Genomic DNA, 71,896 nt, shown 5'->3' on the forward strand with positions numbered 1-71,896 from the left:
AGCCACACAGCTTGGTGTCGTCAGCAAACATACATGTCTGTATGTGCTTGGAAGGGAAGGAGAATGTAAAGGCTAGTCAAGGATGCTGATTGAAACAAGGGCAGTTTAGGTCTTACATCAGTGCTTCCGAAAGCCTGGCTTGCACAGCTTCTTCCTCAGTGTACGTACCCACTGATGTTAGCCAAGGCAACACTTCACTGTGCTTGGAAGCTCTTGGAAAGGGATAATTTTCTTGCCTCTCCATTCTCCTTTTATCTTATCTAACTAAATGCCAGAACCTTTTTAACAAAGCTGCTGCTGAGGACCTCCTGATCCCAGAGTTCCCACAGGGGAAAGATTTCAGTTTCAGTTCAATGAAATACTGACGTGACTTCAAAAGCTTATTGATTAGTCACCAACGAAATTTGACTGCAAACTCGAAGGCTTCTTCTGGTTTGAGGTATTAAATCCTGGCGCGTGACTGAACAGTGTAGCAGAGACACAGGTCCTAGCTGGTTTAGGATGATGCTCAGCAAAATTATGGGAAGGGGTGTATGCACAGAAAGGACAAATTAATTTGATATTAGCCAATATTTAGTTCTCACTAAGGAAGGAAGTACTTGACTGCTCAAGTCAACAGCACCTTCTTGGTCCCCTCCACCTTGCTTTAAAGGTATACAGGCCATTTTCCGGGATCATGGCTTCTGCTCTTTTGTGGTAGCGCACTATGAGCACTGCTTCTCCTCTCACTCTTGGTCCTGGTATTTGCTGCTGGGGTCTGGGCAAGGTTTATTTTTATAGTGACTGGAAAGCTCTCCTCTGAGCCCATCTGGATCAGCAGGCCCCAGGCAGAGGCAGGGAGCCTCCGGCTCTGTAAGCTCACAGTGAACCATAGAATGACAGAGTGGTTTGGGTTGGAAAGGACCTTAAGATCACCTAGTTCCAACCCCCCTACCATGAGCAGGGACACCTCGTACTAGATCAGGTTGCTCAAGGCTCCATCTAACCTGGCCTTGAACACTGCCAGAGGTGGACCATTTACCACTTTGAGCAACCTGTGCCAATGCCTCACCACCCTCTTCCTCGTATCTAACCTGAACCTTTTTGCTTGTGTGCAACTTTCCTTGAAGGGATGGCACCTGAGGTTTCTTATCCTTTTTACTCTCTCTCCTCACCCCCCCTCTCCCCCCTTCACTACAAAGTTTACAATATAAGATCAACAATTTAATTCAGATCTGCCTCCCACACCCCTTCCTTCCCTCCTGAAAGGTGCAACTTGGGACAGATTTCAGCCGCAGCTAGTGATGTTGGCATTGTTGCTGTGATTGCTCAGTCTCTCACCTCGCTAAACTACTTTTACCCTTTTTAATCTGAATATTTAATGTGTGGTGCCAAAATCCTTTAGCATGGTGGGAGGGTGTTACTGTCTCCTAACAAGTTACTCCTCACCGCTTCCAGGGAAGGCTTATGCTGTGGTCTCTATTTTAGGAGGCTGGAACAACTAGCTGAAGCTGTACCATTTCGCTACAGACTGCCCCAAAGAAGCCATTGCCTGTTTGTGAGTAGTTTTGGAAAATGATTAGTAAAGCATTTTTCTGTGTATTTGTATGTTCTGCAGTCTGTGTAAATCCAGCTGATGTTTCTACTGACACAAACATGACTGATTTACAGCCGAGGGGCTCTGGAGAATCCAGTGGTGGGTGGAGGTAGGGAGCCAAACCTTTTGCAGAACTTCACTACCGTGGAATGAAAATGGGTGTCTGGTGACAGCACGTAGCTCCGTGTTGGACTTCAGGGGTGTCATGGGTGGGAAGAAATAGCTTGAACACCAATAGGTGGTGGATATTTGGGGGTGCGCACATGTATGTTCAAGACTGAACATTCAACCTCCTAAGCAGAAGTTGCTGCTTGTGAATTACAACTGGTAAGGGGGCCAGATGTAGATTTTACTACCACCTGGAGTAAATCACACGTTCTCCAGTGAACAAGGGGCTGCGAGACAAAAGCAATGCTGAGGAGCCCGCTTGTGCCTTGTCCTGCACACCAATGGGTTGCGCTGGGAGAACCAGAGCCTGGCAGCTGGAGGAGGAGCTGGTGCCAAAAAGGTCTTAAAAACCACCAAAACAGGGGTCTGGGAAGAAGATTAAGATCTTGGCTGGAGGAAAGATCCTGGAAGTGCAGGCTCTTCAGGGAGACGAGTGCCAGGAGATGGTGAGGGCCCTTGGGCAATCCCACCATTGGGTTATTAATAAGCAGCTTTATGTCCCCGAGGAAGACAAAACCAAAACCATTTAACACATACAGATGAGAGAACAGAGTCATTTTACATACTGTCAGTGGTGGCCAAGAGTCTGGGTTTTCAATTTTTTTAAAACTTTTATTTATTTTTTTAGAAAAGGAATAAACTCTGCATGGTAGAGTGTATGGTATCATTTCAGAACAGAAAAAGTGATGTGGAATGGATTATTTTCCCAAACTATGTAAAGTTGAACCTAAAATCGTTTGTAAATCAACACTCGTTACCATGTAAGACAAAGGAAAACAATCAACATGGGTTTTGTTTGGTACAGATTTCCTCTACCACTTCAGCCTGAATTTTCCCAAGGTTGGGGAGGAAAGGGGGGCAAATCCTGCCCATTGTCCTAACCAGAATTGTACTGACCAAGCTTTGTGCTCTGAGATCTAGCATCATATGGCTTTATATATGTTCCTAAGTGAACAGTGCAACATCATCACCATCTTAAGCGTTTATTCCACATTCAAACTGTAACTGAACATCACTTTGAAACCCTCTTCCACCCCCAAAACAACAACAACAACGAAAAGCAGAAAGTCTCCAGCAATGAGATTTCATCCCAGAAATCTGTGTAAACTGTATATCAGGGTTGGGTAGCAGCACAGAAAACAAAAGATGTGACAGTGTGATTCAATAGTGTCTCTAAAGACTACTGTGAGACTGTCATTCTTTAGTCTGCATCTTGCAATCACAATTTGCTTTTTCCCTGCAAACAGTATAAAGCAATTTAAGAAACAAAAAAAAAAAATCAGACTCAAAACAAAAGGTAGAAGCCTTTACGGAAAGGTAAAGCTTCTGCTTAGCCTTGAGTGGTTGCTATTAGAAACAGATCTCTGCAATCAGAAGCTTATCTTGAACGTATATACACGATTTTGGTGGAAAGGGATGCAGACAAGGATGGGAGCCCTCCTAGCAGACCCTCAGGCCTGTAGGTCAACACTATGCTGCCTTTCTGAGCTGAAGAAACAAGGCAGATATAAGGGTTAGGCACGCTCCAGGCTCTTGGCTCCTCTATTCCTTGGCTGCATGAAGGCTGAGAGGAGGAGGAGGAGGGAGCAGGAGCACTGGCAAGGGCCCCCTCTCCTTGTTCTGCAGCCGAGCGAGTGACACATGGGTTGCAGCGATGTGGGGCACTGCACCAGGGAGGTTAAGTGCACGCTTCTCTCTTTCCCCCCTCTTCCCCAATCCTGTTGGAATGTATCTATATCTGTAATTAGATAAGTATTGATAGTAACTGTAAGCTAGTATAGTCACCCTCCCCCTTAAAATGGAGGGAGAACCACAGCATCAAATTCCCATTTGTCCTGACATGTGTAACCTTTCCAGATCCTATAAAGCAATCATATGCAGGCATTTTACACACTAGAATTTAAAGGATTCAAAGCTGGTAAAGAAACCGGATGTTTCCTGGCCTAACTGAAGGAAACAATAAAACTGATTAAAGCAAGAGCGAAAGAAAGTAAGCATTAGTGTGTTTGTATCTTCTGGTATGTCCCACTTCTCTATGTTCTGCTCACAAGCCCTTTCCATACTCTGAGCAAGCACTCCCAAACTTAGAGAGGTAAGGCTTCAGCTAAAATCTCACAGTCGAGATTATAATTTATTTCATAGAATTACCATAAATTTAAGTATTTGACTTTGCCAGATACGTGTGGGGCACGTGAAGGGCAAGGTTAAGTGAACCAGCACAGGAGAAGATTGGACAGGGGTGTAATCCCACAGGATTAACAGCAATCAAATGATGTCCATCAGCACGGCGTTAGCTTAGTGTGTATGTAGCACTGGGGGACTTGGATGAAACCCTCCAGATTTCTGGGTGTCCAGTCAGAACCAGGGAAGCTGCAAGAAGTTTTACTGTAAAACTCCAGTACTGAAATGTCTAAAGGGGCTGGACCTCTAACTTCAATGGGCACTGAGTTTAGGTTCTGCACATTCAATTCTAGTTACAACCCAAACCTTTAATAGCTGATGCCCCTGGTGTTGGAGCCTTAAGACACCTGTTATGCTGCTGAGCCCTACTCTTTTTTCTTTTTTTTTTTTAATAAAACACTGTTTTAAGATAGAGCACAATAAATGTGCTTATTACGCACTCTAACATAGAGCACAGAAATACAACACTACAGAGTGCAAGTCTAACCATCTCCACAGTGGGAAAAGTGCGAAGGTTAAAAATATGCATGTGGCTTAACACAAGATATTTTTAAAAAACATGACATGGAAATCTCATACTAATGCTTTCGTCTTTATCACAAACATGACTGAAAACTTAAGGTCAGTTGCTGATCCTTCTCTCATAGTAGTAGTAGTGTAATCCTTTCAAAAGTACAATGTGTGAAAGATCAGAGAATAAAAAAAGCCCAAGTGTCCAAAAATGATCCCATTTACCACTTTTCCAGTAGTTATGTTTTTCAAGAAGTAAACATGTAAGGTCACCTTGATCTTAGCCATCGGTAACTGAGACACTTGGAAACAGCTAAGCCAACCACCTGGACTGAGATCAGTTCGGTGTCGCACACGCACACACACACGAGTACACACACAAACACCCCACAGGAAAAAGTGCACTTTCAATTGCTGATACAAAAATAGATTGGCACATTCTTTTTGACACAGTGAAGATATCCTCTTTAAAAGCTTTTTCACTTTAAGAAGTCCTCTGGGAACTTGCAGCAGGTCGGTAGAAAAAGCGCTATGAGAATGCACTCACGTGGGCTTCCAGGGTTTGTGTGATGGAGAGAGGGGTGGTCATGGAGGCTGCCCTTCTAATTTTTGCCTATTTTTACAGCTGTAGTCCCCACAGATAGGGCCAGTCCCACCCAGTTTCAGCACGTTAACCATTTACCAACAGCTCAGTCTTCACCTGCCTTGAGAAAGTAATGATAACGTAAATCTGTCAAAGCTGAGAGTCTTGAGTCAATGCAGTATTTCCTATACATTGTCAGAAAAACTGTTCTGGGGAGAGAGAGAGTGAAGTGTCAGGAGTCTGATTTTGCATTTCCAGTAGTAACTGCGGCTCAGGAGAGCCAAGCGGGAACAGTCGGGAGCCCCTTCCCCGCCGGGCAGCCAGTGCTAGGAGTTCTGCACCAAGCGTCTGTAGTGAGGCATCACTTCGTGCTCGGGAAGGTGGAGAGCAAACTCCAAGGCCACCAGCACTGGGAACTCGAAGGCAATCAGCTCTCGCCTGTTCAGCCGGAACTTCTCTTCCAGTTTCTGCAAGGACAGCCGAGGAAACAGAACAAAGTCTTTGTGAATGCGGATATGACTTTCTCGTGCCTTCTTAGAGATGACATGACTCAAAACACGCATGCTGCTGTCACTAAACCCCTGTCCCACTGGACTTGCATGGCTCTAGGTTTAGAAAATGAGAGCAGGATGAAATGGATGTACCGATTCCTTCGTGTGAAGGTGAGCTCCTAAAGCTTAGCCAGCCATGCTATTTCTGACACGTTCATCATTTCGCTCATTCCACCTCCAGCAGCTGCATCTTCTAATGATCACAGTGATCACCACTGCAGGAAGAGGGAACTCCTGCCTTCATGCAAACACTGAAATTACTTGTGTAATGGAAGACATGTGTCTGCCCACAAACTTCCCGCACTGCTTGAAATCACTAATTTTCCTTTCACCATCAGACTGTGTTACAACACCCTATTGGGGAAATTATTTCTGCTACAATTAGATACATTTGATCTTAATACCTCAGTTGTCATCTGCAACAACTATAAGAACAGCAAGTAATAGAAACTACTATCCTCAAGGGAGGATAGATGGGTTTCATAGTTGGCTTTCTGCTGTATTGTACTAGACCTCCCATCTGCTCTGCTGTTCTCACTGGCTTTGGATGCTACAAGCAGGCAGCCAGCTGTTTAGGGATATTTCCCTCCCACCCTTCTTATGATCTCCCTGGCTTGCTACTTCTCTGCCCACTGTGTCTGTGGAAAAACTCAATGTGTCTTAAGGATGGATCAATGTTTTAGGACAGCAAGAGAGGCCAGATCTTCCAACTCCCACCAGGTTGATTCTTTTCCCTAGCTATTCAGAGGGCTTTCTAACAAACTGACTGCCAGCCCAACTCTGTGACTGTGGTAGAACAGCATGAGTCCAGTCCTGCCCCCCAGCCAAGTTCCCACGTCTGTTCAACTGAGCTGGTTGTAGCCAAGTACCCAGCTACACGCGTAGTATGAATGGTGGTCAGATACCTCTCAGACCTCACAGTATCTGACACCAGAGTTTTCAATCACATCAAATGAGCTTCCCACACCTCTGCAGTGACATTGATCACTGCTACTTCCACATAAATGTATAACAAAAAAAGGTATTTAGCTGCCTGTACAGCTGGAAACCTAAAGGACAGCATGACCACTGACAAGCTGGCTTGAATAGACCACATACCGGTATTTCATGTAGAAGGAACACTGGAAACCTACGGATACGTACATCTATAAGATGCTTGACTTCATGTTTTCTGAGGTCACTGCCAATTTTGGCTGCTAAAAGAACACAGGCTCCAGCACAAAGCTTTCTATTCTGCTTGTTCAGCTTCCCCTTGAGAGCGAGCTTCTCAAAGTAGACAAAGGCCATGGCCACCGTGGGCTCTTCAAAACCACACTCTTCTTGAGCAAGCTTGCGCATTTCTCTCTTCAAGCTGAGTAAAGAGACCAGACAAGTACGCTCTGAACTGCGTTTTAAAGCATTTCTTATTTCATGGTAAGAATTATCCTTTCAGAAATTCCTGATTAGTCAAATGGAAGGGAAAAGGAAAAGATAATTTACTGGGCAGATACCTTTATGCTCTGTTTTGGGGACACATTTTACGGCACATTTTAAACTCGCCCTTCCCCTTCACCGCCCCCAGAAAGTTGTGTCACACTATAAAAGCAACTGAAAAGCTTTGATGTTTTTAGCAACAGTATTTCATCAGAGGTCTTAAGCTGCATACAATTTATTTAGTAACAACAGCTTGATTGCTTGTGCTCTACATGCAGCTTTGCTTCTGGTTATGGTTGGTCAAATCCATACCAACAGTCTTCCCATGTACTGCAGTATTGTCTGGTTACAGAGCAACACGGCTCAGTGTCCTCCTCCTTCAGTCTAATGAAATTATCATTACTTCAGTGAAGCAGTATGTCTAGCCTGCTACACTGGAAACAGTGATGAAATACTACAACTCTGCTGTGAAACCGACGTTTTGCTTCTAGCCATGCTCTGGACAAGGCACAAAAGTCAGCATTTCTATTTCCTCAGTCTCTTTTTTAAGCTAAGTGCCATGAGCTTAGAGACCCTGCGTTTGTTTTCTGGGTATTTCAGTATAGTGCGTACCCAGCTCACATTCTCATCCCTTTAGATGTCGCGTTTGACACCTGACTGGTGTGTGTCTGTGTGTTCCCCTATCTTCTTTACTCAGCCCACTAATCAAATCAATCATCTGACTTATTCTGCACCTCACTGATCCTCGAAGATCAACTAATGCTGTGCTTCCCCTCATGTACAGCAGCAATTGCACTGAAATGTGAGACAGCTGCATCACATTGCAGCCTTACCAAGCTTAGCAATGTACCTTCTTATTTTACTGAGGGTTAACTTGATGTGAGGGAACTTCTCCTTAAAGGTCTCATTCATGTCCTTCTTGAGATCTGATGGCTTCACGTAGTCTATGACTGTGGTCTGTAACACATGGTCAAGAGAGAGTTACTCTTCTAGTTTGTAACAAACAACATCATGCAATTCCCAGAAGCAAGGAATACCAAAGAAGTGCCAGTCAGTTCCAGTGCTTTCAGTAGAGGGGAAATTAAGTCTGAATTAGGGCAACAATTTGTGACTGCTCCATCAGAACAAGTAATCTGAAGTCTGAGATGACCATTCAGCACAAGCCTTGAACAATACATACCTTATCAAGATCCTCCAGGTACTGCTAGGAGTGAATTTAAGCTAAATATGGGTGGATAAAACCCAGCTGAGAAGTCTTGTTAAACCAAAAAAGACCACCACAGTAACTGATTTGACAACCAGATTTTGTGTGCATATGTCCATGCAGTTCTGAGACTTGCTGTGAGTTTCTCTCACACTGACTCTGCAGAGGAACTGCTGGTACAAACTGTTGGCCACCACAGACAGCGTACATTTGCTTGCAGTTTTTTTCAATAATTAAAATAGTACAAGGAAGGGCTTGAGGAGGAGACAGAGTAATGGCTCTGGAGAGCAACCGGACAACTCTTGTTACCCAACCATGTTCTCGTCTGGTTCTGAAATGAGCATGAAGTGGAGTAAAACACCTAATTTTTTCCTGCATTTTATTTAGGAGATACAGTACTGAAACAACAATGGATACTTAAAGCAATTGAAAAGAAAGCAGAGCATGTGTTTCCCCTGAACAGCACACAGCAGGATCTGAGGTAAACATACTGTAATAGAGAGGAAAAAAACAGCTTCTTGCCACAGGGTGTTGTTAGGGTCATACATGTTTTAAAATGTGAGCCTTTCTGCTATCTGATTTGCCATGTGAGAACCATTATCTGTCCAGATAAACTGCTTCCCACTACATCGTGGCAGGTAATTCTGCTGGGCAGCTGTTGCTCTCTCCAACACAGCTATGTGTTAAGCATTAGTCCAAATTTTGCTCAGTAAAGAGGATAACTTCTTAAGGAAATTCACTCCTATTAAGGAAAGTCACATCAACCCTCTGCAGCCACCCCTGCTGCTCTCATGCATACAGATGAGCTTGAGCGCAGGTCCGGGCAGACGCTGCAGTGCCACTGAGGTTAAATATTCATATGCTGTCTGGATGCTGAGGCAGGCAACGCGGTACCTTGCCTGAATAAAAAAGAGAGGAAAAGATAGGGAGAAGAAACCTGATCCTACCCAGGGACGGAGGGAAAGGCTTCAACTGAATGTGTGGGTCTGTCTGGTTTTAATCTTGATGAGGTTGGAAGGATATATGCATGCACTCATGTGGCCGTGGCTCTTCGTTGCAGAAAGCTTCTCATGTGGCGGGGCTCAGCCCTCTGAAGCAGGAGAATTAAGATCTTACCGATTACTCCTCTCCTTTCTTTCTCTGTGATATTGCTGCCTGTTTGCCTACTCCTTGGTTTTGCTGCTAGAGGATCATCAGCAAGTCGGGTGCTTCTGACACACAGATACACTGGGAGTTTTATGTGGTTTTAGGAGGGTTCCTCTTAGTACTGCTGTAAAAGGACTACTGAAACAAGCCACATAACGTAATTCACACCAGTGCCAACTGCTATTCAGTGTACAGAAACATCAGTCAATGCTGCTCCATGCTGCTTACTTACAGAGTCAAGAGGCGCTAAGCATATAAAGGTTACCTGCTACTAAATCTGAATATTATTTTAGTTACTAAATCCAAAGTTGATTTCAGTTACTGCCAGCATTTTTTGGTTGTCTTGGGCAATCCTAGAAAGTGAGCTCTCTGTTACTGTGCAAAGCTACACTATACTACACCTTATTCCATGCTTTACTGCAAACCTAACTGCCCATTATTTGCTTTCCATTACCACAGAGCTCCTTAGTTTTATCTTAATTATCTCCCTCAAAGTGATTATGTTTTCTCCTGGCAGACCTGCCTTTGGCTCTCTCCACGTAACCATGCTCCCTTGCACAGAGAAGGAGTACGCAATCACGAACCAACCTCATGTGCACAACAGAAACCAGTTCACAGCAGACGGGGCTCAGCAGCGGAGGGAGGCCTTGGCCAGCCTCTGGACACAGCTGAAGGGCTGCACACAAACCATGCTGGACAGCATGTTTCAGTTGCTTTCACCTCTAGCAAGTAGGTGCCAGTGTGACTCCAGCTCTGCGGGCAACAGTGCAGAGGGGCAGTGAGCCCTGGGCTCTGCCGCACAGCAGCAGCAGCCCTTCAGGGTGTACCTTTCCCCACAGCCGCCTGCAGTCACCGTCTGCTTTACCTGGGGCTCCTCCAGCCCATGGGAGGCTTGCCAGAATTCAGCTGAAATTGTCTTTAGAAGGAGAAAAGCTCTTCGTTAAAACTGTATTTAAAGCAAAGCACTCCAAGGCTTGAGAATAAGCAGAGGGCTTAAAACTGAAAATGGTAAGGAGGTATGGCTATTTTTAAACAGAGAGATTTGTCAATTTTGTCCTGTTGATAACAATCTCCCCCCTCCAGTACTCCGAATATTGCTGCTTCCTGCGAGACAACAAGTCTCTATGATATAAATCACAATAATGAAATCCAGCTGAAAGCTGGTGCGTGCTGGTTTTGATTCATGTAACAGGATAACGGCAGCATGTTTGAACACACTGGCTCTAAGGCAGCTGTCTCAGCTTGTCAGTGCCATGCTGCAGAGTACAGCTAACTGCCCTTATTCTCAAGAAAAGGAATTGTGCAGCTTCTTTCTCCTTTTTTTCATTTCCCTTTGACTTTTTTTCATAGCTGCTGGAGAAGCCTAACTTGGTGTGAGCAGAGGGATCCTCTTTGCCTATAGCTGACGCCTATAGAAATGTATGCGTCGGGGAACCTGCCCACCAGAGAGTCAGGCAGCACAAAAGACCCCAAACATGTCACCTGTTGACAGGTAACTTAAAAGCAGCGCTTCATTAGCGTCTGTTGAGTGATTGAACCAGTTACCCCTTCTAACTGGATACCCGAGCATCCCTCTCACTGTCACACCATGGCTGGGGCACAGTTCTCACGAGGCTACACAGAAATCCCAGTCCCTGACCCTACTCTTGCACCCCGCAAATGGCTCGGCACTGAGCAGCAACCCCCCAGTGCTAACTCTGCCCATGAGGGATGGAGCGGAGGAAACCTCTGGGGTGGCCCAGTGACCCAGAAGGACCAGCTGGGATCTGACATGGGAGGGCTCTGACCTAACAGCATCCTTTGCTGCCTGCTCTCTGCTCAGCATTTACACTTCTCTTCTCTGTTTTAGGCCATTTCATGGTGCTTGAGCTGCCCATGAGTCCCAACCAAAGCTGACACTTTGAGGAGAAGTCATGACTATTAACAATGTGGATTTGTCTGTCTGGAACAATGCTGATATTGCCCATGTAGGAGCATCCTTCCAACACTGATGCCCCAAATTTTATGAAGGGTTTGCAAATATTTCCCTAAAAGGAGCACAGCCTTTTTCTATAGAAACATGCTTTCTTATCCATAATGTTATTCCCTACCAGGCAGGCACTCTGCACTCCCAGAGCTGTCAAGCACACAAGCAAGGCACTGTGAACTACCAAACTGTCTCTCTCATACTCCAATCTTGAATGTTTGTAACTTCTGTCATCCAGAAACGTCTGTCTTGTTTCTCACAGCTTATATGCACAAAAATGCATTTCACTTCAATATTCAGCAATACTCCTTCCTGAGCTCTGCTCATGTTCTCTGTATACAAATCTGTATCTGTGTATTTTAGTTTGGCTATGGAAGTTGCACAAGACAAACGAAAGCCTTGATATATGGTAGCTGACAGACGCCTGGACAACTTGATGAATGCTTTGGCTGGAATCTGTACTCTGCACACTTTTTGCATGGCTGGCAGTTTTGAACTTGAAGGTTAGCTCGTGTGTTATCCACAAGCATTTCCAAGCAGCTGCTTTCTCATAGGAAAGCTGTATATATAGTTTCATAAATATGGGAGGAGGGAGGATGCCTGAAATGGTTGGAAGGACTGGCAAGATGAAATATTGTTGAAAATAAATCCTACTTTGGCACGCTACCAATAAAAGATGATCTAGCCTTGGATGCCTCTATCTCCTGCTTAAGAAGGATAAAATGAGAATAAAATAGGTGAATAAAATGGAAGATATATGATAGGCTCTCTTCAGCTGTCATTACTGTGTACCCCTGCTAAATCTACTTCACAGAGAGCAGAGAGAGGACTGATGCCTTCAACAGACTTTCAGTAGGTCAATGGTAAATTCTCAACCATATAACAAATGAAAAGAAGTCAATGACTGTGCACTGCCTACATACTACACGTGACCAGCTATGTACCTATAGACTGTCAGAAACCAACTTCATACACTTATGGCTGAAGATGCATATATATGGAAAATCCTGATAGAGCTTAAAACAGTGATGGAAAACTGGAGTGATTCCTTATGCATAATTAAAGTAAAAAGAACCACAACAGGAAAAAAAGAAAAGGGGAGACTAGAGATGTTTCTGTTGTTAGTTATTAACATTCAAGGCTCATAAACTGAAAGACTTTGAATTTTAGAATCTCAAAACTGCCTCTTTGAATTAAAGTACATGGAAAGGCACCAGTTTATTTTACGCAGTTAATACACTGGAATCATTCTCAATTAAATGCAGAGTGTCATTGTTACGAAACAGTTGTTTATTGGAGTCTCAGCCAAATCTAGCATCAAACGCATAGAGCGCAGAGTTTAAATAAGACTATACACCACCACTGCAATCCTCTGCTCTGTGAGACTTTCGGGTACAAGGTCAGCAGCTGATAAAAATGCAATTTGGAGATGCTTAATTTACAACTACGGAAGCAACTCGAAGAATAGGGTGACGGCATTGAAGGACACCGTCTGTAGCTGAGTACTCCTGACCTTGATGCTGCTTGTGAAAGACAGAACAGGGGAGCAAGAGCCCGAATGCGCTGTATCATCATGCAGAGCTTTTGTTAGGCTGAACAGCCAGGGCAGCAAGCAGTTCTAATTTTAAAATTACACTGAAGGACTAATCTGTAATAACACAGCCTGGCTGCGCTTGACACCAGTGCAGTACCTGGCAAACGCAGGCTGACAAGTGCTCTAAGAGCACTGCAGGCTTTTGCTACAATCTTTTTTGATTAGTGGGGTAGAGATGTCATTTTATTTTGACATATTTAAACCAATATACTGAAATTGTAGTGAAGTACCCAAACCAGTTTCCAAGTGTACCCCTTAGGCAAGGATAGATGGATATAGCAGGGATGTTATTACAGAAGGGTCACTCATTGTCAGGATGCTACTGATCCAGGCTTTCCTTCTTTTGCTGGAAGTTTCAGCAGTGCACAGCAGCCAGCTAACACACTCCTGTGTTTCTGCGTTACCAACAAAAGCCGGAGTGCAGGGTCAGCCTCATGCCTATTGCAGAGCGAGTGTTCTCCTGCACGGAAGGAGTTTTTTCCTGCTGGCAAGAACACAGGGAGGCCAGAGAGGCACTGACGAGTCTGGATGTATGCTAGTCAACATGAGGCTCTAGCAAAGAAATTACGGCTCTGTCTGGTAGATAAAGTTCCTGTTCTAGAGAGATTTAAGAATCTGCAAGAATTCCTGGTTCAGCGGTATCAGCCAGGAAGACATCTGTTAACATGATGCCTCCCTCCTCCCTCAGCCCCCCAGCATGAATTTTTTCTACCTCTTACTGTTTATATTGTGGCAGAGATTGTAGACTCTCCTACAAAGACAACATAAAGCAAAGGGATTCCTTGAGGATAGACCAGAATTTAAATACTACTAATAGAGTAAACAGAAGACACAGAGTTTGTGTTGGTAAACTATCGAAGCTGCTTTTTCAGCATGACCCAGACAGGCTGTTTGTCTTAGAAAAGCGACAGGGAAGTGTACATCCTTTCAAGCCAGGAACTTCTCTGCAGAAAAAAAAAAGACCAAATCAAAAGCACTTCTCCTTCTCCACAGCCATCTTCAAGGAGGAAACAGAGGACTGACTTACAGTTAAAAATCCCCTGCAAGTCAGGACTAATTCAGCTCAGTAAAATTACAGGACTATAAAGTCAATGTCACTGACGATAAACGTGGGTTCCTCAAAAATGGACAAAACTGTATGTTGAGTGTTAACTGCACATATTTCAGAGTAAAATCCAAGCCAGGCCACACATCCTGCCCATCTTACGCCTCGGGATCAAGCCTGCAGTGTTTACTGATACAGCGTTCACACACAGACCTTAGCAGAGTTTTACCAGCAGAGAAATGCTGGCCTGCAAAGCGCAAGCCAGGCTTCCAGAAGTAATACCCCAGGAGCATGTAGCTCTATCCCACAGTCACAGCATATAGCTATATAGCATAGCACAGAGCATAATATCCCAGGAGCACAGCATATCCCGCATGCTGCAGCTCAGCATCCAGCCTCGCTCATCCACACTGCCATGCATTCACATTCTTCTCGCACACTTTCCCCCCATTAATTGCTCTGATATCCGTAAGTAGGAGGGGGCATGGAATATCTACAAGCTTGCAGCTGCGAAGAATTAATGCTAAATGCTGGCCAAGTAACAAAACTTTAATTACAAGCTGAGGCTCTCTGCACACAACAAAATGTTTGGTGCTGACATCAGAGCTGCTCTCAGCTGCTCCGGCACTTGCAAGAGGCAGCAATTACTATTATATTATAAGCTATATTCTGCTCAGGACCAGACACTGGTTTCAATCTGTGTACAGCAGCTCTACAGCTCCATGGTCATTTGGCAGAGCTCTGTCACTACCGTGATGGCTGTGCTCGGTCAGGAAAATAATACAGGTTTCTCACTGGCCTCAGACTGCAATTTGCTTTAATTGCTGATTTTTATATTTGGGGAAGAAAATTACTTGGAATTACAGCCTATTATGCTCCTGTTCACATTGATTGGAACTGCAGGGAGGGGGAATACCAGCTGAGTCAGGAAAGCCTAAGATGGATGCGAGTAAAGTCTCCTACACATCCAATATAGCCCTATGTTCACTAGCTCATTGCGCAAACCTTCCATAACCCACAGCCCAAGTTGCAAAATCCTATTTAACCCGCAAGTTCCCAGGACACACTGGCACTACCTTTTCTCCCTTTTCCCAGCTGAAGGAAGCAACAGCCCCTTGAGAAATCTCAGCAGAGCACTGAAGAACCACCACCCACTCTCTAGTTTCTTACAAAGCCATGCAGCTCCTGCATGGAATTTCAGCTGTGCTGCTTCAACCAGGGACAGGCAAAATCCTTCAGTAGGAGATCTCTTGGCATGTGCCTCTGATTCCCACCAACAAAAGAAACACAGCACTTAATATCCTTCAGCCCTTTCACAGATCAGTACCTGACTTCAGAAAGGGAGATGGGAGTGCTGCAAAACCCTCAGGCAGTGATGAAGAAGTGACGGCTGAAAGGCAAATTCAGGCAAAAATACCCAAAATGTCAAATAAAGCATAAGCAGTAACTAACCCCTAGAGAAAATGAAAAAGCTGGGAGAACCCTGTCAATTCAGTGATATTGTTGACAACAGTGATGTTAACAATTGCCCTTGAAGCCCATTATTCATCTGTAAAGTATCTAATCATACCTCTGTCACAGTGGAAATTGACAGTCAGGTCCTTTTTGCAATAAAAGTACAAATATGGACCTCAAGATGCTGTGGTTAACCAGCATATGGAAAAGAGGGGCATCGAACACTCACTCCTGGGTGGAAACTTCCCCTGCAGGATGCTATCCTGGCTGCCCTATTTTGATTCACCCAACCATATCCATCTCAACACCAAGTTGAGAAAGGATCAAAGTTCTCAGATGATCCTACAGGACTCAAGACTGCCTGATGACATTTGCTGCCTGGGGAAGGTTTGAAAGACAACCATGACCACTAAAGCTATGTTCTCTTTGTATGCTGGTTAGCACCGTCTTTCTCTTTGAGGGAAGACAGTTCCCTGTCCATGACAACAACCATATCAAAACAAGTAATTTCCCACCCAGATGTAGTTGCCATAAAAGGTTGGAAGCTTGTGGGTTGGCAGCCAAAAAGTGACTTGCCAACTGGCTGAAAGTAAGCAGACAACATACTGGACTCCCCATTTGAAAACTACAAACACAACCTCAGAGATCAATTCAGCCTCTCTGTGCAACAGGCAGAACACTCCCGCCCGCAATGAGGTACGCTTCAATCTACATGAAATACTTAAAGTCCATTTATTTGGAAGAAGTAGCACCCAAGAGTCCTATTATCAAAGACCAGGTTGGGGGGGCATAAGAGAACCTACAAAGACTGCATCTTTACATACATTAGCAGTTTCTTAAACAACATCTTCTATTCCAAAGTGAGGACATGGACGACACTTTAGACCTCAGTGTTTCAAATCCTATCCTATTCGTATATAGATAAGAGTACTAGGTCACCACTTTGGGAAAATAAATGCTTTTCCCTGCTGTCTACCACTACTTTGGGTGTATAATTCAGATAGATACATGCTCACACGCATATGACAACACTGCATCTTGCAACAGTCCTGCCAAAATAGCACACCAAAGTCTACAGACTTGGTGCAACCAAAAAAAAGCCTACAGAAGTCTCTCACCACAGAAACCACTGAGCCGGAGGACAGACCAAGGAACAGTTATGTGCCTGTATTGTTACAGGTCTGGATATAATGAAAAGTACACAGGCTCTGCTCACAATTGCTGCAATTAAAGGAAGAACTACCCCATGGTGAAATAAATACCTGTGAAACAAAGGCTCTACTAGACACCAAAGTGCTGTTCCGAGGAGTGAAGGATAAGCATCAAAACACAATGCAGCTTCATGACTTCAGAAAAACCCTAATAGGCATCCTCCTATTTTGTAATAGATGCCAATTAGAGGAAGAATAAATTTTCCTCTGGACGTGAGAGAATGAACACATTGTTCTAACAAGCCTTTCATCTAAAGCATTTATGAAATACAGTGGTAATACAAGCATTTACTTTTGTAATACCTCCACGAGTTTGTTTTTACATGTCTTGGTAAGTAACTGTCATTTAGAACAAAGCATTCCAAACAGCTGTTATTAGTAGATTAAAAATAATAATAATCTTCTTAAAATACGGCCAAATGTAACCTCAGCCTTCAAAATACTGAAATTTATCTATGCTACACCTAATTTTGCATATCACTTACCATATATGAAGGAAATATTAAAACCCGCTTATGTTTGCCACATGGCCACTGGGGATCATCTAAAAGATTTGGGTCATATTCAACAAAGTCTCCAAGGTCACTACCTATAAAACAATGGTAAATATAAGAAAGGAATTTATTACATCAAGAAATCTCTGGACTTAACAGAAGCGGCAAATGACTTGACAGATAATGCACAAGATGATCTTCATGGAAGATTTTCGAGAGTCAAAAAGTTACCCTAAATCTTGAAAAATCTAAGATTTTCAACACTAATAGAATCTGCATAGATATAGAGGACCTACAGCTTATGAATTACCTGGGAAATATAAGTTTAGGGCTCAGAGAACTGCAAAACTATATAAACCACCAAAATGACTTTTATTCCTAGCAACAAGTTTTCATCTGTTTATGCAGATGTTTTGATTTGTTTCATTTAACATGCCAAAATATCTTAAGCATACAGTGCTTTGGCTTATGTTTTGTGCCCAGTTTTGTAAACACAGCCCTTCCCAGCCTAATAAAGGTCACAAGTATGATTTACACTTTCAGCTACCGTGTTGCGACTGTAAATTTTCCATAGCAAAGGAAGGTAATGATGAGCCTGCTGCAGGAGAAACAAACGATGCCAGCAACAGGAGGAGGCACGCTGAGTGTCATCAAGCATCAATACAACCAGCACTCTCGTTTACTTAACCTTCCACCATCTGTAAGCCAGCTTTGCTAAACAAAGAGCGAATGAGCTGCATTTCACCCAACACGAGACTATATTTTGCTTAATTTAAGCAAATGAAAAGGGTTAAAATACGTGTCCATCCTCCACAATAGCTGCCTATCACCAGAGTACCCAAGGATATTAAAACAAGCTTCTTGAGAAGTTACCTGCATCAATGCTCCCCTGGGTGCTGTTAGCTCTTGCCAAAGAAAGGCTACGATGGCTTGCATTGCGAAATTGGGAGAAGGATGAGGTGGAGTCTATCGTGTTTCTCCGAGTTCCCAGAGCATTGGTGGGAAACAGGAATTGTGTGTAAGAAACAGTCTAAAAAGAAAGTCAGAACGGACAGACAGTTACTCTTAGCCCAGCTCAGCCACAGCAGGATGCCTTTGGTGCATCCCAATCAGAAGCAAGGGAAGCCAAATTAGCAGAGGATTTTCTGGATTTAATAGTTAGGCACAGATGAGTAAACACCAGTCACCTATATTTGCTTCAGTGCAGTCAGTTTATCCAGGCAAAAAACAACCCGTTTGCAAAGGCATTAATTCTGCAACAAAACCACACACACACACAAGCTCTAATACACTAGATTTACAAAATCCTACTCAAGGGTCAGATTTAAAAACATGTCTGGTTGGTTGGGTGTTTTCTGTGAGCCTTCTCTGTAGCAGATTTCAGCTGCTTCTTTACTGAAACAGCATCATCTATACGGGTCCCTCAGCACAGATGTGCCAGAGGCAAATCAACTGAATGCTGCTAAACTTAAGCACTTTCTCTGGTATTTTTCTCCTTCAGTATTTTGCCTGGCAGAGTCTTACTGGTGTCGCAAGTGAGCTCCAGTTTATAGCAATGGTTGTGGGAGATCATTTACTGCCTCTCAACATGGACTAAGTGTGAATGAAGAAGTTGTGACAAAACTATTTTTAGAGCATACTGATTCCCTGCCTGTACCCCTGGCCAGGAATGGGCTATGCCTCGTTTCTTCTCATAGGTTTGTTTTCCAAAAATAACATTATCTGAAGAAAATAAATAAGTCTCAGACTCTGGACTGGTTTACTATGAGGTCAGAACAGGTATCAAATAAAACGTGTGAGCTTTCATTCATTTATAAGCAGACAGATTGTCCTCAGGAATTTACAGCCTGTGGTCTGGCCTGACACCTGGTTAGGTGAGCGCACCATGTGTAGCAGCATTGACCAAGGACCTCTAAATACATGTATGACAGCAGACTGGGTAAACTGAACTATAAAAAGTAAGTCAGGCTTTCAGCAAAAAATGTTTTCATTTATGAGTTGTTTTAAATGGATCATTTTCTCTAAAGATTCATAATTGCTTATTCTATTCAAGTGAATGAACTACTGGATTTTTAAATACTCTTCAGATTGTACTACTGTCTTCCTGCTCTTTGGAAAAATATACTTTAAGCTAAAGTTATTTTATTAAATAAAATTGAGAGCAAACAAAATTACAGCTTACAACTCTCATCGGAAATTATTTTCAAGCCCCTGACAATATACTCTGCAGTGATACCTCCTGCTAGAGCCAGGGCAAGGCTACACAATTCAGTATGCTTTACAGACTCAGACGGTGCCAGAGGCAAATTTCTTCAAGGAGACAGAGTTGTTCACACTGACAGCTTGGGCAGTCATCCTGAATTTCTGCTAAGCTTATTTACAGTTTGCACATACTGTGCTTTAACTACTGTGTTACACTGCATATTATAACTTAGGTTTCTATTTGTGCCTGTTATTAGTTAAGCTATTTTCTCCCTTATTCATAAAATCTAATGGAGCAGGAACTGAAGCATCCCCACCTTCCCATCCGCTCCAAGCTCCACACCTTCAAGACCAATTATCTCTTTCAGACACACTCCAGTAGAATGGCACTGGCGTCCACCGTCCAGCTTCATATCCCTGGGAAGCAGAAACAGCTCTTAATACACATGCCTTGTTCACCTTCCACCACCCAATGCTGAAATAAGGTAGCAGCATTAATCCAAACACGCCAATGCAAAGCACAGACCAGACACCTTTTCCTATGGGAAGCACCTGTTACATTACATACATTATAGAGAAAACCCCCACTTTGTTCCAGGCTGCATCTCTTATCCCACCTACGATGCAGATCAAGGTTCCCCGCTGCTGGGTGCCTCTGACAGAACCTGGCACTGGGAAGGAAGTAAAGTCATACACGCTTCAGGTGAGATCCAACAATTGAGACTGAACACTTGACTGCCACGTACCTAGCAGGTAGACACTCCCAGAGTACATACCCACATCCCCCTACTCTGCTGGACAGAGGTAATTGCCCATGAAAGGCTCCGGAAGGAATTCCTGCTCCATCAAATGCAAGAATGTCCAAAGCCCTGTGATCGACCAGCAGAAGAAACCCAGCACTCTTTTGCCTGGGATGGAAACTTTGGGATCTACTTGAGAAGGACTGACCCACTTGGCACTTTAGTCTTGGAACTAAATGATACGACCAAGACAACAAAGTTGTATCCCACGCTTTAGCCTCAAGATTAAAATGTGAGTAAAGGCAAGAAAGACTATGAGCAAACCTGTCCTCTGCAAGTGACAGCTGTATACAACTCCAAAGTATTTATCTCACAATATTTTCCCATCTGATTTCTGTTGAGGTCCAAGTATGTGCTTAAAAATCTGTGTGGAAGAGATGCTGACACTGAGGCAAGGAGAAGCCCTGCAGGCTCTTCATCCAGCTGCAGGGATGGGCTGTCTCATAGTGTGCCTCTGCACACCCTGTTCCTTGTCTTTCCTTTCCAACCTGTCACTCATTTTATTTCTCCGAAACATAGCAATTGGTGAGTCCCCAATAAATCACGTACCCCACTGCTGGAAAAATCCAACACATCTATCTGCTGGAAAACATACTCCTGTGACAAAGGAAAAGACTGTATCAAGTTTCTAATCCCAACAAAGTCCTCTTAGTTTTTTGACTGGGGTTCACTTAGCACAGTGTCACATTATCATTCATGTTTCCTGATATCATGTTACTGAGAAGCTGGGCAAATAATTACACAAAAATAACCCTCTGTCAGAGGCATGGGATTAGCTTCTCCGCTCCTGTGCAGAACATGCTATTTCTCATAGAGATAAATGTCATATAGTAACCGTTTCAGCAGGTCTTAACCACAAAACAAACACCCAACCTGAGGACCCCCCCCAAACCCCAAAATGAAAACAAATTATCTAAATTAACTAAAATAGTAACACAATAATTTTGTTTCCTTCCACTCAAAACCTTATGGACACAGAGCAAGAAGTGATGCCGTTATGACTCTGGCAGCAAGTCACAGAGAAATTTCCCCATGCAATTAACAGAGAAGGATAGACAACTGTAATTCATCAAATGAAAATCCGGCACCCTTTGAAGAGTCAGCACAGCAACTTTAGAAAACAAAAGAGCATCTCCTGGGACTGAATCACTGCTCTGGAAGCAGGGTGAGCTGGCACATGTAAGCACACATGGAATGATTTCTGGGCATTAGCTGAAGCCTGATGGACATTAATGCCTCCATCTTCCCACCTTTCTGATGTTTCAGGGCCCTGAGAAACAACATTGCAGTCATTCTCCCTCATCGTAGGTGTTTTGCAAGGGCTACTTAGGGTCTTCCCCTCCTCTGTGTACGCTCTGTATCTGTAGGTAGCATATGGTTGCTTGTGTTGTAAAAGAGAGTAATAAAATGTTACAGTTTGGAGAGAAACCTGTCCGTAAAACAGAGAATTAAACTTCTTCTCTTGAGGAAAATCAGTAGTAAACAATGTGCAGTTTCTTCCTGGTGTATAAATGGAAAGGCTCACTCTAGCTTATACACATCCTCCTCTCACTGATAGAAGGTCTCAGTGAACACCTAATAAGAGATTACTAGGTGACTTTATGGTATCCTTTCTGAGTTCCCCGTCACTGCGATCAACACCAAGCTAGTCAAGTTTTTGTAGGACAAGCTTTGATCTTTTTCCCTCCCTTCTATGAGAGACAAAAAGCTCACGAATGCCTCAGCAAGGCTCTTGCTGGGAGACCTGTCGTGGTTTAAGCCCAGCCGGCAACTTGGAACCACGCAGCCGCTCGCTCACTCCCCCCCTTTTCCTTCCTCCCCCCGCTCCCGGAGGGATGGGGAGGAGAATCGAAGGAATGTAACTCCCACGAGTTGAGATAACAGCTCTCCAGTAACTAAGGTATAATACAAACCACTACTGCTACCAATAATAATGATAAGAGGAATAACAAGGGAAAAGGACACAACCGCTCACCACCCGCCGACCGATCCCCAGCCCGACCCGAGCAGCGATCTGGGCCTTCCGGGTAACTCTCCCCAGTTTATATACTGGGCAGGACGTGCTGTGGTATGGAATACCCCTTTGGCCAGTTTGGGTCAGGTGTCCTGCCTCTGCTTCCTCCTGGCTTCCCCTCCTCTCTGGCAAAGCATGAGACTGAGAAAGTCCTTGGTCAGAGTAAACATTACTTAGCAACAACTAAAAACATCGGTGTTATCAGCGTTGTTCCCAGACTGAAAGTCAAAAACACAGCACTGCACCAGCTACTAAGAAGGAGAAAAAATGACTGCTGTAGCTGAACCCAGGACAAGACCCAAGCCCAAGGGCCGCCACCCTGCTGCTGGGGGAGCCCCATCACTGCTACTCCCACACCACATCCCCAAAATCCCAAGAGCAACTAGGAAAGACCTGGGGGATGCCTCCACTTTGCCCTCTCCAAAAAGACAAGTTGTGCCTGGAGAACAGTCAGGACGGTTGTTTGGGAACAGTCCTGCCAACCAGAGCCACCAAGTTGTTCTTCAGGACACATGGCATGGCACCACAGTCAGTGGGGCCCACAGGGCAGAAGCATATGGAAGAAGGGCAATTCATATAAAAAGACATCAAGCTTTCACCGTGTTTAAGTTAATTAGGTTACCAATGGGACTGAGGAACAGCACAAATCAATATCCAGTAGTAAAAGCTGCTTACAAAATGCAGAGTAGGAAAGACAGCCTTTGCCAAAGAGGCTTTTAAATGACAAAAAGTTTCCTCTTCCTCTTTTTGATTTTCCTGTTTTATTTTCCAAAAGTGCTTTTTAACAAAGTTTTCAAGGGATTCGAGCAGACATCAAAAAGCAAAAATAAATCATGAGAACTTAATCCTGCCTTAACTTCATTTGAGCAGGGAAAGCCTGAGGAACTTAGGAGATCAGGGATGGCATTTCCTTAGAAGGCAAAAAACTAGGTCCCAGTTTCTGACAAAGTTTGGGGAGTTACCTTGATTTACACCAAGCTCTAGATACTCTACCCATTTTGAGAAAGCTGAGCAGTGTTATAAATTACACTCAAAAATAAACATATTGTTTCAGTTATCCAGGACTGCAGAAAAAACCTGAGGTTTCTCCATCTAACAGAGTTCACAGATTTTATTGCAACAGTACCAGGTGACTGGGGATCCCAAATTTGTTGTGGCACAGTGAAAAGCTTTACTGAGCAGGGAGATAAGAATCAAAACAGGAAATCTCACTGTGCCTTTTATCAGCCAGGCCAGGATTAACAGAATAGAAATTGGATGATATTACCTTTGGAAGTATAACACTTCTTTAATGAAGATCACGCTTTGACGTGATCTACAAAGCCCTATGCAAGACTCCTGCTGGGCACTTGCTCTTTAAAGGACAGCAACAGTTGAACACTTTAACTTGTGAATAATTTAGGAGTCCATTAAGTATTAAATAGATTTTAAGGTACATGAAATAGCCTTCTGCTTATTTCAAGATGGAATCTGATAATTATTTAGAGATGTAAACCTTCTGTGCCTGTATTTTATGCGTAGTGATTCCTGACTGTTAAGGTTTATTCTAAAAGCAAAAGTAGTTCATGAGACATCAATAAAAGATACTGTTCTTATCCGTGACTGTAAACAACTTCTACTGACTGTCTCTGTAGGGACAAGTACAACGAGAGCTTTGGACAAGACATGCTGCTAGCCAGTCCAGCAGTGGATCTCCCGCTGCCTAAGACTGCCTGCTTTAATTGACCAAGGGCTATCAGATCCTAATGACACACAAAAATTCCACTGGGGAAGAACAGCAAGGAATTTGGTAACAAATCTAAGGACCTAGCAGGGTATTCTGCTTTGCTGTGTGCTTATTGCTAGCACCCCTACGGCCATTTAGATTTCTCCTGTAAATATGCCACTATAATTGCTAGAACAACAACTCCAGTGGCAATTTACAGGGAGAGGAGGTAGAAAAACCTCCAGAATGAGGGCTTTAACGGGCTGGTATAATTTTTCTCTCTCCAAACATATTCAGTTGTCAGCATGGCAGCTCCTGACCTGATGTTTTGCCCAACACAGAGTAAAAGTTCAAAATTTAAACCTATTAGGTTTTGGAGACTCATTGCTTCATTTCAATCTAACGGAACAGGGCAACTCACAAAAATGAGCAATGGTGGCTCTATAAAATTCACACATGAGATGATTACTTTTGAAATGTCCTGTTGGGGGAAAAAAAAGGGAAAAATAGATTTATGTCCCTTTCTACAAAGCTGATATGCACTTGGTTTGTGTTCAATTTAGGAGAAGCAGGGAAAATGGGCAATGGTAAAGAAAAGCAGTTTCCCTATTATCAGCTAAACCCAGATAGTTATTCTTCCCCAGGCCTACGGAATGATAAAAGCTCAGGAAAAGCACTCGAGATTAATGACTTAATCAAAACTGCCTTGCATACAAAAAATCCACCGGGGAAGAATAGCAAGCAACCTGGTAACAAATCTAAAGACCTAACAGAGTATTCTGCTTTGCTGTGTGCTTATTGCTACCACCCCTATGGCCATTTAGATTTCTCCTGTAAATATTCCTGTTTTCCATGCTCACTGCAATGTTACCTGAGCTACCAAATAACTGATGGCAGGGGTGCAGCATGTGAGACAACCTCACCTAAATGCTTCTTTTTGCCTCATTTTGCGTATGACTTTCTTACCCAATTTAAACACTGAAGATGAACAAAGATTTCAGAGTTTAGATAATAATGAAGCCCGTTGGGAACACCTGGTGTCAAGACTCATGGATCGTTGTGGCTACATGTTATTTGGAGTGATGGTATTGAAAATTCCTCGCCGTCAGCATCATTGAACTCATTAGTGTTCTGGCCAGCACTTAGTTAAATTCAAAGTTAAATTCAGCAGTGATTTATCTTTAGAAAGTGGATGAAGCTGGTTTGTAGCATTTTTGAGAAGGACGCAAATTATCTTTTATCTAACAATTTTCTGCTTTAGTTCAGAAGAATGGTCCATTTCCTGGGCTTCAATCCATTTGATTACTTGTATTATTCCCCTTAACTGGAGGCAAGCTTAGTCAGATGAATACCTATGTTCTTATCAAGACAGCAATATTCAGCACTATTCCTTCTTCAGGTAAGCTTCTAACCACTTAATGAATTCAATGACATGAAGAATAAAAGATGAGGTGTACTGGCCAGTTTTATAAGAACATGCTTTATCTGATGCTCTGGATTTTCTGTTCTGTTGTTCATCACCTCCAGCCCCAATGGCAGTCAGTCACTGCGAGCCCAGCGGCATGACACCACCAGCTTTCCTCCTCCCCCAGGCCCCCTAGATTCAAGTTTTGGGCAGGACTGGAAGCTCTTAGAAGATTCTTACAACACCGCAAAATAAAATACCACCAGAATAGGTATGATTTTAAACTGCAAATTAACAAAAACAAGCCTAAAAAGTCCCTTTTCAAAAACATGTCTTTTGATTGTGAACCACAGTGATGTGTGCCAAAGGAAAAACCCAACAACACAACAGAACTATAAACCCATGTAACTGCTCCCTGTGTAGGGTCTAATGACTTTGAGCTGTAACACTGCAGGATGCTGGGGGCCAAGGGAAGGCAGCCGGCAAGATGCTCAGTGCCTCTTTCAGCTCCTGACTTGCAGCATAGCCTTCCTTACATGGCTTTCATGTGGCTATGCCTGCTCTCACGGCTGCTCTGCTGGTCTAGATGAGGGAAGAAAAGCAGGGTCTGGTCCTGTCCATTACCCTACTCTTAGCCATTGAAACAGGTGAAGCTGTGACTGTCTTCACGCCACCAGCAAAGAAGCAAGCAATGTTAACATAGCCAGACCTAGAGAGAGAATTTACAGCCCAGATCCACAGAAGTACCTGCCTCTCAGTGACTCCAGCAGGAAATAAGGCATCTCAAAGCCTCTCCCAATTCAGTTTTAATTCTCCCCTTTTCCCTTACACAAAAGCACTATAAGCTAAAACACTAGGTTTCCATCAGATACAAGGTACAGACAAATTTTGAGGACAGAAAATTCTAGTGATTACTTCTGTTCATGACCCTTTTCCTCCCCACCACGTCCCTCTCTGCTTTGTGCTTTCTGCTTCTCTTCAGCGTAACAGAGAAAACTAGAGAAAGTAATTCCCGCGGTACATAGTGTCCTTCATTCTCAGCCCTAGCGAGTACCACCAGATTGGCCTTTTAAAACCACAACAGAAAAAACTATGACTCTGGAGTACGTTTCCCTTCACAAGCCTGCTGCCAGCGACACTGGTGAGGCTGCCCGGAAGGGGGATTTGGGAAACATACTCCAGGGGACAGCTCAAACTTCATCCTCTCAGGTACTCCTACCGCTCTCCTCCTCCCACCCCTCAGACCTCCATTTGTATTTGTAAAACCAATTATAAACACAGTCTGGGGGAGGGTTCTTGCTATTGTAGCTTGACCTCAGCGCAGAGGGTGGGCAAGCAAGGGCTGCAGCCTGGAGTACATCGCTCGCACCTTGTTGGTAGGGGGTGATGCTGCCCCATCCACCCCAGCCAAGTACATAGAGTTCAGCTGTGATGGCAAAAACTGCCTTTCAGACACGTTTTTAAAATGAATCTGTTAGTGCAGCTTAGCTGCCAGCATCAATACAGTGGAGCTCTTCTGTGCTGCCTACAATGCAACGGGGACTGGCAGCCTCCCCGAAACACAGCTGTGCTTGTACGTCTTCTTGCTGGCCGCAGTGCCCATGAGTCAGAGCAGAGGTGGAGAAGCAGCGGCAGCTCCACCATGTGCTCCTCTCGCATGGAACAGTCCCCCCTGCATGCACGTTCACCCCGCTCTCCTGCTCCTGCCAGGACTTACCCCAGTCTCATTGCAGATGTGCCCATGGTTCCCTGCATTGATTTGTGTTTGTAAACCATTCAGTAATGTTTGCAGAACATAAACCAGTTAGGATATCTTGCCCAGGAACAGGACATCAGCAATCCAGAGGTTCAGAGAAAGCAAAGCTAAAGGATGCTGTCACTACAGAACTTCGAAAGGGTACCAGTGTTTCTCCCCATTCCTACTACACATCCAAAATGTGCAATGAAGTAAACAAGCACTGTGCAGCCTGAACAGAGTGGCTACAGTTTATGCTATACTGCCTCATCTGTTCCTTGCACCAGCTGTTCCTAGAAGGAGGTGCCACTGAATTGTTTCTCTCTTCCTCTGATGCTCTGGAGGAGAGACAGAGGGAATTTTCCTTGATCTTGGGGTTTTTTAGCAAAGGGAACAGGGCTGGATTGTTTTGTGCTGGTACTTGCTACCTTCTCGTTCCATGCCTTCTTGCTGTGCGAGCATGGTACAAGATACTACATGCTGAAATAATATTTAGGTTTGCAGCTGGGCTCATTACTGCTGTAATTCAGAAGGTGTAACTAGTCATCAGCATTTCAAAATATATTCAATTTTCAATAAAGAGGCAATTTCCACAGGGCAATGACCATAAATGAATGACAGTATACACAAGAAGCGCGAACAAAGCCGCCAGTCTGTCAAGAATTTGCCTGATGAGTCATCCCAGTTTAATTAAGAGAAAAAATTTACTTTAGGAGACAGAAGAACAAGTCAACTCTCCTACAAAGGTGCCTCCTTTAATTTCTGCATTAAAAATAATCTCCCTTTGTTTTGAACTAGTGATACACAAGCAGCTTCTGGGAAACCACTCTCCAGAATTAAACAGTGCTGCTAATAAATATGAACCAAATTCATCCTTTATGTACTTGATAAAATTTGAATCTAGATGATTTATGGGTCTTCCAAACCCACCTTAGTGTATTAACTAAGCACATCCCCCAAATTCTGTGCCCTGAAGGTGCTGAGCCAACTCCAGCTACAGGTAACTCTCAGTGGCTGTGGTGGCCAGGCTTGACTCCTCTGCCCCGGGAGCACAGAGCTGCCACAGACCAGCACTGTGCTTCCCTGCCTTGCACTGTGCCTCTGAAGGCACCCAGCAAGCTGTGCCCCAGAGCCCGCTAGGCACCATCTCCCAGTCAAATCCAGTTTCTTCTATTTCTGTAGTTTCAATGCACGAGCAAAAAGTCTTCTCAGTCTTCAATCCGAACAGTCTTTCTATCAGAGGTCTAGTTGAAGGTTACAAGGCAGCTCCACAGATGTTACTTACACCAACTAAGAACCTGTGTGGTAATATAGCCAGAAGAACCTGTATGGTATTATGGCCAAAACAACCTGTTTTCAATGACTGAACGATCTGACCAATGGCCAAGTGTACAATGAAAAGCTATTATGTCTAAATCCAAATATTTCTCTATAGTTCTGGAAATCTAGATACCATAGCACCACATTTGCGTGGGAGAATAAGAAATCTAAGACTGCTTATAACAGATGTGCTGTCTAGAGTACTTGTTTTGTCAAAGATAAGTGAAGTTAAAAGACAAAATAAAAACATGGCATTTTTCAATAGCATTGATTTCAGGGGAGCAGTTTTTTCCAGTTTAAGAATCAAACACATCACAACACATATAAATAAACTGGGGACTGAGAGTTGTAGTTTTAACCTAGTAATGTTCCACAAGGCAAATATATCTAAGTGCATTTATCTCTTCTCAGAGCAGATATGTAAAAGCAATAGCCTCCATCATGCTGTTGTCCATTATCAGGTCTACATGCAGGCCCAGAAAGACTATGTAGTACACATATAAATATACATACCCGACTTGGGTACAGTCTCGATATGGCAGCACTGAAAATATGCTACAGAAGGATCTTCTGCTGCTGATAAGGACTATTCTAAAACATAAAAGAAAACAAAAGAAATCAAAGACCAAAATTTAAAAAATCTCACCACAACAAGCAAAGCAACAGATGTTAGCATTGAGGAGTTCATAATCATAAAGCTTCCATGATGCATGATTGCTCCCTCCTCTTTTTTATCTCACAGTATGGTATTGTGCTACTGAATCTTTACAGAAGTGCTGAAGCCTGTGCCATACTTTACACAGTGAATGAGCAGTGCAGTTCCATCCCCTCTACAAGCTTTCTAGAAAGACTATCTTGAATACATTACTTGGAACCTAGGATAGATGTTTTTCTAGCGAAAGGAGTCCTAGTGACAGGAGTCCACCCAGAGAAGCACAAAGTCATTCTCACAACTCACCACTACATCTGAAACTAAACAGACAAATACAGCAACTCAGGCGATACACACCAACAACCACCTGTAGCACGTACCACCACTCTGTGGTTGACCTGGAGTCTGCTCTTATTGGAAGAGAATTTCCAGCAGCTGGTCGTGACCCTTCTCTGCTAAACCAAAGGACTCCTTTGATTTTCAGCTTCCTGTTCCTGAAATAGCCTGATTCAGGGCTGAAGTCAAAGTTTACTATTATTATAAGCTTTCAGATCCTTTCACTGTTTTCTACGTTCCTCCATGAGTCTTCTCCAGCTTTTGCTTCACCCTTCTTGGTCTCTGGGTGGCATCACTAGCCTCAGCAGTTGCACAGATGGCAGATAGGAACATCACATCTTTAAGTCTTACCTTAAGACCAATGTCTGGTCCTGATGACCCGCCAGCCCCTGCGCTCAATAATCACATTAGCCCTCTTGGTTATGATGGTGCGTAACTGATCCTACAGCTCCTGGCCTCTTCTCCTCCAGTGTCATATCTATCTCAGTCACTTAGTGCTAAATCCCTCCTCCTGTAAGCATGGCCTGTCTTCATTCCTTACAGGCAAGCAGTTCAAGATTTGGCTACATGAAATCATACACTATCTGCCTGCACAGAGATTACCTCAGAATCCAGGCCACTGTTCCAATACATGCCTTGTATTTTTAATCAGTCTCCATGTCTGCACCATCTGCAAAGTCACTGTACAGCATGAAATCAAATACCTTAGAGCAATCTATGTGTCTTACAGCCACGCTATTACCTTTAGCCATCAAGCTCTGATGTATCATTAAGCAACATCAAAACCACCCTGACTCGAGAACCACCTTTCATAAAACTGCATGGGCTGCCAATTGGTATATTATTATAGTTTTGGGAGATGCAGATTAGTAAGAAGTTTTATCAAGATGGACGATATAAAATGCCAATAACTAACTGATTGTTTATAAATATACCCTCTTTCCTTATTACCTTCAGGACACCAACAGCTGTACAATTGTACAGTGTACACTGAAAAGGCCCTTCCCTCTGAAGTTGGCCACAGGCTGCATCCCCTCAAATTCCTCTAAGACACAGTGATGGCCATTTATGCCATCTTCTAATGCAATTGGTGTTACAATTTACTGATATTTTATGTTTCCAAAAATCTTCACTTGTGGACCAAATGCTAGAACATACTGCTATGTTGTTGTCAGAGCTATTGCAGTTCCTTGCTCTGCTCTCCAACGTTGAGTTTTCTGACATTGTGTGCCACAGATCTGTAGGTGAGGATTTCAGCCCAATTCTTCATCCTTAGTCCTACACTGGTCAAAGTTAGACAAGAAATCCTAGCAAGCTATTTTGTTCTTTACTGTCTTAAAACTACCATGTGCACCTATAAATCTTGTACTAGTTATCCTGTAATTAAAACACTATTTCCTTAAGGGACCAGCTTAGTCATTGTTCTTGGAAAAGATTTAGAACCCCAAGAGAGCTGCTGCATGTAATGCTTGGAAAAATGCAGAATGATCAACTTTTTTTTCTCCTGGATCATTCTGTTGTATCAATCTTATTTTCTTCCTTGAAAGCATGCTTAAAAGCAACGGGGAATTTACCCTTTAATAAAGGAGGATTTCTAATAATAGACATGCATACAGCATCAAGTTCTGCAGCAGCAGCAGTATGACTTCATTGTTTGTCTGAATGCTGTAACACCACTTACCTATGGTAAATATCTCAGATCTTGTAAGATGGTCTCATGGTGCAGCAGTAAGTTATAGAACAAGGGGGGGAACTAATTTTTAACATTTAAGAAAAGCAATCCACAAGCAAAAAAACCTGGCATGTGATTAATTTTGTGCTTGCCACTGTTTATTGCTGAATGGCTGGCTACTCACAACAGCTTGCTTGTTCCCTGGAAGCCTTGTTTGCTGATGTATGAAACTTGGCACAGACTTGGAGGCTGACATCAGAAAGTATCTTTGAATTCGGAAAACCATGGTACCCACTAAGCTTATTTCCCCCACTCCCTCTGGCTCCTTCTGGAAATACAGCTCTTCCGCCAATGCCCTACAACTCCCTAAAAAACCCTCCAACTCTGAATACTTAAAGAGAATACTCTGCTTGCATGTCCATAAGCAGAGACAACAGAAAACTTGCCGTGTGTATCAGAAGAAATCAGACCAGAAAGGAAATAAGCAGCAGCAGCCCAGCCTCTAGTTTTTTTCAGACTTCTTTCCCTTGGGACCCAAGTATTGCCTCTCTTTCCATAAACTGGGGGACCCTCTCTACATACATATCTCCCAGGCAGAGTGGGAGAGGAGCCCATGGCCTCCACTGCCAGGATGACACAAAACCTCATCTGCAGAGCTGCTGACGGGGGCTGATGCAAAACAGCCTTAGGAGCTGGACTGGAAGAGAAGCTGGGAAGGCAGTGGTCAGAAGCTCACCACTGAGGGACAAAATGGTGTTTTATTTAGAGGTCTGATGATATACACAGAAAACAAATCTTGAGGGCCTGCAGTGGTTTGCTGGGGCAGAAGGTTCAGAAACTTGTCACAAAGCATGCTTTGGAGAAGAAGGTGTGGCAGAAGCCCATTGCTGTTCAGGAAAACTGAATCATTTTTTATGGGAGAGAAGCATTTTCCTGGATTTCAGCTCTTCAACAAAGGGCGTCTACAGTCTTGTGTACCTCTGAATAAGACATCAGAAGCAGCCTGAGTCAGAGTGGGTTTACATGTCCTGACTGCCATTGTGCCACCCAGACATGTTCAAAATTACTTCATGAAAAGGTTTTCATCCTCTAATTCTCACATTTCACCAAGAAGTTGTACTAATTACCACAGTTCAGAGCAACCATTACTTTGCAAGAGAGCTCTGACAATGTCCAACTGTCTGAGACTGTAAAAGCTAATCTTCCAGTTTCTTTAATGAGGTGTATGCTACAAAACTATAAAACCTGAGTGAGCACAAGGCTCTTGGCAGAATCAGTAATCCACTTGACCTGAAGAAGAAGAATGTCTGTTCTCTTTAGCACCTTTCTAGGTTTAATTGATTGTGTTTCACCAAAAGGTTGAGAACAGGCAACAGGATACACACGATATTTACCATTTACCTGTGAAATACTGTAGCCTCTTTTCTCATACCTGATAGATGACATCTGACTACCAGGGTTTTGCTACCCTGCATGCAAAGGTGAACACACAAACCATGGATGCTGTCTGGGTAGCAGCTATCATTTTCGAGTCTCCCAAGTTCAAGATGAGGCTATTGGAAGGTAGCTGAGAGTAATTATGAACTGTGAGGATACTGAGAATAGTCAGCCTCTTAAGAGTTCATGTGTGTGCATTTCCACAATGAAAAGAGCAGCAAAAGAGACCTTTCGTAGCCTATGGATGCTGTTTGGCCTTGGCTTAGATCTGTATGCTAACAAAAAAATTGAGAAAGCAATGGTATGGGGGTGGGAAAGGAGCATTGTTTTACTGCTTTTATATCTGCTATATAGGATGACTCTAGAAATCGTCTTGTCACATTCTCACCATGTATTGCTTGTTCAGCTGGCTCAGGTTGCTGTTTTGGTGGCCTGTTTCTGCTGGATAGGAAATCTGCTTCACAGTTTATGGAAGACGCCACCAACAAACCTGCTGAGTAATGTGGGTGAAACCACACACTGGTGGCTATCTGTGCTAATTTGTATGTTAGGTTGACTTGTCTTTGTCGTGTAATGTGGAAATTTATTTTGTGCTATTTAACAAGACTGCTTTTTGATAATACAGTCTAGGAAACCTCAATTTCCTTTAATTAGCCAGGTCCTACAAATCTGAAGAAACCGGTTTAACCAGTGCACAGAACCATCAACAGGAAGCTTTACAAGGACTAGCTGATAAGGAGAGGTCTGTGTATAGGTGGTTTTATTCTGTCCTAAATAGGTGAACTCTTATTTTAACCACAGCCAGTCCTACCTTGGCCCTGGACCACCAAAGGCTGGACCGAGAGCATCACTGCTCAGCATGTGCCATCCCTGAGGTTGAAAGGGGAAAACCTCTCAGTGCCACAGCACAAGGACACATCACTTTACAGGTTGAGAGCCACAAATAAGGGCAGTCAACAGAGAAAGGAACCCGGAGCTACCCTCCGCACTGCAGTTTGTTGTGACACAGTCACAAGTGAAACAATTACTGAAGGTGCTAGCCATTTTAAAGCCCAGCTATCAAATTCACCACTCACAAATATATTCTGTGTAGATGTTTTCAAAGTTGGGTTCCTCAAGTTAAGTGGAAAGCTAACATGCTGTGACAGAAGGGTCAGAGGTTTCACAGAGAGCCTGACTCCAGTTTGGTTCAGCACCCACATCCTGCACAGTCATGCATGAGCCACGTGGGATGAGGTCCTGGGCATGGAAAGGAGCCCCAGGAAGGTTTTCTATCCACTGCAATACCTGTACTCCTCTTTGTCACAGGGAACTGGGGAGGACACCAGCTTTAAAGGTCTTAACGTACTCAGAAACTGTTGATTTTATGATGTATGCATAAAGCAGATCCAATGCTTATTACTTTCCCAATAACTTCAGTGACTGCAACAGCATACAGACCCCTCGGAAAAAGAGGGTATGAGCTCAGATTGCTTACTGCTAGACTGAGCTGGCCATAGAGGCAACACGAAGTGTTGACTCTGCATTTTATTTTTAGCTAATATCTCTGTGGCTCTTTGTCCATAGGACAAAAAGCATTTTCAAAACTGTGTACCTTATTCTTACTGTGTCTGTGGTCCAGATAAAGAGATCTTTATTATGAGTATGGGAATATTCTGGAAAACTGTGCTGATGAAGATAAGCCAGCTGAATAACAGCTTACTTACTGTTTTCTTAACAAGAAAAATACTCGGTTATATTGTCAGATGTAATGACAGATCTATGAATTAAGATAAAATGCTGCAAATATCCTACACGTATTTTTTTTCCAAAAGATGGAGAAAACAGTTTACAAATCAAATATTTATTCATTTTTTTCACAGGTAATATTTCTATCAATCAAATTTATGCATGTATTTTATCTGCATATCTCAGAAAGCACTCGTTATCTGTGGAATTTGCATAATACCTTATGAATAAGTATTTTTTGCTGTAAGAAATTCCCAGAGCACATCTATTTATGCACAAAACAGACTAAAATTAGAGGTCTGCTTTTCAGTGTTTGATTCCACATGTATTTGTTGTAAAGACAATAATCAGCTGCTAGGTAGACAATAGTCAACAGTTCTTCATGCGTTTGTTTGCTCCAAAAGCTGTTTCTAAAAAGCTGCCATCCCTCGGAGCCACCTTCTGCAATATTTCTGTTGATTATTACCCTTCATTGCATTTAATTGTATGCCTGAGAATAAGCATGAGGGAAATTTTGCTTGAGCCATGTAACACCTACCAGAATTCAAGTCATAAAACCTGTGGTTCAATGTAATGTCAGAATTTCTATTGACCTGGTTCCACATTTGACGGAAACCATAGGGTATGTGCACAAGTCAGTCCACAGCAACATACATGCTTCTCACCCACTGCAGTTTTATGAGAACAGGCATATGTAAGGGCCAACTCTCACTGGGAATATACGTGGTCTCTAACCAACCTATTCAAGTAGCCTATTTCAAACCTATTCAGGTTTGGAAGGGCAAGAATAAAATCATGAAGCACACAGGGAAAAACACCAGAGAGGGCAGCTGTCTTCTTCATAAGCAGGGAGGAGCTAGTTTCACTTCTGAGCTGGATGATACTGCAATAAAGAACCTATTTTGCATCACAACAGGCACCATGCCACTGCTGTACAGTCAGGTCAGACGGTGCCTATGGCAGCAGTCTGGGCAGTGCACTTCCCAGCTCAGGGTGCACCCCTCACACATCCCAAGGGAGCCCCTCTGCCTGCGTCTGCCCTGAAGACATGGATCCCACTCCTCGCCTTGCCACAACCATCCCCACCTGCGTGCTTGCCACCCAGCATCCAACTGATAGATGTTGAAGTATCATTCAGCCATTGCTAAACTTGCTCCTGGCAGGTTTGGGCATGTGCCCCTCTCACACTTAGCACTACTTTTGAAAAAATGCAACCAGATTATGCCTAGTTCACTGCAAGAGCACCACAGATTTTCCTTTTATATGGGATTTGTATTAAGGACACACAGGTCTTAAAATTCCATAGGCTAGCACTTCCATTGACTCGTGCTTCACTCAAGGAAGCGTACACTGCAGCCTGCACCTTCATGGACTATTTTAAAGGCTATTACTATGCATGTGATAAGTGGCATTGGCACACTGTGCTCTTGCACAGGGATGCTGACCCTACCCTTTCCCTCATGCCCCATGGATCGGCTTTGCAGAAGCAGCCTTTGCATGCACAGTACCTGCCATTTCTGGTATCGTGCTGCCGCATGTTCTTGATAAAATGAACCTTCTTAAAGTTCTTTGGTCTGGGTGATCCTGAGAGTGTCCGACACCTGAAAAATATATCAGTTGGAGGGAGAAGGGAGGGAGGAAAAAAAAGTGTTCAGTTCCCTGCTGTACGGACAAGAAGCCTACACAAAGGCAGGAAGGAAAGACGAGACAAATGATTCAAGTCACCCTGTGTTAGGAATAGGCAAGAACAATAAAGACAGTAAGTCTGGAAACGTGACAGCTCAAATAAAAAAAAAAGATATTTGAAATACTAAGAAAAGGCACCCCTTCCCCCAACGCAAAAAAAAACCCACATCATAAAAAAATCTGAGCAAAATAAAATTTCCTGTAATCTGCTGTGACAGCTTAGTCAAAGCTTTCAAAGGAAAAAACAAATTAAACCAAAACCTGGCAAATATGTGATTTTCCCATTCATTCCAACCCCCAAACTTTTGTGTCCCATTCTTCTCAGCTATTGCTAATGGAGTACTGAGGAAAGTTCTTTCTTCTTTTAATTTTAGAAAGATTTAAAATCTCTAATTTGGAAGGATAATTCCTATTTGCTTTGAACTCTAAATATTAATTTTCACGTTCCTGACAGCATACAAACCAATTGAAAATGAAATTAATTACCTCAGGAAAAAAAACCCATCATTCTTCTTAACATTAATCCTTAAAACTGTTTTACATCTGAACGTACTTTTAAAATTGTAGTTACAGAAAGAAATAGCCAGAGGGAGGAGAGATGAGACAAACAGCAATATTCCCCACCCTCTTCCAGCCTTGCTCTTTTTAACCAGCTGAAACCACAACACATGTGAAAGCTTTCTCTGTTTCATCCGTATGCTGTTTTGATACAAGGCATGGTGCACAGACATTAGAGATAACTGCGCTCTGCGTGGCCAGGGCTGCTGGACCACAGCCACTGCACCCTCCGTGGGAGCTAAGGGACAAGCATAGAATCATAGGATGGTCTGGGTTGGAAGGGACCTTAAAGATCATCTAGTTCCAACCCCCACCACCACAGGCAGGGACCCCTCTCACTAGACCAGGTTGCTCCAAGCCCCGTCCAACGCGGCCTTGAACACTGACAGGGACAGGGCAGCTACAGCTTCTCTGGGCAACCTGTGCCAGGGCCTCAGCACCCTCATAGTGAAGAATTGCTTCTTTCTTTACAGTGTACAAGCAATCCTGAAAAAACCATGTGTAAAATGCACTACCAGCGCACGGGACCAGCACAGTCCCTCTGTATTGAGCATCCTTAACCTACATTTCCCATCTTCTCCCATGTACAGGCAGAGTTTACCAGCTTCCCAAGCCCAAGAGGTCCTTTCGTTTGAAACCACCAAATGCCATCATGCTGCATAGGCACACATCACTTGGCCATTTCTGCCTTCCTCCTGCTAGTAAAATCCTTGAGATTCCCTCACCCTCTGTTTGCAATTAGCCTTGTTAGCTTCTTCACGGGAAAATACTGTCAAGAGAGAGGATCCACCACCAATTCTGCAAATTAGCAAGTAAAAATACTGCCTCGCAAACCACACTTTGTTTATATCTTATGCCAATTATATGTGTTTGAATAATTTATGAGAATGCTTCATGACATGCTGGTAAGCATTCAATGGTAAACTTTGTAAAAATAATCAAGCCTTAGTAATAGGCCAATTGGTACAGCCTCTGCTATTAAGTCTTTCCTTTGAGGTGGGGAAGAGACAGCCGATCTGCATGTGGATGAACAATGCCATAGGCTAAACACTGATATAAACCAGCTGGATTACACGTTCCAAGATAAAGAAACATCAAAAATTCAGCTGCCCCCTTGCCGAACAGCTGACCTGGAAGCATACCATGCACTGGTCAGATCACTGATCAGTCTGCTTCTGAACTATTAAGCAGTTGCTTCATTTCCCATAACCCCAGAGCGTTCCCTAGATTAATTACTGCAGTCCCCATAGAAGCTGTGGTCTCCTGGATGCAGAAATAGAACTGCACTGAAGCTGCTGATAGAACAATGGTAGGGGCAGGTTTATTAGTGAGGTGGCAGTCACAAAAACACCAGCCAACATGCAAAGACAGTAAAGCTAGTTGATGAAACAAGATTGCACGTGCTGAGAGAACGAATGATAAAAGTCCATAAAAATTAAGAATACTAAAAATACTAGCCTTCAGAAGCTTACTTTATCAAACCAGCTGTACTCACTCGTTAAAAATTACAACTTACATTAGGGGCTAGTCACATTAGCAACACCTAAACTTTTCTATCACTTGAACCTTTTTTATTTCCTGACATTTTATTTAAATACTGACTTTTTATTTAATAACCTCAGCCAGGGAACGTGTAATTTATGTCACCTACCACCTTGCAGGGTGTGTGAGGTTTCAATACCTTTGCCCACTATGAAGAACATCTTAATGCAAACACCCAGCTACTTTTACACATGGGAACAGACAGCAAGCCTACCCATGCATGTGCCTTACAGACAAGTAACCAGAGAGAAAGCGAATAAAAAGACCTCCGCAGTGGGGCGTTTTCCTCGATGTCCTCCAGAGTCTCCAGAGAAGATCGCTGGGAGATCAGCCGACGTCTGCAGAGAAAACAGAACACAAAACAACACCGCTGGTTAGAGGGCATGAGGAAGTCCTCAGAGCTGTTCTTCAGTAAAGCTCACAAATCACCGTTCACTAGCCACGCCATTCCTTTGGAGATTAATAAATGTTGATCCATTCTGCTTATCTCACTAAATTTATTTGGTGCCAACCAAAGCAAACTTACTCCATACAAGCTTCTATAGCAAAACAGAGGTTGAAACTTCCTAACAGCTCCTCCTCAGTTTGTGCTTTCAGATTTAAACCCTTCCTTCAAGGGTTTAACACCGACCTACCACCAGTCCCACATTTGCTGTGTTATAGTTTGCAATGCTACGAGTACAGTTCTTTGATAAAACAACGAAGACGTAGAACTACAGAGACTGCCTGTCATTTGCACTGCCACAGGGAACAGTTCTCTTTGCCCTTTGACCTTTTTACCATATAAATGCCCTTCATTTCTCAGTGATACCCATCTCATCACTCCTGTGAGGAGTGACTGAAGAGAGATGAAAAATGACGGAGCCAGCAGCACTGGGCACAAACCTGCAGTTTCAAAGGGAGCTCTGACCATCCCTCTGAGCAGCACAGATGAGTTTAGTCCTGTTTTAATCAGTTTTCCATGGCTGAGCCAGATCCCTCCTCCATCTCCAGTGAAATGAAGTAAGGAATTCTTAGTAGTTCAAGTTTTCTGACTGTTCCAAAAAAGGGCAGGGAAGAAGCCCAGCAATTGCTGCTGCACAACCTCCAAACACCCCAATGGTAGCACAAAACGAGGAGCTGCACCCAGCCCTCCAAAAGCCACCGTAAATACAAAAAAATGAATGTGTAAGATACAGCCCACATAATAAAAAATTAAGCTAGTAAGCATCAAAATGACCCCATCGGTGGATGTGAAAGCCAGCAGAGCGAAGGCACCATGCCACAGCACCCAGCTAGCATGAGGAGTGTCAGCAGCCATCACTCCTAGGGGCCATTGCTGAGGTGTACATACCTCACCAGTGATTTTATGAGTATGAACTTAAATGATAAGTCTTCATAGACTGCCACTATTTTTCCCCAACTACCTACTAATAATATATTATCATGTATATGCATATATCAATTATTTTAATAATTATTACCCAATTAGCCTTCCCACCAAGCTGCCTTAATGCCTTCATCTGCAAGTACAGAGTTTCCAGAATCTCCGTGTGTTATGAGCATGCCTGTGCTTTCAAGGGTGCTCACTGATTTATTCCGGGGCTGTATTTTCACATTAAATTGCTTTCTCTGATGCCAGTATAAGCAGTTTCTAATCCCTCTTGCAATTTGCTAGCCACTCCAGTTGTGCTGCTACAACTGTTCCTGCAGCCGTGATGCAAATCTGATTACCAAAATGTTTTTCAGTTCAAAATAACCCTGAGGCTCAGTAATTCAGTTTACTACTAGTTCAAACACCAGATTTCCATCACTAACCCCCAGACAACACATTTCAGGACAGTTTGAATGTGTATGCGGCTTTTTGTGTACTTAGAAAATCATAAAAAAACCCCTCAATTTATAGAGCAACTAAGTGTGAAACATAATCCTCTTAGGAAAATATGCAAACCCAAATCCCCTCAGGCTTTGTCAAAACTATAATTTTAGATATGGTGCAAGATAAGATACATCTTCAAAATGCTAAGAAAAAAATAAAGCCTGCGTTTCAGGGTGTGCTGAATTTGCTTGGATGGACAATGAAGAAGAGACCAAATATCTGTCTCCTGCACCCATGAGTGCTCCCTCAGCTCCATTAAATTCAGAGGACACAGACATGCTTTTATAGGGAGAAATTCAGATCAGGAGGAGCTCCCCCTCCATTTTCAGTTACATTGGCCTATAAACAAAAGTTGGAAGCACCACTGATGTAGCAGATGACTGCTGTTGCTTTTTAGTACCTCTTTATCTCTCATTAGCTTAATAACACACTTAAATGATGGTACCCTCCCATCTTGTGGTGTTACAACACCAAAAGCATACTTGCTATGTTGTAGTCAAAGGGAGATAAACAACAGTACAACTGTGCCACCTTCTTTGTATTAAATTTACCAAACTAGTCACGCAGTATTACCTGTAGATGCCATAAGGCACTTGTACAACAACAGATGCATATTCCAGCCACCACTGCAATCCTCCTCCAAGTGTTTCCTCACCCAAAGTTATGCACCATCCTCAATTTCATTGCCAATGGCTTGGCAGAGATGGGTTTGAACATCCTAAATTTGCATCTGTTACTGAGGCAGATGCCTTGGTTGGCTGAAAAACACACACCTGCATTTCATCAGCTGGTCATCCAGTTGCCTGGTGACTGTTCAGATTCCTCTGGCTTCCCCCCACTGGTCTCAACTGCTTAAACCCAGAACCAGGGATGCTGCCTCCTGGTTTTTGCTTGCCAACCTTGAATGCAACACAGGCTGGATAAGACTTGCTGCCACCCCTCTTGGCACCGGAGCTCACACTGGTTTTCACCAGCAGTGATTTTGCGGTATTCTGGGGTCCTAATATGACAAGCGAGTCTGCACAGAGAAGGAGAGAAGCTCTCTGCTCACTCAAGTATGGGAGAGGAGCACTGACACTCCCTTTCAACCTAGTGTGAACATAAGCATAACTCTGGATAAATTCAGCCTGTAAGGACGAAAGCAGATACCTGCCCCCCCACCAAAATAATCATCAGCAATGAAGCAGCACGGGTCACGCAGAAGCCTGCAGTGATACAAATGGGGGCTGCCCCAGGCCAATCCCCTCCCTGTGCTGGCATCATGAGAGCAAGGATATCAAGTCCAGCATACAACGCACCTGAAACCTGCCAAATCTTTCACCTCTTCCCAAAATCATTAGTTTTAATCTGTTTGGCTCCCTGTACAATCACAGGAGCACCAGTGAGGCAGATCTGCAGCAACTCTGCTGAAATCAGTTCATACTTCCTGCACCCTCTTTTCACTGAAGAGGCTCAGCCACAATGAATTATGTGCAATTATTCCTCTTTATCTTCAATCTGTATTTTGAGGCCTAATTAAGATGACCTAAATACCAACATTTTATAAGCTTTCCACAGCTGGATATTATACCAGAAACGCCAGCTAATGAACCTACCTGCTGCGAACCAAGTCACATCCTGTGCCACACACACAGGAAAAACACAATTCTGGAAAAGCAAAGCTTTTGAAAGCATGTTCCAGGGAATACAAGCAAAACCAGTTTTTCATTGTCTTCATTAAAAATTAATCAACTCAACTGGCGTTTAATATTTAGATTAATTTATCATCTTTCCTCAGGCAAGCAGGCAGGGCTTGTCTATGCAGCTTCTGAAAGGGTTATTTTTCAAAAATTGATTAATGTGCTCCAGCAGCTGGTATATGCAGACACTTGCACTGAAATAAAGTGGTTTATATCACACACCACCATCATTCTTACATAAAGCCGTGTTGATACTTACTTTATAATTAAAAATGTCCTATTTCAATAATAATTAGTGGAAAATCCTTCTATTATTGAGGAAGAGCATACACAGACCAAAAGAAAATAGAACTATGTGAATCATACAGGATTCAGGCTTTGGGATAAGTCTGTAGGCTGATGCATTTTCAATATAAAATGCTTTATAACTTGTGCAGAGTAAATGTCAGCCAGTTAACACACAGTAAGATACAACTGTCCTTCATAACAATGTAAGATGTTATTTTACATTTCTACATGTAAAAATGTTAATTTCTCCTAGTTCACAGAAAGCCTTAAAAAAGCTCCTCCTAGTTCAACTACCACATCCCAGGTACACCAAACTCACACCTCTCCCCAAACCCCCATGCACACAGAAGAAAGCAGTTCAGCTCTGGAAAGATGATGACCCCCTAGTTCTAATGACCATCAGCCCCTGTAAAACATTGTCAGTTGCAGTCTCATGCAACTTAAGGACTTTTTTGTTTTAAAATCATGTAATACCACTTTCTCTTAAACATCTACCTAATTTTTTGTTGTTCTTTCCTCCCTGTTCCGTGTGTAATTGTTACATAAGCCCAGAAATAACCAATACCCAACAATCAAATTCCAAGCCCAGTTCGAAGAAAGAGACTAAACAGATAATTGTTGCCCTGGTCTTTTAAATGGCTGTTTTCTGAGATATTCATGATCCTGTCTGCATACTGGATTTATTTTTGACCAGCTGTCTGAATCTCCTTGGAAGTTTCTTAAAACCTCCATTTTCCTTCTCCGAAGTCAGATTAATATGTGGCTTAATGGCAAAAAATAAAGTTAAACACAAGGACAAATAAAATAAAGGAGGTCAGTAATCAAAACAGCAAATTGCCAAAGTGAGTACACTGGAAAAAGATTCACCATAACCAGTCCATCAATAGGTGGAAAATTATCTTCACTATCTATTGCTGCAAAATTCTCAGCTCAATTATGCTAAACATACAAAATCTTAAGCCCCTCAGACAGGAGGTGATCAAAAAATGAAGCTGTAATCGGAACACTGGATAAATTCATTCATTCAGGAAGGAAGTCGATGATAATCCAAGAGATAAGGAAAAATAAATCCATGGTAATGACTTTCTAGCACAGCTACAAAGCCAAGAAGAAAGGCTGCATTTTAAATACACCTAATTTTTGTGGAAGCTGTGGGTATAGATCTCCTCTGCTTCTGTTAAGATTACAAACCTATAATGGCTGAAGCCAGTAGCATAGGTGCCACTGGCTCCCAGAACAAAAGCATGCCTCAGGACAAGCTTCTCCACTTTGTCTGGGACAACTGCGTCCCTTCAGAGATGCAGCAATGATGGGACACGAGTGCTAACAATCTGAACATCTGCAGACTGAGTTAACACTGACAGGAGAACTTGGGAGGGCAAAGACGTTTCAGCAGCTGAAGACTGTTGGTAGTTCACATGCCCACTGGACCACCTCCTCTCTTCAGGTGGCCAGGGAAAATGAATGTGAAAAGGGGGAGAAACATCATGGTTATTACCTTCTGGTCACAACCATGTTTCTAATACTGTGTCTTGGGAGCATCAGAGAAGCAAAAGACTTCTTGGCACTCGGAAAATGCTGAATTCCTTATTTTTACTGTACCTTCATTACAAAAGATGTATCCCACACACAGGAAGACTACTGTAAGTATGTACACAAGGGGAATGGAAAGGAAGCCATTATAACACTTGCAGCAATGGGGAATGAGATCAGGATACCCCAAGACTTGCCTAGAGATGTAAGTGGAGGGTTTCCACCCTTCTGAAAGGTGTAGGGTCCAGACTCAAAGAGGAGCTCCTGCCCAGAAGCCAACCTACTGCTGCCCAAAAGCCAACCTAGTCCTTTGCAAACACTCCCTGCGGATTTACCAGAACATGCCCACGATATCACCTCCCACAGGTCAAACCAGACAAAGAATCGCCTTGTTCCTACCTCTAAGGGAACAGCAACCCTAGGGCTGGTTTTTTCATTTGCTTCATATTGTTCCCTCCAGCACCAAAATAGTTTGAACAGTGAAACAACTAGAGTATGCAATGAGATATAAGATCAGGCTTCTAGGTGCTAGAATGGGGGGGAGGGGGAGTCTAAAGTCAATATATGTATTATATTTTACAAGTAAATTTATATACATGGTTTAGTGGTGGACTTGGCAGTCCTGGGGTAACGGCTGGACTTGATGATCTCAAAGATCTTTTCCAACCAAAAGGTTGGAAAAGTTGATTCTATGATTATATACATATATAAACACGGTTCTGGTCTACAGTCCACAACAAACCCTGGGTGTTCAGTATTTCAGTTCCTTCAGCACGTGCTGGCCACAAACATATCTTCCAAGCAAGTCCGAGTTTCTAATAAAGTACATGTACTATTCTCCTCCCTAACTCCTTTGGCATTAGAATTTGGGTACAAACAGAATCGCAGCTGCCAGCTCTCCTGGGCCAGGGGAGGAGGTAGGCAGCAGACACAGGCAATGCCCTGTCTCCAGCAGCCCCAGCCCCTTCATCACCCTGGGGAAACCTAAAAGCCACTTCTCTCTGGCTCCTCCTCATCCTAACAGCTGAATGCCTCTGCCCAAGCTCCCAGGCTAAGCTGCCGTCAATTAATACACTCTTCTGAAATACTATACGAGACATCAGCTGTGTACAAATCCCCATTCACTTCCTGACCCCTGACTTCAAGACCCAGCATGAACCCAGATGAAAGACCCGCTAATGAGTCACCTCTCGCCCTCCCTCTGAAGTTCCTACTGGGATTCCTATGTCCCAGCTCATTTTCTTCCTATCTTTTGCCAATATCACAGGAAGACAAACACAGGAAAAACAAACCCTGAGACTATTAAAAATTATTACCGGAAACACAGTTTCCAGGAGCTACCCAAACTGATATAAAGCAGGTTTTAATTGCATGCTATCATAATTATGCAGCAGAGCCAGCCTCTGCAAAGAACATCAGACTCCATTTAGCACTTCGAAGCTGCAAAGTGTATTGGCAAGGCTGCCCACAATGGGAGTTAAAAGCATCTGGTGCATGCCGAAAATGGGTTATCTTGTTAATGCAGCAGCCCAACCCAAATACACAGAGAGCATACGCTAAGGGACCTCCATTTAGCTGTCACCTATGTGCAGGCAGGATGCAAATGCAGTTTAAGACCACAGCCTTCTGCGCTGGGCTCTGAAGGAAAGTCTCAGACACAGAAATCCTGAGCTAGCAGGACCCCCAACAACCTGCTCCTCTTGGGATGAGTACTGCAAGGACAGAGACCTTCAAACCTTAGAAATCATCATGACAATACTGACGTATCCTGCTGACCTTTCTTTCATAGTGTGGCAATGCAATGTAATGCCTTGTTCACAAATTATTACGTAGCTTTACACACATGATCCTTGAAAAGGACCACAAAATTCTAGCACAGCTCTGTCCGAATGTCCCAGAGGGATCCCCTGGGTCTGGTTATATCAAATATAAAAACAGGAGTACCAGCATGGAGAAGACAAAACATTTATATCATGTGCATGTGGATATGCACGTGCACAGAAAAACAGAAGGTAGGGTGGAACCAGTTTTGGGGGCTTTTTTAGCATCTTGCACAATTCATGTAGATTTATTAATTACTAGACTTGCTAGAAGACACGATTCTGGGAGGAAATGCATTCAAAATCAGGCATTTGTATGAAATCTCTAATGGGGGGAAAAAATGGGGTTGAGTCTAGGGAGGCTGGAAGAGCAATCACCACCTTGCTGATTCTGGAGGCCCTTTCATTTTTTTCCCCAGCTGGATTCCCAACTCACCAAAGATAGATGATGTTTGAAACCCACCATCTTCCATCTGCAGGCAGCTGCCTCTGCACCCAATCCTCCTGCTGCTGGCTCTATCCAAGCCATAATGAGGAGCTACAGCTGCAGTTCAGTAAGATTCGTCTAAAGACAACAGAACTTTCACAGATTATGAAGGGCCTAAAATCTACATCCTCTATTCTGTAACTAGTGATTTACAGATTCGCTGCCTTCACTTTACTGACTCTGCAGCAACGTGATAGCTTTCAGAAGGCTCGTGCACAGTGATTTATTTTGAGTATGCCTGCACACTGCCACTGCTACATTTTTGAGAACAGCCATTACCTCATACCCTAACACTTATTATCACGGTATAACATCAGTGGGCATCAGCTTAATTAAAGACACTCAAACCTAGCAAAGGAGCAAACAAGATTAATCATCTGTCCTTATGAAAACAAGGATGCTCACCAAGCAGATACAATAACACTGTAAAGAACATACAAATTCTCCATCTTTATGTCGTTACTGGTCTCCAACTGGACATTGAGCCTTTTACCACAACTCTATGCGGTCAAGGCTATATGCCGTAGATAACATGACACACACGCACTCCTAAGTCATCTGAAAAAAGGACTTAAATTCTAGCCTGCATACATGACTATGCAATTAAAAGTGCTGCCTTTTCCTGTTTGTTTTCCTTTATTTCATCTGTAGTATTTCTTAGATTACCTACAGCCCAACCTCATATCCCCATCTTGCTGCCAGATGCACATGTTCTATCTGGGAAAACACACTCCCACATCTTTACATTAGACTTAGAGAGATCTGAACAGTCACCTGATAAACCTCATTGCTTAAAAAAATGTATTCTAGACACTGTGAATCGCTTAGATAAAGTTCTTTTGATGGAAAAAATAAAGTCCCCTATGTGAGTAGGACACAAATACCAAACCAAACAAGCGAAAGCTAGCATGAGGCATTTCATGCATGAGATATGAATGCTGGCACAGGTGGCGGCAATCAGACTGTTTGCTGATGCACACTTTGGATTTAGTTCTGGGCACATGTGCTACAGATTTCCTCGGGATCAGGCACTTTTCCCACCATCCCATTACACACCCAAGAATCAATGCCCTCCTTTCCCTGGCCATGCATTACTAAAGCCCAAGCCAATTCATATGGTTCAGAGAAATCAAATATTGGATAGCTTAGATATCTAATACTGAGTATACTTTTGGATATCTAGGATAATGCAAGGCAGTCCAGTGCCGTAATTTTAAATATTATTACATCCACAGGGATTATGCCTTCTTGCCTGTTAGTCCACACACAGACAGCTTAATGCCAAAGATACTTGAGTAAAAAAAGATGTATTTACTTATATTTGCATTTGCTTATGCTTTACTTAAAAACATATTTGCAACATGTTATAACAAGATCCATAATAGGTTAACCATGGAATGGTTTGGGTTGGAAAGGACCTTAAGATCATCTAGTTCCAACACCTCACACTAGACCATGTAGCCCAAAGCTCTGTCCAACCTGGCCTTGAACCTTGCGAAGGATGGAGCATTTACCACTTCTTTGGGCAACCCATTCCAGTGCCTCACCACCCTCACAGTAAAAAACTTCTTCTTTGTATCTAACCTGAACTTTCCTCTTTAAGTTTGAAGCCATTACCCTTTGTCCCATCACTACAGTCCCTGATGAAAAGTCCCTCTCCAGCATCCTTGCAGGCCCCCTAATACTGGTAACATGTGGTTCTGCAGCTGTATCGTTTGCCCACTGTTGACATATGGTGATACAGTAGTGTCCAATATTTAGAGAAGCTTGCCAAGAAGCCTCCCCACCTGTTTTCACAACAAGGGGAACCTAGCAGTCACCCGAATGAGCTTTTCACTGGCTTGGCAAATGCAACCTACATCTGCAGGCTGGAGAATTGTCTCTCCCAGGATCAATACTTCCCCAGGAGTGTACACCACCACTGGCACAGGCCAGAGGCCAAGAAAGCATCTCCCCTAGTCTCTACTGCAAACAGCCTATCCCAAGAGCACCATTCCCACTCACTCACAGAACAAACACTGCTCTGCCACCCCAGAAACAGCTGGATGTGAAGACCTGGAAGGGTCCCAGATTTATGGCCCTTTATATTCTCATATTCCCCACATACTGTTGAAGTGTTGGGTTATCAGATGTACAGAAATACTGCTTATTCTGGTAATCTGAGCAGTCTCCTACTTAGTAAATTACTTGTTTATTAGAGAACTGAATTTTTCTGGGTGCCAACTAGTAGACTGGCCAGCCAATACCCAGAACTGAGATACCAGATTTCAATTCGTTTGGGGGGAAGAAATCCAAGAAATTTGGACAATACCCTTAACAACATGCTTTAACTGTTGGTCAGCCCTGTAGCAGTCAAGCAGTTGGACTACATGATCACTGCAGGTCCCTTGGATCTGAAATACTTATTCTGTTTTATCCTAAAAGCAGAGGAAAGCTGCCAGAGCACTCTGCTAGACTGGGTCTACTGATATTTGAGCAGTCAAAAGCATCTCACAGACACAAATCTGGCCAAAAAAGTGCAATTAGAAGGCAGCACAAGACCCAGATTTCATGTTTACACACTTGGCAAGCTTCCCTGCCTTGGTTCACCCATGTCAGTGCTGTGTGCACTACCTCCACATACAGCCATGCTGTGCCAGAAGAACCAGAGGCAGCAGCTCAGGCTGCCCTCTTAAAGCACGCTGATTGCTGCACCAAACTCCAGTGATGATTCCTGACATGTTCAGTCTCTCCCCAGCACACCCAAAACATATGTTGCATTCATATTATGCAATGAAGAAAGGAAGAGGTTGGTTGACCTACTCCAAATGTCACAGTGACCCACTTCAAATGTTTCTTGAGCCCTTGACCTGATATAATCTGCAGTGCATTTAAGAAAACAAATAGATAAAGCAACCATTAATAATACAGTTGCAACCTATCTTCTGGTAGAGATGATTAACTGAGAACAGGTTCACGCCTTGACCTTACCGGAAGTCAGGGAGTTATCCAGCTCTTCTCATCACAAACAAATTGTTAACACAAACGTTAACCTGCTTATGGTGAGCTTATATACCCTGTACATTACTTCAGATGGGGGCCTATACATACAGAAGCTGGGGGCAAAAAGTCTAAAAATAACAGTGAAGTTGCAGTTGTTAGCGGATCTCCCTCCTCTGCTTCCACAGCTTAGCAGAGGCAGGGATGGCTTCAAGAGTTCTGTGTTTGATGATGGACCTCCTCTTTGTCAAAAAGGATTGCTATAAGCTTTACTAACAAAGCATTCAGAACAGTGTAAGACTCTATTCAACATTTCCAAATCTTCCTAGTAGTCAAAGCTGGCTGCCTGAGGTGCTTATCTCCAAATGCCTGGGAAGCACAGGAGCAAATGACAGCACCAGACTGGAGAAACACCTAACACAGGAACCTGAGCTGATGCAGTCGGTCCTCTCAAAGCTGAGGTGCCATACCCTGACTTGGTCTGAATGATTTCCAGGGTCTGGAAGGAGTAGTATTGTACTTAAAACTGTAACTATGCTAAGTACAACCTTAGGCAGAGTAACAGACCTTTGCATGGCAAATGCCATGACTATACATGCAAAAATTATTTAGCTCTTCTTTAGCTAGAAACCCTGGCTGGTGTTTCATTTGTTTATATACATGCACTTCTTAGACAGTTTGAGAAAACAAAAATACTAAGCCAATATAAAAATGGATATATTTGATATTTTAGGCTCTGCCTATCTGCCTAGAATGAATGAATCACATTACTATTTCCCTAGGGTGAGCAGGAACCTATACAGATGTAAGCTAACAAAGATTTTCTGGTTTTCTTGTCTCCCCATTCCTTTCCCTTCTCGAAATTCGTGCACTTTCACCAGCACCCTTGAAAGACTTGGGCCCAAGACTTTTTTCAGAGTTGCACTATTGCCTAGTCCTCCATCAGTCAATAGTTCTTTCTTGATAACTTAAAACAAGGCACTTTGTCATCTGACTCAGCAGAAATTTTAAAGCTCTGCAATGAATTGCAATGAACTTGCAGCTCATTAGCAATGAATTAAGTTGATGAAAGGTTACAAGGAACCAAGGACAATTTTTACAGAGCATCTCCAGGCAGTTCTTCCAGGCCATCAGCTCTGTTTTGCTAACCAAGGAATAGGAATACATCGTGCACTCTTTAGAAAGTCAACCTCCTCTTTCCCCATAAAAAAATCACAAAATATTGCCTAATGAAACACACACAAAGAATCCTTCTCATGCTATGGGAACATATTCAGGATTCTGCTCACATGTTTTACTCGTGGATGCTTTGATGTAACAGCATGGGAGAGAAATTTTGAAGGATTTACAGATTAATCAGCCAGAGCATCGATGTGGGTTAGGACTGCTAGAAACATGCTCCTCTGGGATATTATCGGCAGCTCAACTTACAGCAGATGAAATGAACACGCTTTGGGAATGCAAATGAATTAGGATGTCACAAAAAAGTAATTCAATTTGGACCAGCAGGGCTTTAAATTTGGTTAATTACCTACAAGATCTTTATTTAACTGTAAACATGGCACATTACCTAGTATGATCACCGATTTGGACTCCATTTTACTGCTACTCTAAAAACTAGGCTTAATAACTCATTCTAACAGATTTTCAGGTGACATCTATAGTATGTACGTATCTATGCACTTGCACACTTTTGCATACTCTGTAACAGATTTGAAGAACAGCGGGATCCTTCCTACACATAAAAACAAGGGTAAGATATTAATTCATATCACCAGTGTGGAAAATATAAGTGGAACAAGACTGCTAATTAGTCATGTTCCATTTCAATCTTCAGTAACCACAAAGAGAGCTTGTTTTTTTACTGCAGGCATTGTCTTACATCAAACAATGTGTAGATAAGAAAAATCAGTTCTCTTCCTGAAGGCACATAAGCAAGTATTTTGATAGAAAAGATGAAACAGCATTAGAAATTAACTGTAACACTTCTTCCCCTCCCTAGCCACTAGAGTATGTCCACTAGGATGCACTGCTAATATATAACTACATTATCTAGACTGACAAATCTGGTGCAGTCTGCTGTTTTGGTACTACAGAGCACAAGCCATTAATAGCTGACTGCCTCATTCAAATGAAACAAGACAATTACCAGCTGTAACTTACACAATTAATACTACTGCTGCCAGCATTTTCAGCAGAGATTTGGTTGTTTTATAGCTCATTTGAAGTCTTTAGAGAACGTGTTATTAGTACATCTGTCCTTCTGTAAACATAATTATCATGCAAAATTCCATTTATCATGCTGATCAGGAAGGCACTTTCTATCAGTCTTTCAGGCCCAGAACACTTGATAAACAGGCAAGGGAATTTGATTGCCCCAGCTAGCCAGAACCATTCTCATCACCAGAAGCATTTCTGCTGCTTCCCAGCCAAGCAAGTGGCAATTTTCCGAATAGACAGGAGGCTTATGCTAACCTCTGAGCTCGGGATATGTCATATTTAGCTTGGGTATATATTTGACACTGCTTGTTTGTCTGATTAGTTGATTTTATGTTCTCCCATAATTCTCTGCTCCTCACTCCTCTCCAAGACTGAGCAAATGCCTTGTAGCTGTCCAGGCTAATGGAGCAGCTGCAGATCGAGCAGGTGGCAACTGGATTCACCATGATCATGACCCTTTATTGGTACCAGAAATCACAGTCATGTCATAAACAACAGACCAACACCTACTTCAACACAGCAATATTTTTAATATACAAAAATGGGCTTGGGCCAGGTGTAAATAGACATCAGTTAAACAGACATCAACCCACACTGCATGAATTTTGTCTAAGATGGGTATGAGGTTTTAAAAAGTGAACACCATTAGAACTTGTCAAAACTCCGGCACCTTACATGCAGAGTAGTCCACAACTGGAGGCTTGATGTGCAGAGAAACTGTTCTCATGGACAACTTCAGAGACCTACAGAACATCCCGACAGCAGAGTAAGATTAAATGAAGCAAGGATCAACCCCCACACAGAAGTCCTGCAAACTACAGCTTCCTAATTCGTTTAAAGCAGTCTCATTTATGCTAATAAGCTTATGCTGTGACAAAAAGGCACCATGCTGCTTTGGCCACCTACCCACTCCCCACACCAACCAATTATGGGAATTGATTCTACTAACAAGCACACAAGTGGGGGAAAACCCCACAAAACCAAAAACAGTTACTGATCAGCTTTGATTGGGTTTTGTGAGGGAAGAAAATACCTGCTGTCTTCAATGGGATCAGCCCCAAACAATGCTCAAATCACAGCAACAGACTTGGCTGTTGCTGTATCCTCAGAGGCTCCCATAACTCCTGTCTGTCTCCAGGCCTTCCTCCACTGTAGCTACAGGTCTCACTTTCAGCTCTGCTAGTTACTGGGCATCCAGAACAGTCACAAGGAGCAGGTTTAGGCTGGACTCCTTCAAGCCTGACAGATAGAGATGCCAAATAGGCCTATGGTCAATTGATGAGATTCAGTCTTTTGGTACCCAAGAGCACAGCTCCAGAAGCTTTTCTGCTTGACGCAAATGAAAGAAAGCACATTACAGCAGCGAAATGGGAACCTGATTATTCTTCTTTATCAGCTCAAATATTCTTCTTTTTTTTTTTTCTGGTGTCTAAAATCTGCCCGGCAGGATGTAAGGGACTCGCAGGCTGCCCTGAGGTTGATGGAATCACACTGCTCAGCAGAGAAGGAGGAGACCAATTCCCCCTGATATCAGAAAGCAAATGTTGTTTAAAGATTAATTGTTTTACTGCTGATAAATGTGTTGTAAAGTATATGAAATATTTTTTTAAATGTGGGAGGAATTAATAAATCTAAACCAAGACGACTGCTTCTGCAGGCTGATATTGGTACATGCAGAACAAATGCATGTCCACAGAAACTCCTAAATTCTCTGTGTTAATACACTGACCCATTATGGATTGTATTTTAGGCAACTTATTCCCAGATCATTCTGATGTTTCATTTAATTTTGTTAAGACGGGTGGCTGTGACAAATGAGCTAGCACAGTGGTTCCATCAATTACACTCTTTAAATTCGAGAACTGTGCATATCCAGACTATTTAATTTCTACCATACATCTGCATTCGCACATCTTTCTTCTCTGAAGAGCTTTCAAAAGCTCAAGTTTTAATCAGAGTACTATTTTTGATCCTAATTTTTCCAAGCTGCAGTAAAGCTGCTTCATGACCTAATCTGATAGCAAATGTACCATCATTATACAGTGGTTTCAAGCCAGTTGTACAATAACTAGTCATAACATTTTTCATTTTTAATCACTTATACACCAGGTGCCTTGTGCCCAATTAGAGCTACCAAGCTGCAGTCATCGTTTTAACTGAGGTCAGCAAATGACTTGTTGAAGCAAGTGCTGCTTGGTGTGAACAACATGCATTGCAGAACAGTGTCTGCACATCAACCCCCCTGGCCATACCCCAGAGTGCACAAATGCTATGAGCAAAGGCAGACCTGGTTTCCCTTACATCAGAATTCTACTAACAGAAACAAGGAGGCCAAAGGGACACATTAAGGTTTGTATCAGCAAACAAAAAAATGCAAGACATGTCTCTAAAGGCAAAATTTTCAGGCTGAAAATGCCAAGCAGCTCCAGCAATCAGAAACATGGACTCCCACACTGGGGGGCAGAGGCACTGATAATCACTGGGTGCAGGGTTTTGACTCAATTACAAATAAAGGGAAAAAAAGAAATCTATTTTCATCTTAGGCACTATTCTCAGCAAAATAAAAAAATCTCAGATTTTGTGCCCTGAAGACAATGTTTCACTTTGATATTATAAGAAAAAATCTTATTAGATATACACAGGCATATATTAATCTATATATAAGACTCATACTCAGGAAAAAAAGTACTCCCCACTGTGTGAACAGGTCACCTTTCTGAGTTTCTTCTGGTTTGGCTAACAGCATTAAAGGTTGTGTTTCCAGGCAGATGGGAAATCTGGCTTACCCACAGCTTCCCCCTCTTCTCCACATTTAACAGCTCGCTGTTGTGACCACAAGAAAGACAGCAACTGCTGCTAGAACTTTAACACCCCCCTCCCAAAGTCGTCATCTTTATACAGCAAATATAACGAGCATGCAGTAACATACTGCAACAATGCTTAACAGGATTGCATAAGCAAAGTTATATTTAAATCCACTGAAAATGCAACCCAATTCTCCCAGAGTCTGCTCATAATTAATGACAGATTTTATTAATATTCACTTAACCATTTTTTTTTTCTTGCTTGTAGGCGTGTGCCCCCCTAACACAAGGACAGTGGAGAATAAATCTCTTCTACTAGAGAAGCTCTGTTAGGCATCATAGATAACATACGAAGGGTGGCAATGCTGTTCTCTATTACTCCTCAATTTTATTCTCTAGCAGCATTTTCAGCAGCTACTTCCAGGCTGTAACCACAGGAGGAGCAGGAGGGATTCTGCCATTGCTGTCAGGCAAGCCAGCAGAGGACGGGAAAGTAAAAAAAAACCCAATGAATTTCAAAGTATTTTGTAAAGTTGTCCATGAGTATCTGGGAGGAGGTATGACCTTGCTTCAATTTACAGACTATAGCAACAATTGGAGAGAAATTCTTAAAAATAAGGGTCACCAATACAAGGGGGCAGCTCTCTGTCCCATCCCAAATTATGAACTGTGACTATTTTACAGTGCCACTTCTTGGTTTTCAACGTACTTTTACCATTGCCAGTAATTCTGTTAATGTCAAAAACTGTTAAGTCATCCAAACACAGGTATTTTAATCAGACAATTCATGGTTGGCTTCATACCCCAAAGACAGGATTGTGAGCAGCAGTCAGCCCTGCAGCCACTGTAATCCAAGTGAGTGGCTGCTGTTGAGACTAGTTTCATCAAGAGCCAGTGATGAGCTACTCGCAGGCATTGCCACTGGTGTGACCATAAAACACAATTACGAAACCCATATTCATGCAAAACAGGTTAATTCCAAAAAAGCTCCAAGCTGGATTTGAACATCTTAGTCTAGCAGGAGGTGACACCCTGTCTCGTGACAGGTTAACAACTTGTTGGGGATTAAGCACGCCCCAGAGCAGACAGCTGGTTTTGTTGAGACAGGCAACGCTGCCACCAGGCCATGTCCACAGGCAAAAGGCATCTTGGAAACAGGAGGCAACTGCCTTGCAGGGAAAAACATCAGTAGTAACATAAAAGTTAAATCAAAAGTCCCTCCTGACTGAGTTCAGTATCATAGATTTCTGGGAAGAGGACAAAGGAGGTCTCCATACCCTGGCCTTTCCCACAGATATCACTTGAGGGGTAAGGATGTGAGAACAAAGTTGAACAGTCAGAAGGATGCTTACTTTCCCCTGCATTTCTCTACACCTCCTCCTGTAAACACAGATACTGCACTGCTGAGCATAGAATCATAGAAAGGTTTGGGTTGGAAAGGACCTTAAAGACCATCCAGTTCCTGCCCCCTGCCATGGGCAGGGACACCTTCCACTAGACCAGGTTGCTCCAAGCCCCTGTGTCCAACCTGGCCTTGAACCCTGCCAGGGATGGGGCAGCCACAGCTTCTCTGGGCAACCTGTGCCAGCGCCTCAGCACCCTCACAGGGTAGAACTTCTTCCTAATATCTAATCTAAATCTCCCTCCTCCTTCAGTTTAAAGCCATTCCCCCTTGTCCTGTCACTACATGCCCTCATAAAAAGTCCCTCCCCATCTTTCTTAGAGTCCCCCTTTAGGTACTGGAAGGCTGCCATAAGGTCTCCCCAGAGCCTTCTCTTCGGTCCGGGTGTGTTGGCTTGTTTTCCAGCTTGACCTGGCTACTGTTACAGCAGGGTCAGCCCAGAGGCAATTCACCAGGCTGTCCTACTCCTTCAGTACTAGGGGATCCTTCAGTACTGAGGTGCCTGAGCTGCCCCAACCCATCTGCACTGTATCCACATTTGCCTCAGAAGCTGCATCTTGCCATGACCAGCAGCGCCAAGGCCAAAGCTAAAACCAGCATTGTGATGGGAACAGTCATTCCCATCACCACTTCCATGGTGGTATTCAGCATTTTTTGGAGAGCTGTATCTCTATGAAAAAAATACATGCAAGGACTCTACATGTGTATATGGTGCCTCCAGTATTCATGGCTGAATCTCCGAAAGCAAAAGTCACAAGAGACCTGTGATTCTGTATTACCTGTTTAAACAACAAGTACGATGCTAAAACATATTAAAAATTCATGAATTTCTGTGAATCCTTAAAGAGTCTTATTTTTGCCTTCTGGTATGTAGGTGTTCACGGCTGCATCTTTTTAAATGGTTTTTTGATCTTGAAAGTTAAGAGCTTTGTCAAAAAGACAGAATACAAGGAGATTATACTGAGCATCTCCACCTCATCCCAACAGTCCAGACATTTTAAAAAGCCTCTACCATACACAGCAAAACTTCAAAGTTGGCAGTACCAGAGTCATTTGTTCTGCAACAAAGACAGAGAGGAGACATGGGACATATTATAGGACCATGTGATTTAGAAATGTTGCTAGTGCTTCCAACCATCATGAAAAAACATACCAAAAATCTTAAAAACCGCTAAGCTGCAGCTCACAGTATCTGTTGTTTGCTCCTCCATTTCCCCAAGCCAACAGAGTGATGTGCATGCATATGCTACCTTTCAAACGTAATTACTGGCTTCTGCTGGAGGCACTTGCATATGCAGAGAGAAAAAGCCTCTGAAAAGAGATGCAGTGGATCTGGCTCTCCTATTCCATTCAATCTAAAAACTTACGTATTTCTGAAAGCTAAAAAACCTACATATGGGCTTATATGACAGTAGTGTGCCAGCTTAAACCAGCAGCTATTTCAGTTTAGGATGATACTTCAGGTTGTGAAATAAAATGTTCGAATTGTGAGCATACCTATTTGCTCCAGCCAGTCTCTGTTCTGGGGCCAGTAATCTATTTAATTGCCCTAAATCACCTAGTGGCACCTCCAGGCAGAAAGGCCTTTGCTCTATAAGCAGCATCAGACAGACAACAGAAAACTTAAAACCAGAAAACCAGCTGGAGATAAAATTTGAGAGCAGTTCATCATGTCTCCTTAGAAGACTGAGCATATAAAGGAGACTATAAAGTGTGAAATGCCTTCAAAAAATCTCATTTTGCCACCACATTGGATAAAAATCAGCTTTTGTCACAGACTTCACTGATTTAGGGTCCAGTATTCTCCCAGGTTGCAATATGTTATATTGAGCTTTTAATATTAGAAGAGCTATTTCCACACATTCATTTAGAGAAGCATCTTAAAGGCAACCGCTGAAAGATCATTCTCTCCAAGATTTTAAAATATACCAGGCTAATAACTGGGAAAAAGTCATTTATACCAATAATTTGATCTGAACCTACAAAAACTCATACACTTCAATACTCTTAACAAAGGTATTAACTGCATGACTAATGATGCACTTCTGCAGAAACCTCAGCTGATGGGGCTCGTGCTCAAATGAAACCACAAAACTGCTCATTTTGACTGTTAGGTGATGACTATAAGTTAAAGACAGCAAGTTACCCGGGAAAGTAAGACTTAACGTATCTGCAAGTGTTTGAAGGATCGATTGGGCTCTATTTTCAAACAGCTCTTTATCAATGATAAAAGCTAATTGAGAAACACTTGTTTCAAACTAATTGCCTCTTGGAAGATGTGACTAAACATAATGCAAGGAAGATTTGCTTTAGAACAGCCTTGGGGTGTGTGAAAACAAACAAAAATCTATCTTTTAAAAAGGATACTTAGATGGCACAGACATTAAATGCAGACCTGACAACTCCAGAACAGATTTTAAATTACTATCATGTGAAATGGCTAACCTTATAATATCACACATCTTAGATCATCTGACTTGTGTGTCTGACTGCACAGTCATCATCACAGCCCCAGGCTGAAAAAACATAGAGAGAAGAAAGAGATTCTTGTTTCCTGGTAAAGCTTCTTGCATTAAAGAAGTGAAAGCAGGGCAAAAGGCCCATTCAAAAATGTGTCACAAAACGCTCCACCGCAGACCTAGGAGCTTTGTTGGGAGAGGGGAAAGGGAAAAAAAAGGATTTTGAACAACAGTATTGCCTAACAGGATTACGTATATGCAACAGTTTCCCATTTACAATACCCTACCGGGGAGTTGAACACAAGCTCAAGTTTTACCTGCACCAGTACCAGTTACATTATTTATGACAGATATTAAGCAAACAGGGTATAGACCATAAAGCTGCTACCAAAAATACTTAATCTTTCAAGGAGGATTTCAGATGGGCAATTAAAGAAACAATACTTCTCCCCAAAACAATACATTTTACTATCTGCAAATACACATCTCTTTCTTTTCACTTTAAATAGGAGCTCAGGAAGCATATACTTTTATAGCATATTTTTGGTAACATGAAGCTTTCAAGTTATATATAAAGTAGTGCCTGGGAAGTAATAAACAGAAAATAGTATCCTGATGACAATACTGCAATGCATGAAGACAAACTGGTTAGCATTCTTTTGAACTTGCATGCAAAAATTTCTCTGTATTTATACTAGCCAGAGGGGTACAAAGAAAGAGGCCCTAGGACTGAGTATTTCCCCTTCCCAATTCTTTCCCTTGTTTTTTTTTATATCTGAACTAATTTTGCACCTACCCACAACAAGCATAGCACGCTTTGAAGGCTTTTAAGAAAAAAAGAAAAATAAATTTGAAAACCAAATTCAGGAATAGAACCGCTTCAGTTCCAGACAGGAAAAAAAGTGGTTTTGCAACCAGAAAAACCTACCCCTGCACCTCACAAAGAATAAATACAGCTATCAATACAGAATAAACATCTTTGCTTGTACTAGTCAGAACAAATATAATGTGGACATACAGCTATTGTTTGAAGTAAAGCACATCTAAAGCCTTCACAGTGACAGTTCCAGGCACCTCACCATGCTCCAACAGGCACTACACAGCCTCTCAGGCTGCAAGAACAGTGTCAGTGAGGAAAGGGTTGGTCATGTAATCCATGTGCCTGAGATGAAGCTTTCCAGACCAAGAATGTGTAAGGAGGATGCAGTGGCAGGGAGGGGAGAGGTCCATGGGTTTACAGCTGATGCTCAGGTTCTCTCAAAGGCAGCCAGTGGTGCTCCTGGCAGTGGTAATCCCGACAGTGGGAAACCATCTGCTCAAGTTCCACAAGTAGAATGGGGGATGTGAGTGCTAACAGAGCAGCATTCAGCTACCTGTGACAGAGCGAGAAGTAGAACTGAGAATATTTCCTCTCCTGGGCAGGATCTGCTAACCACTATTTGGAAAACAGGCGATTCGTATGCCTTTAATTTTCTCTTAGAAGCAGCAGCACCTAACAAAGAATCCATCCAGCAAAGGAACCACAAATACACTTCTGTGGTCATCGCTTCAACTGCCCAAGCACCCACAGCATCTTCCTTCCTCCCCAGAAGTCTCTGCAGAGGAAGAAGTTTTAACTAAGTGCTGCTATACGAGGGCCATGGCCCACAGAGCAGCAGAAAAGAAAAGAAATTATACAAAACTTGTATTGCTTTGCTTCTGTCATCCTTTGCCTCCTCAGACCTGAACAACAATAAGCTTGTCTAACACGGAGGGGAAAAGGGAATGGCTTTGTGCTAGGATGGGTCAGAGCAGATAGATACATAGATGTGTTTGCTAATGCTGCCTGCCTCTGGCTGTGAAAGGGCAGAAGCATAAATGTGCATATGAGAAGCTGCAGGCAGTGTGGCTGGAAGAGAAGTGCAACCCTCGACCTCTGTGCCAAACCCTGGTGTGGTTCCCCTTTGCTAACCTGGGTGGGACCCAACACAAAGGCAACCAAATGTACCTGCTGACAAAGAAGTCACTGGCAAAATTTTGCCTTATTGCTTCCACTGAAATCAAAATTAGTTATACTTTGTATAGAAGTGGGTTTTTTTCTCTCTTTTAATTAAACAAACAAACCCTCCTCCCCAGACCTCAAGAACAGAAACCACTACTTCCTCAGCGGCTGCATGTTCGCATCTAAAAACAGCACGGGGCAAGGGTAAAGCCATGCTGGGTCTGACTTTAGACCTCTGTGATGATCAAGCTCACAAACTGCCACCAACATGTGATACAGAATTTTGAAATTTTGGATTTCCTGTTTCACCTTTTCCACTGAACAGATGGGAAAGATGTCTGTTAATGGGAATAACCGTAATAAAAAAGAAAATCCATTTTCACAGAATCTACCACTTTAGGAAATTAAGATTTAGAAAGCCTACAACTGACCAGTAAAAAAAAAACCCAAACCAGATGTACAGTGCTGTGATTCAACAAGCAAGAAAAAAATGTTTTCCCCAGAGGAAAGAGGGAAGTCAGTGATTTCCAATGGAAATTACTAGGGAAATACATCTAAAATCACAGGGTCAAACAAAAAGTGTATTAACCCAAGTGGAAGGAAGGGTGTGAGAAGTTTAAATTAGTTCAATATGAATCCCTTTGTCCCAGAACAGGGAACTGAGACTTTCTGCGCCTATCTCCACTCTGTTTGGCTCAGCAAACTTTGAGGCAGGTCTCCTGACCATGCCCACTAATGATGAAGAATACTTTGCAGCATGGACCAGCCCTGGAGCATGAAGGCTTCTCCTCTGACAACTGGAAGCGAGATGACACATTGGAGGAGCACAGCATCTGTCCTCCTGCTGGATGTCCAGTCCACAGGTCCAGGCTAGAACTGGTCAGCATCTCCAAAGTGAGGATATCTGGTCCTGAGTACCAAGCTCCTGGCTCTACCACCTTGCTCCTGCTGGGCCATGCTGCTTGTTGACACAGACACAACCCTTCTATACAAAGAAAGTCTAACAGTCTTGCAAACACTCCAGGTTTAAATAATTTATAGATCCAGTGTTTCTTGTTTAGCTTTGTTTCAGCACAAGGGATGTTTAAACAGCTTGTGCAAAACAAGAAAGAGTGCAGCTTGGTGGGACTGACCATCACCCCACAGCATGGACAGGCACATCACGTGAAGAGCTGACCAAGCCTTTGAGATGTCTTTTTACTCCAGTTTTGCTATCATTCTGACCTTGTGGAAGCAACAGCTTGAAGAGCAATCAGAGAACTACAGTCGTGTTGCTTTAGAAAAGTAATTTTCTGCTTCTTATGGCCCACACATAACACCCCACAAGCTGACATGCAAAGGATTGGTAGTGCTGTGGCCTCTAGAGTAACATTTTGAGTTTTATAAAGAGCATTTGTGTTCATTTCTATTAGTGTGCGTCAGCACAAAGCAAGCTCTCTGACCCGCTGATTAAACCAGAGGTGTGCTGTTAACTTCAGTAAGAGCAGAACCACAATTACAGTCGGCAACATTGCCACCTGCTCCCCAGAAAAATGCCAGGGAGACAACTATACAAATAGGAGCAGGTCTGGACGGTGTGGTAACCAACTGGTGAAAACTCATAAAGGAAAAAAAAAGCACATGCTGTCTTTTCAGAGTGAGATTTTCAAAGGAGCTCAGAGATCTCCTCAAAATTCATGGTTCAGAGGCTCATGCAAAAATCCCAGCTTGAACTGCTCAGCTGCTCTGCTCTCTTTAGCTAGAATTAGACAGACATCCAGTTCAGAACAAACACTAGAGAAGTGAAGACAAGTCTTCATCACCATAACTCCACATCTTGGGAAAGTGGATGTGAGGGTCAAGAGCCTCTCAAAAGCTGCATTTCTTCTAACATATGTAAATCACATGTGCACATACACAAAAAAAAAACCCAACCACAAAACCATGCTGAAATATTGCTGGGGATCATACAAAACACAGAACTGAACAACTGCAAGACAACTGACAGTTACAGAAAAGACCACGCCACCCTCAACTGTTGATACCACATTTGTTTATCCTACAAGATATTCGAGATACGCAATTGCTCAACAGGTTGGAAATATTACCTCTGCACCTAAAATAGAAAAGACAGGACTAATCCTATTCTCATCTGTACTTGAGCAACCCTGCAATTAATTCAATGTCAGTTCATTTTTAGATGCCTCAACCTTTGCAAACACACAGTGGCTCACGAGGGCTTTTTCACTCCAGCCTCTTTGCTCCCACACCCCACCCTCCCCGAGGGAGTGAATCCCAGTTACAACACACACAGAACAGTTCATGGGCTTGTGGCTTAGCTCCTAAGGGATATGTAGAAGTCATGGCATTTTGTACAGCACTGAGCACAGCATCACTACCACATCACAAAAAAAACCCCTTGCTCCTACTGCAGGGCTACATCCTTCCAGGAGAAGGAAGCTTGTGAGCTTACAAACTCACTGCAAGCAAATACACATTTCTATTCACATCATTCATTCAACCTTCACACAAAGCATGAGGACAGCAACAGAAAATACCACCCTGACAGTGCCTATTTAAGGATGCTGGCAAATTCATGTAATTTGCACTTTCTACTTTTAAATGCATTTGCTCAAACCCTGCTCCCTGTTACACCCTAGCACTATCTTTGACTTGAATAGCCTTACATCAATAAGGAAGCTAATGAACAAACAAGAAACCAATATTTATAATAATCTCCTTAAAACAAAGAGAAGCAAAAAAACGTGGACAATGAAGTCGGTTCCTTAAAACAAATGTGCGCAGACACTTGCTATTTGTGAGGCTGCACTCAAGTTCTGCAATACCTGTAGCGCCTTCTAAAATAGAGAAGCATTTTATTTGAATTGAGTCATGCACATGGAAAAATACGGATTTTACAAATAAATCTCAAGGGTCATGATGAAAGTACTTGACAGTGGCATTTTCACAGAATTGTTAGGGCTGGAAGGGACCTCCGGAGATCATCTAGTCCAACCTGTAAATAATTCTGCCTTTTTAAGCAACCACCTCTTAACTGCTACTTTTTCCAGATTAGGTTGTGCTAAAAGATGGCATTCTACAAAACAGTAAACACCACCAATTAATAATCAAACCCAGTTTTGTTTTAATTAAGAAAACAGCCTCATAAAAGTAAGGAGGTTCCCAAGATACACAATGGCTTGAACACTGGCGGTTGTGTGAACTCCATTTTAGAAAACACAATCACCACTTTGTCTTTTAAAGACCCCATTTCCAGATGGCGAGCTTTCCACACCTTTTTTATATAACCGGCTGCAGCACCTACCCAAGCAATTAAACTGTACTTTGCTCTGTAGCTCCTAAAAGCTGGTTTTCTTCTCTTCCTATTGCCCCCAAAATACTTCTGTGTTTTTACAGTCTGAAATGATATCACCCACTTCAGTACACTTGGAGAACTACAAAGCTGGCTTGTAACTACCAAGCCTGCTCAACCCTGCCCTTGGCCCAGGTATCAAGACGGGAGACTTTGTTTTCAAGTAGCTCTCTATCACTTAAGCAGGACTTCACTCCCTGCTGTGCAAGTCCACCACACCTCACAGACATGTGGGTGATCCTCCTGTCACCCTGCATTAGCCTGGGTGTAGCTGATTGCAAACTCGACTGAAAAAGGAGGAAATTAATCTCCTTTTCTGTTGGCTCTGTAGGTACTAATGCAAGTGCAGAAGCAACAGGAAAATAAAAAGTTTTATCTGTAAAGGACTATGACAGAAAAAATACAGGGAATAAAGTTAGTGAGCAAGAAGTTTACAAGACATATTTCAGATCATAGCCGACATCCAGCTTCTGCTTTATGTTACATCCTTCAGACAGGCTGGGTATGCAGGGTGGGAAGTGCAGGTTCTTCAAGCATACCAGTGTGAACAAGAAGTAATAAGCACTTCTTGAACTGTAGGTATGGACTGTATTCGTGTACACACAAATGTATGCATGTGATCCAAGCAGGCCTGAAGACAAAGGGCCTTATGTGACATTTACCTCCTGGTTCCCTTTTCTCCATCCCTACATGTGCTGGGGGTATTGGATGAAACGAGACATCCCTTCAGGTGACACAATGGTCCTCCCTGAGTGCCAAAGGTATCTGAGTCCTTGAGGCAGTGAGGCTCTGCTCTACCCTCCTCCAGCACCAGGGACTCAGGAAACTATAAGTCAGCAGGTCTCCCTCTGAAGTAGGCTGGTGAAACGGTGCTGCTTCACCCTTCAAACAGCACACCACCACGCTGGGGTTATAACCCGCTTCTCTGCCAGCAGCCGCAGCGGGGAACAGGCTGCTCCAGTGCTGTCAGTTATCTCTGTAAAAACCAATTACATCTGACCCTTTCACTGTGGTGAAACTAAAATCCATGCCACCATGTACCCCTCCCGTCAGACAGGGAGACAGCTCAGCTCGGGGTCTCTCACCTCTTCCTCTTCCCTTCTGGCATATTAACCTGTGTGTGATCCAATCCTGTTGGAGGGTTGGGACCTCTCGGTGCACTTCTGCCCATGGCAGACCCACCAGAAATAATGATGCTGGGAATGCTGCAGCCTCTCACACGTTTCCCCCATCACTTTCCTTACTGGGAGTTGCTGACCCCATACCTGCAGTGGCTCTTTCTCCATCCTGAAATGGAAATGACGCCCCATGGAGAGGAAAGGACAGAGACCTGTCACCAGCCTTCCCACACTGCAGTTCCTTGTGTCTACACAAAAAGCATAGGCAGTTACGTGCTGTATGGCCACGGGTGAGGCCACGCGCAGTAGATGGCACATGGATGGTTGAAAAGAATAGTTACCTGCAGGCAGGCTGCAAACCAAGTGGCTCTGCAGACTTCTTGATGCTCAACATCCTATTCAAAGCCCAGAGAATAGGAAAAGCTAATTGAAGAGCTTCATCCCTGTTCATTCCACACAGCTCTGTTCCAGCTGCATGATGTGGTGCAGAATGAAGTCAGCAGAATGTCGCCTTACAGATTTTTCTGTTACAGAAAATCAGGGGAATTTTTTTTTCTTTGCAGGAAAATTTAAGCTTTTTTTGAGTGCCTTTACCCATAAACTGATGTGTCTATGTCTGATTTGCCTTGACAGCATTTAGATTTGAAAACCTAATCATATTTACCTTGGTAATATGATTATCTGTTGGAGCACCCAAATGCAACCCGTTGTTGTCTGAAAAATACTATAAAGTTATCTAGCTTCTATTTTTTAATCCCACCAGTATTATACAGTAAAATCCCTGATATGGCAAAAAACTGCTTTGTAGCATAACTTTATACACTGGCACTTGATTATACTGAGTAATCTTAGACATATGCAAATGTACAGTTCAGGCTTCACAGGATCCTTGGTCAGAAAGGACATACCTTCCTCTGCCATCCAAGACAAGCAGGGGAAAATACATTCCAGTCGTGGTGAGTGAAGCTCTTTTCCCCCCAAACCTCAATTTCACAAACTTGCTGGCCTGATATGTAACAACATGGAGGAAAAGACAACTGCTTGCTGACAATACGTGCTTGTCCTTTACATTCATAGGCATTTTTAAAAGAAGTACTTCTAGAGAGGAAGGTAGCCTTTGCCTCACTTCTCATTCACTTCTAAAGTTTCCACAATACAAAACCTTCCTTAGGCAAACACTCTGAAACATAGCTGCTAAGAGCAGTGTTGACTTTGATATACATCAAGAGAACAGAAGATACATTCAACATTCATGACAGGAAAGCAGCTGCTACGAATAGAACAGTATATTCAATATACAGTAGCCCCTCTAAAGGAACCTCACAGTTCCTTAAATATGCACTCCTCTAGATCTGTGTATTTCAACCTGAAAAGCAAACCCTGAGAGTCCTAGAAGGTTCCCACTGGCACATCGTGTTTTCTTCAAACACCAGTGAAGTTTTCTTCTCCAACTGATCTGCTGAACAGCAAACAAAACTGTGCAGCCCTTCTTAAGAAATCAAATACCACTCGTTCGATTTCTCAGTGTGTTACTTGCAAGCTGCAGGCCGGCAGATAGATGCTCTCCATATGCCCAATTATGTCATTCCATTTTCTAGGAGTAATACTTCTTACAGCAAACTGGCAATGGGTTTTTTAGTTGGGTCATGCAAGAGCCAGCTCTGTGTCTCCCTGCACCTGCTGCGTTGCTAAGCCGACTATCTGGTGGCAGTCCCTTAGACATCAATAGCAATTCTGGGTGTAGAAGAGAGTTTGTCAGAAAGGACTGATTTCATACTTGGAGGTATTAGGGTATGTCCAGGGGTGAATTTTGTGGATTTTGCGTATAGATTTCTGTAGACATCTGCTTGTCCTATTTGCAGATAGAATCTGATTTCCCATACTTATCATGGGACAAGCTGGTGTCTACAGAAGTTTCAGGGTACAGAAGTTCCAACATGTAAACCCAAACTTCTGTATTTTCAGGTTGAGTTATGAAGATGAACCTTTATGTTCATGTAGTGAACTTGCCTGAGAGACTACAAACAGCTGAAATCATGGGCAGAAAAAAAAATAGCTAATAAATAAATCAAGATTTGGTTCTGCTTCTCATCTTTATCTCCTATCATACTTGCTTCTCTGTGTACAGCCTTTGGACTGCCCACCTGGTATTTCCTACTTTGAAATGAGGAAGCCACAGAATTACTAGAGGATTAGGGTTCTCTGCTTTCAGAGAGCACACTTGGGAACCTCACATTTGTGGTTTAGCTGTTTCGAAATGTTTCAAGCTAAGCTATGTCCATCACGAGAGTTCTCAAAGTCATAATAATTACACATTAAAGCCTACTTCCTATCCAAAAGCTTTCAACAAATAATAATCTATCATTATCTTATCTATCTACCACTGAACTATGTTTCTGTGATGGTTTGGAGGGCTGCTGACTCACATGGTTGCAACTGATCGTCATCATTTCAAGATGCCTGCATCAGAAAGCTATGTAGCAGCTCCTAAGGAAAAGGGCCAGTCTGGCTGCCTGAACAGGAGCTTTGCTGGTAAAGAAAAAGGTCAAAAGAAAGATCGAGTAATGGAAAGGCACTAACCACATAAAACTGAAATGTCTCCCTCTTTCGCTCTCCTGACAGATAATGAGGGTTCACCGTACAACAGCACCTGCATGATACAACCATGGGACTTTCCAAGGCAGGGCTGGACCTAGAAAGCTGTGAATTGGTGGCTAGTGAAGGCACTAACACAAACACAATTTTTCACATGTTACCAGCTCAGGTTTTCTCACAGGGGTTAATGAGCACCCACCCAGGCAGCGCCCTCTCACCTATCCAGCTCTAGGGCTATCTGACTCCAAAACCTGCAGAGTCCTGAGGCTTTGGCAGACACAGCTCCCTCTCAGCCTCTTCCCTCTGTGAAGGTATCTATCTACTTAATTCCCTAGTACTCATGAACACTACGTTCTGTCCCAGCTCCTCTTCAGAATTGACAGCAAAGGGTTTTTTCCTTGTCTGATGAATATTTTTTTTATCTGCTAGAGATACTTGCTAAGTAGTGTAGTAAGAGCCTAAAATACGCCAGAAGAAACTCCTGTGGAACTTGTTTTTTAAAAGCTTTGTGTATCAACGGAACAAGGCTGATGCATCTATGCTGTCCATCTGTCTGGGCATCTGCATACTGCAGTGGCTTCTGAACCACTGGTCAACTTCAGCTAGTATCTGGAAGATGACCATACTTCCACAAGTTTCAAAGGGAAACTTCAGGAACAGAGGGAGGCACAAACCTCTGCCCTGAACAAGGGAAAAGGCCAGCAGAGACCAACAGTGATGGATGCTGGTCAGTGTGTATGGGGCTGGCCATGCTCAGCACATGCACAGCTCAGAAAGCCCACCAGCAGTCAGTGACCACTCCTGCACAGCTCAAAGTGACCATGAGGAGCCAGCCTCTCAGAGTACTCGTGCTAAAGGACATGGGTCCACTCAGTCCTCACAGGAGTCCTGGAGGAGCTTGCAAGCTGTGTGCAGGGGACTGCAAGCCCTTTCTTGGGTGGGGTGGGGGAGCCCTTCGAAACAGCATCAAAGTCATAGAGCCTGTAGCACTGAAGAGAGGCTGTAAAGGACCTGCCCCAAAAGATGCACCAGGATGCTGGTGCAACGACTGAAACAACCCTTGCTTCCTGCATCTTAGCCCTGTTGTTGAACATCCCGTCTTCAGGGTGGCACAGAAGGCCATTTAGCCTCCTGAAGTGACAGCTGAAGTCAATAAGCATCCTCTTCTTAAGAGGCAGAAACCGTCAGTGGTATACAAGGTCACACACCTATGTAAAGACTCAGTTCAGCATGTGTACTTCCCATTCAGTTCTCAGACCATTAAATCGCTGTTTTCATGCTATTCTTTTATACACCATTCTGAAACTCAGGCTGCCTGAAGGGCTTTAGGTTCAGTGAATAGCAAAGCCTCCATCAAACACAAAAGGTCCTATGTGCTTCCAGCAGCTCACAAGCCGGCTCCTGATGCTGGGATGACCCTGCAGGGTGGACAGTGCCCCCAGCTCTTTGTTTTGCTCCTCCTTCAGGACTCTGCCTGTTAGACACTTGTTTCTGAGAGATTCTTCTTTTGTCTCCAGCATATTTAGTTCGGACGCATGTTCTGTGGTGGGCTGAGCCTGCACTGCATGCCCGCCCAAGGCCATGGAGAATCAGGCTCTGACCTCTCAGCTTTCCACCATGAAAATAAACAGCAGAATTCAGCTTCTCGGCAGCATCCTGGAGGCTTCCTCCAGCACTAACAACCCATCACACTTCATGAGACTGTCGTCAACCGCTCCAGCATCCCCCTTCACTGCATCTCTGCCCCAACCCAGGCAGGGTTCAAGGCCAGGCTGGACAGGGCTTTGAGCAAGCTGGTCTAGTGGAAGGTGTCCCTGCCCATGGCAGCAGGGTTGGAACCATCTTTAAGGTCCCTTCCAACCCAAACCATTCTGTGATTCTGTGATCTCTCCAAAAGATGAATACTGAGGCCACACACAGGTCTGCATTTTCTAACAGGTGGAAACAAATTGAATCTTCACAAGCTTTACTAATAAAAAAAAAAAAATTTTAGAATTACTCAGGAAATGAGATTTGTCTTGTAGGTCAATAAATTCTGAAGAAATATTTATTTGGACCGCAGTAACTTCAATGTCTTTTTGAGTGACCCCCCCCCCACCAATTACTCAGCAGATACTCCCCTCTGCTTCCTTCCCAGCACCAGCGGCTTCCAGAGGAAATTCTCCTGCCCATCTTCTGCCTTCAAGCCCGACACAGCGACACAGACAAATGCAACTGTAAGTGATGTTTAAACTCCAAATCCAATCACTGATTCGCTTCCTTAGGAAAAAAAAACCAAAAAAAAAAAAAACCCAAACCCAAACCCAGAAAACCCACAACACAAAAAATATGTGCTTATATCTAACCACCTGGCCCACTGGAAAAGGTCTTATGTAGAGAAGGAAACTTCATGTATATAAAGAGCAGTATTTTTCCCCGAAGAAAACTATGGTAACAAGGATTCAAAGTATACACAAAAACAACTAACTGCAACCATCACCTGATCTACAGGATCTGAAATGATTTTAAACCAGTGCTGCTGAAATCTTGTTCCAGTGATCAACATTTCCAGCTCCTCACTAATGTAAGATGAAGCTACTAAAAGGAATTATAATTTGACATGAAGGGAAACCTGGCAGAACCTGGCCCTACTTTCTAGCAGCGTCATGTCCTTAGCCACCCATTCACCACAAAACTGAAACAAACTCCTTCTGCACTGGACAGGAGCCTTTGGCATCAACAAGCCAACTTCTGAACAAGCATATTTTTTTCTCTTTACATATAATTATATACTAGCCTCCGAGCAGCTAGAAGCTCCGTGTTCTCTTTTTGTATCGTGTGCTTCTTGTGAATACACATAAGAGCAGAAACCCAAACCACATTAATGATAACCTTGTTAAATATAAACTAGTATGCAATTACACAAACTGCTAACACAAACAAAAAGCCAGGAAACTCTGATTATATGCTCACAATGGTTTCTGAAAACTAAATAAAAACAACACCATAAGGCAGTCTGTCTTGCCTGATACTGTGACAGAAAATGGTTTCATGTTATAATTAACACGTCTCAGCGCAGAGGACTAGTCTATCAAATGAGGCATCAAACTCAATTTGAAGCCCACAGCAAGGAGAGTGGAAGGGTGGGAGGAGAGACAACAGGTGCACACATGAACAACAAAAACCACCCGATTTTCCTCTCTGCTCCCCTGCATCCTCCTTCAGGTGAGCTAATGCCTGCCGCCGGGCTGCTGCTGCGACTTCCACCCCATCGCGCCGAGAGGGCAAGCTGTGCACTGGGCTTTTGGCTCCTTCCTCTCCATTAAGAGAGCAGCAGAAGGTCTGCTCAAACCCTCTGTTCTTGGGCTTGTGCCAGCGCTGTGCGTGCCTGTGATTTATCTTCTGTGCAGCCAAGTGTGAACCCAGCAATCGGAGCCCCTACAGCATCTTTTCACCGAGATGATGAGGAGCCAACGCTCCACACAACCTCTGTGGTCTGCAGCTGTCTGTTCCTGATGTTTAAAAATATATACCTTTCCCAGAACAGAAACAAATCCAGTGAACGCAAGCCAAAGTTTGCCCCAGCCTGCACACGTGCAGCGTCACGGCAGCCAGCAAAGCCAGGGACATAACCCGGAGCCCTCCTGCACCAGCCATAATGGAGAGGTTCACACCTGTCAATGGAGCAATGCAAGGTCCTGACAGCTGAATCTAGCTCTCCAGAAGACAAAAGAGCATGAGAAAACCAGCATTTTCCTTACATCTTACACCACAAGAAAACACACAGTCGAAAGCAAGGCTGTGTAGGACTGGAAGAGCATCCTGTGACAAGGTTTCCTTGCACGACTTCGTTTGCCGTGGACTTGAGCTATCCCTGTCAATGGAGCAATGCAAGGTCCTGACAGCTGAATCTAGCTCTCCAGAAGACAAAAGAGCATGAGAAAACCAGCATTTTCCTTACATCTTACACCACAAGAAAACACACAGTCGAAAGCAAGGCTGTGTAGGACTGGAAGAGCATCCTGTGACAAGGTTTCCTTGCACGACTTCGTTTGCCGTGGACTTGAGCTATCCCTCAGCCTGCTTGAACACTAACAGCACAGCTGAACTTGCTCGACACTGGATTTCTAGGCTGTAAACAAGAACAGTAATTACCTTTCCCTCTAAAGCTCCATACTATTCTCATGTAACAAAAACCAAAAAGCACTGGTTGTGGAAGGAAGAATTCAGACAGTAAGAAACAGGGGCAAGGGAAAACAATGACGGAAAGAGGAAGGGCTGAGGGAACAAGTGAAACAGCTAAGATCTGAACATCCTTCCCAGAACTGACCACGGGATCAGAGTGTGCAAGCAAGAAAAACCAAGGAAGATCCTTAGGAATCCGGGAAGGTAACATAGGAATCCTGCATCAATAATGAACTCCCTAACTGGAAAGCCAAGGAGAATTCAGTCTCTTGAACAGTAAGAGAATACTGACAAACGCACTACCACCGAAAGAAGTTCAAAAGTAGAAAAGCAATTCCCAAATCTTAGTCTTTTGGGTCACTTCTCACTCTTTTGAGTATTGTGCAGAACCATGTCACAAACTAGAATACACAAGCACGTGTGTCACGCTGCTGTGCTGGTGATACATGGCACAATGAGAGAGTTGTCACTGCAGGAATTGTTTTGAGATACATGACGGGGAGAAGATGGGTGGTAACCCACCAGCAGGTATTTTACTTGGGAAGGTGGGGCTCCCCTGCCACAGCACTTGAAAAGGGGCTCAGAAAAGCCACCAATACAACCCAGATGGAAGAAAGAAAAACCAACAGTGACAGGGCACACAGCTAAGACAACTTTCTCTTGGAATACCTCCAATTTCTCCAAGCAGGTTGGTTTTGAAAGGGACTTTTCTACAGGTGTCTATGCTCAATTACCCTTACAAACCCGTGCAGTATCATGTGACTCAAAGTCTACCTATTTATCCAAGGGAGAAACAAGAATGGAGCGTGGCAAATGGGGAATGTGGGAGTGGTGAGCAATGTGGGCTTGGGGAGCGCAGTCATTTCCTCTGGCTTCTACCCCGGTTCTCTCCCCCCACCCCAAGCCTTTGATACCCGAGTGTGTTGTTGAAGAAGTGAAGTAAGATGGTTTTGTACCCGTGGAGCAACTACTCCGTATGCATTTGCACATTTTCACGTATTTGCAACCTTCTTAGCTGAAAGTCTCAGCTTTTCAAGCAGGTGAGATTATCCCTTCGGGAATTAAAAGGCAAAAGAGTACCCGGCGGCAAGGAATAGCCCAGAGGAACATGAAGTGCTTGCAGATAAAGAGCTTATTTAGGGAGGTAGCAAGATGCTGCTTAAGCCATGCGCATACACCGTAAGCCGTGGACAGCGATGCAAAGGTTTCCTTCCCCTGTGCGGGCTGCAGGTCTGGCTGCAGCGCACTTGGCTCGGGGCTGGCTCCCT

At 43.2% G+C, this 71,896-nt stretch overlaps 1 protein-coding gene across 1 annotated transcript; it reads right to left on the reverse strand.

Moving 5' to 3' along the window:
- Nucleotides 1-4,698: 4,698 nt before the first annotated feature.
- On the reverse strand, nucleotides 4,699-38,223 carry CABLES1 (Cdk5 and Abl enzyme substrate 1). Its single transcript, XM_010023834.1, has 9 exons — nucleotides 38,156-38,223; nucleotides 35,612-35,704; nucleotides 28,792-28,869; nucleotides 19,617-19,716; nucleotides 17,971-18,127; nucleotides 17,089-17,192; nucleotides 7,833-7,939; nucleotides 6,713-6,920; nucleotides 4,699-5,485 (listed from the first exon to the last, which is right to left on the reverse strand). Exons 2-9 carry the CDS (start codon nucleotides 35,638-35,640, stop codon nucleotides 5,345-5,347), a joined length of 924 nt encoding a protein of 307 aa, XP_010022136.1. The 5' UTR covers nucleotides 35,641-35,704; nucleotides 38,156-38,223; the 3' UTR covers nucleotides 4,699-5,344.
- Between the last annotated feature and the right edge of the window lie 33,673 nt (nucleotides 38,224-71,896).

The sequence above is a fragment of the Nestor notabilis genome, unplaced genomic scaffold, assembly GCF_000696875.1.
Source record: "Nestor notabilis isolate BGI_N333 unplaced genomic scaffold, ASM69687v1 scaffold33341, whole genome shotgun sequence".
NCBI lineage: Eukaryota > Metazoa > Chordata > Aves > Psittaciformes > Psittacidae > Nestor > Nestor notabilis.

Coding starts and splice junctions, on each gene's coding strand:
- CABLES1 (XM_010023834.1), bottom strand. CDS start 35,640: ATGCGGCAGCACGATACCAGAAATGGCAG. Junction 18,128..19,616: donor AGCTTGGAGCGGATGGGAAG/GTGGGGATGCTT, acceptor CTTTCTTTTTAG/ACTGTTTCTTACACACAATT. Junction 7,940..17,088: donor TAATATTTCCTTCATATATG/GTAAGTGATATG, acceptor CATGTGTTACAG/ACCACAGTCATAGACTACGT.